Source organism: Urocitellus parryii, chromosome 14 (assembly GCF_045843805.1).
Source record: "Urocitellus parryii isolate mUroPar1 chromosome 14, mUroPar1.hap1, whole genome shotgun sequence".
Classification (NCBI taxonomy): domain Eukaryota; kingdom Metazoa; phylum Chordata; class Mammalia; order Rodentia; family Sciuridae; genus Urocitellus; species Urocitellus parryii.
Window position 1 is genome coordinate 46,994,996 of NC_135544.1, and position 72,089 is coordinate 47,067,084.

A 72,089-nucleotide genomic window follows, 5' to 3' on the forward strand; every position below is an offset into this window, starting at 1 on the left:
GATTGTTAAGGAACACAAATTAGAAAAGATGTAATGTGTGACATCAAAAACAATTCGGGAATGCAAAAGTGTATTTGTTCCTACAACATGATCAGATTTAAGCTTCAAGTTGTTGTCTGCTTAAAATAGCTGGCAATTATTATGTTTTATGAAAGCCTCGTGGTAACTACAAAGCAAAATCACTTAGTAGATACACAAAAGATAAAAAGAAAGGGTTCAAAGTGTTCCATTACAGAAAATCACCAAACTTCAAAAGAAGAGAGTGACAGAGAAAAAAAAATAAAGCATCTACAAATTAACCAAAAAAGTTAACAAAATGGCATTAATGTTATATCAATAATTACCTTGAGGAAATGGATTCAATACTCTGATCAAAGGCATCAAGTCAGCTGGGGTTGTAGCTCAATGGCAGCATACATACCTAGCATGCCAAAGGTCCTGGGTTTGATCCCCAGTACCAGAGAAAGAGAGAGAGAGAGAGAGAGAGAGAGAGAGAGAGAGAGAGAGAGAGAGAGAGGGAGGGAGGAAGAATAGGACATCAAGTGGCTGAATGGTTTAAAAAATAAAAACAATACTTAATATTCTGCCTACCAAGAGACTGACTTCACAATAGACTTTAACAACAACAAAAAAACACTATAAAAATAGAAAATTTAGGTCATTATAATATGATAAAGGGATCAATTCATCATCCACAAGATGCTGGTTTTGTAGGCATGAAAAGTCATCACTCCTCAGTCTTTTGGTCAAGATCACGTCCATCGTGCAAGAGTCATGAGATCACGGAGGCTTCTACTGAGATTGCAAAGAAATCCTCTAAGGCCAGACAACCAGTGGCAGAATTAGTCCCTGACGGTGCCTGGATAGGACAATATGCGTGAAACTGCAAGAGTGGAGCCAATACTACAGCGCAGGCCCCAGAAAGTGAGGGGTGCCAGCTACAGGTATTATCTGTCAAGGGAAGACGCAGGCACCATGCAAAGTCCAACCAAGAGAGTGGACACGTGGAGACCTTGGACTTGGATTTTTGAGCCATCCTGGAAGAATTGGCTTGGGAGAGATGAACTGAATGTATTTAACATTGTGAGATGGGCATGAGCCTTTGTGAGTCAAAGGCAGAGTCCTATGGTTTAGATCTGGAATGTCCCCAAAGGCCATTTGTGTTTAAGGGTTGGTCCCCAACCTGTGGTGCTGTTGGGGGTAGGTGGAACCTTTGAAAGGTTGGGTCTAGAGAGCAATCTTAGTCACTGGGGACATACCCTCTAAAGGGAGTATGGAACCCAGGGCTCTTCCTCTTTCTTTCTTGTGTCCCAACAATGAAGTGAAGAGTTTGTTATGCCAAACATTCCCACAGTGATGTGCTGCTTCTTCACAGGATCAAAAGCAAAGGGGAAACTGATCATGAATGGAAACCTCCAAAACTGGGCGAAACCAAACCTTTCCTCTTTCTAAGTTGGCTATCTCAGGTATTTTGTTAAAGTAATGGAAAATTGACTAACACAGTGTAACAGTGATGCTTACACTTTAAAAGATTATTTATTTCCAGTCTTCACAATCTTGCTTTGTTTGTGCCCGTAGTTTCAGAAATTCTAAGGAGGCTGATTATTATGCTCTTTGAGGCTATGTCCACTGCTACTATTTCAGCAGTTGATGGCACCCTCCATCAAGTTTGCCCCAAGTCCACGGTTTCTGTGTTGTCACTGTTTCAGCAGTAGAGGGCACTCCAAGCCCACATTTGTCCCAATCTGCAGTTGGTATGTTGTACAAAATGGATTTGGAAATTACCTAAAGAGGGAATCAGTCCTCACTAAGTCTGTGAGGCTCCACGTGAAGTTGGAATGGCCCCAGACCCCTTATCCAGTCACTATCATGTGATTGAGTGTTCATAGGATTTTGCCCACAGTTGAACCTCAACATGGAGAATCTGGCCCTAGCTCTAAAATAATATCTTGGGCTTATCATCCTCTCCTTCCTCTTTGTGGACAATGACTCACCATTTTATGATGCTTTGGGTTAGAAGAGTGATGAGGTGGGCAGTCCCATGGCTATGGTGGTTTCCCCAATAATGGGTCACACAAGAGACACAGAGCTCATTGAGACCAGCCCAGGATAGAAGCAATGCCTATACTGCTATGAACTGTTGTTATGGTCTATTCATGGCCCATAACCACTGAATCTGGGTAGAGGTGATGTAGGTCAAGATAGAAGTCCATCCCACTGAGGCTTCAGATAGGTGCAATGGTAGAGCCAGAGACTCCAACTGTAGGCAGAGGCCTAGGGACAGAGGTTATTGGGTTCTTTTCAGTATTAGGCAAAAAAAAAAAAAAAAAAAAGTTCCAAGGCAAGGTCTTGCCCAACAGATGGTGCTTTTCTCCACATTGTGTGAGGTTGGAGGAGGGATGTGGAGGTAGCTCCTCGGCCACCAACGCTGACACTAAGCTGGGTCACATTTAAAGTTCAAGGTCCTAGGGACTGGCACAATCTTACAGGTACACTCCAGAGCCACACTATGGTCACTGGGGACATAACAAGGACTAAAAGGCTGTTTTTGTAAAAAAAAAAAAAAAAAAAAAAACAACTGACTCTTCACCTGGCCCAGCAAGTGTCCAATGGGTGACTAAAAGCAGGATAGAATCTTGGCATCTCTGCCTTCACTTTGCATCCCTCTCCTTTGTTCTGAGTCATTCTCTCTGGCAGTCACCTTGGGTTTCAGGAACAGCAGGTTTCATCGATAAACATCTTGTAATGAGCCCAAACTGCCCACTGGGCAGTAGCACATTTCTTACTGCTGTGACAGGACCCTGCCTGAGCAGTCCTGACAAGTGACCAGCCAGACCACCGTTTGACCAAGACTGCTTGGTTATCCATGCCTCTGGTCGGCCTGCCCCATCGTCTGGGAGTTCCTGCCAGCACCCTTAAAGACAGGGCTGGAAATGCCCATCTCCTTGTCTTCCTGACATGGCTTTCTTCTCTTTCCATTGGGTTTTTGGGGTGAGTGGCCAGACCCAACTTGGGACCCCTGGAGTTGGGCCTCTGACCTAAGAGTCTGGAAACCTTGGTGCATGCTAGAACACGAGTCTGTCTGGCTGAGGGTGTGGGGTTCTGCCTGGCTCCAGGGCAGGTCCAGAGGTTTCTCAGGCACTGATCTGGGAGCAGGGGCCACAAGGTTCTGCCCAGTACTGGATTTCGCCATGGTGGGTCCCACCCTGAGTTCCAAGTCCAAGGCCTGCTCTTTATTACCATCCCTCCCCCAAGCTGGTCAGGTGCTCTCCACAGGTGCTGCCTACCACCGGGGGAGGAGACACAGGCAACTCTTTCCTTTCTGCCTTCTTCAACGTATCTTTTCTTTGCTGAAACCAGGTACTGCGTTCTCTCACTTGGTTTCCAGAGCTCCTGTGAAGGCCGTTTCAGGTGGGAATAGCTGTTCAAATTGACGTTTCTGTAGGGTGTCACTCATTCACCAATCAGACCAATCACAGTTATTTCGAATTCCCCATCTGATAGCTCCCAAATCCCTACCATATCTGAATAGGATTCTGATATTTGCTTTGTCTCTTCAGAATTGCTTTTCTTTGCACTTCAGCATGTTTTTAAACTTTTTATGTTGAAGGGTAGGTGTTAGTGTGTTGGATCACAGGTACTGAGGTAGGTAGGCCCTTAGCTTTGTGTTTTTCTGCCTAAACGTTCTGCTGGGTTTACTGCTTTCTGTAGCCCTGGGTTTCTGGGACTCTGATTTCCTTTGGTGGCCTTGTTTTTGCCTAACAAATTTTCAGTTTTTCAGCCATGATTCTGTTGTGTATAATAGCCCTGTTGGTATAGAGATGCATTCTGAAGTCCTATAATGAGACCCAATCTTTTAGGGATCCTGTGCCCTAGGATCTGATCTTCAGAAGTACTTCTCAGTTCCCCCCCGCTACAGGGAGGCAGGAATGCTAGAGGGGATTAGAATCAGGTATTTTTCTTCCCTCCTTTTAGCTGGGCTCTTGTACAGTAATTTCCCTGGAGGGAAAAGGGAGAACAGAATGCCCTGGGCTTACATCAAAATGGTTATTTTTTTCCTCCTTCTGACAGAAGCACAAGGGGATTATTCTTCAGGCTTCGGTGACAACCTGGTGGGGCTTCTGGAGGCAAAATCCCAGCCGTGCACACGCCCTCCCCTGAGACTCACCCCGCAACCTGCTCACAAGAATTTCTCCACTCTGAGCCTCCAGGAATCCATCAGTGACAATTCTTCAGATTCCTAAAAATAGTGGCTTCCTCTACAGCCTCCTAATCCTGGAGGTTAGTTCCCAGGATTAAGAATAAGCTGTGATTCTCTGTATTCATCTGTCTCTCTGCTTGTCAGGGTGACAGATTGCCTTGTGACCTGAATTTTCTGCTGGTTCTCAAAACAGTTGTTTAATTTCAGTTTATTCTTTTTTTTTCCTGGTTGAAATGGGAAGAATAACTCTAAACTTCACCCATTGGAATGGAAACCAGAAATACCGGTGGTAAACAAATTTTAAAACAGATATATTAAACAAATAAATCCTCCACTTGTAGCCAGTAGTCCTGTCCCGTACATCAGCTCTTCAGGGAAAATGAGGAAACCAAGAACTTTTATTCCTTTTTTCTACCCTTGCAAGAGAGAGAGAGAGAGAGAGGTTTTCTTTTTATCTTCCAAAAGGGAACAAAGAATCAGTTACCAAACATCATATTATAATTATATCTAAAGGTAAGTTAACCCATACTATGTCTTTAAACCAGACATACTAATGCAAATGCTTTAAATGGTTTCAAAAACATAAACACCACGCATGTGTCACAGAAGGTGTCCTTCCTATCGTTATTATTACCTCTCTGTACCTCTCGGCCTCTCATTTGCATGGTGAGGAAGATGCTCAGCTGCAGTTTAAGCATTTATCAGCTCTACTCTTCTCCCCTGAGCAAAACTTGGATGTACTCAGATATTGGCTTGTAGGTTGAAATGAGCACTCGACTGGAGGCTGTAGAGTGTTCCAAACCCAGTGACATCTCAGCCTTTGGCATCAGATGTCATGCCCTCAGACACCAGGATCCCTAGCTGACCTTACTCTCCCTTAACCACAGCATCCGGATCTGGTAGTTTCCCATGACAGTTCTCACTGGACATCCTCAAAGCCTTCTTCCATTGTATCAGTGATCACAGAGACAAGTCTCAGATTTTTAAGTTTGCTAATCTCACTTGTAATATTCTAATTCTAAGTGCAAAATATCCAGAATTAAGGGAGCAATTGCTATAACTCTTGAACACGTCCTCTCCCATATACTAACTGAAATGCCCCAGATCCCAATCCCATTATTTTTCTCCTGAACTTTCCTTTCCCACATCCTGTCAAAAATTTATCTGGCAAGATCTGCTCTGTTTCATTCCTCCATGTAGTGGTGTCCTGGTTAATTTGGGGAAAGTAGCAAAAATGAGAAAGGTCAATAGTATGAAAAAGAGCTGTTCACATTCACTAGTAATCAGAGAATTGAAAATTAGAACACTGAGCTGTCACCGTGGATAAATAAGATTGGCAGACACTGGCAATTGCCAACACCAACTGTCAATCAAGACATAGGGGAAACATGGGAATTCTACATAAGAGGATAAATCTGGTAGTGCTGAGGGAAATTAGGTCTACTAATTCTGCCCCTCAGCTCATTGCATTCCTGCAATCCATCCCAGAAAAATCCTCATGATAATCTTCAGACATAATGGAGCAAAGTGTTCATTAAATCAGTGTTTGGAATAACTGGGCAAGGGGGCATCCCAGCTGCCCTTATCCAGGAGAATAAAAAGTTAAATACTCTTAGATTGGGTTGCTCTAAAACCAGATCCTGGGACAACAATTTTCTATAAACATTCATTTGGGAGATGATTTGGAGAAACACAAGTGGAGGAGTGAGATCAGGGCCGTTTAAGAATCAGCAAAGGTTATCTGTGAAGGCATGAAGCCCAATCACACTGGATAACGTGAGGAGACAGTGTCATGCATGTTTCAGAGAAACCCCAGTTGAGCAATTAGAAAATGGGGACACATATCCTCCAAGTCCCCTCGTCCTCACTGAGTGGCTGTTTTCCCAGGGACACTGATTGCAGGTCTAACCATCCTGCCCAAGCACAGACTACCAGAAAGCCTTCAGGTAGAGAGTCCAAGCTATGAACAATAAACCAAAGGAATGCATTAGAGCATCAGGTGCCAAAGAAATAACACAAGGCATCAATCATGTTATGAAGACAGTTTTTCAAATGCAGTATAGAGAGAAACATCTAAGAAACTACAATACTGCAAACCAATGTCATTAATGGAAATAAAAACAGAAGAAAATGAAAAGTCATATGGACATTTATGTACCATGCATAGACAAAATTCAGATATTATATGGTGCTGGTGCATTTGGGTACAGATGTAAATTAGAATGAGGATGAGGGAAGAAAGAAAGAAAAGTGAAAACAGAGAGGTCTCAGGAATGGGTGAAGACAGTAAGCTTCCACCTTCTTCTACCCCCTGTAGGTTACTGGAACAGCTTTCCCTGCACCCTTTCCAAGCTTTGAACTTCCAGTGGATACTTAGGAAGCCTGGCTTAAGCTCCCAGAGATCAGGAACTATGTGGAACACAAAGGTCCCTCACAGCCTGAGGCATGTGAACCATCAGATAATATAAATCCCCACCCCTCCTCAGAAAAACATGGAAGGAAAGGTGCACTGGGGCACCAGGGAGCCCTGCAACTACATTTCCCAGAGATCCCTGGGTGGACTCTAACCAGACTCTGGGACTGGGACAATTTGGTAACCAAAGAGAGCACTTCCTCTGCAGACCTAGGAGGAGGCAAGACTGCACACAGCCTGGTTCCTGGTCTCAGGCTCTGATAACCTGGTGAGTGGAGCTCCCCACTGACCTGCAGTGGGCTTTGAAACTGGGGTTTCCTCTGATCTCAAAGGGAGTGCAGGAGGCTAGATTCTACTCTGCCCTGAATTCCAAGTTCTAAGTTGTTCAGAGAGTTGGGTGGCTCCTGCTTGGAGCTAATGCTGTAAATGCTATGCAGCATGATGATGAATCTGACAGACTCTCAGTTCACACCACCTGGGTGACAGGCCGGCCACAGCACATTCTAGCAGAGAGAACTTGAACAACTCTTTTAGTGTCTCTGAAGCTCCCTTTCCCATAGTAACATGGAGCTAATAATGGTACCTACTTAAAGTTTGTCATGCAGACTCAGTGTTAAAAGGCAGCAGCATTTAAGGGAAATTCCTCAACTGGATTTCTCTCTTGGAAATCTTGGACAGTCCTGTACACTGTCCTCTGTCCTCAACTGGGTGTGTCCCAAGAGGTCTGGTTAATCCTGCAGGGAGCAGACTCATAACAATCCTGCTCCTTTTGCCTGAGCTGATCAGAAACCCCCAATGGGCCCCAATGTCCTGCGTGTCTGGATTTTGTTATCTGCAGTGTCTAGAGAAAGTCCTGGGGGAATGTTCACCATGTTGGAAGGAGGCTTAGTGGGGAGGGTCTTGAGGAGCTATAAGGGATGAAAAGTCAACTGCTTCACTGTTCCTGAGAGTAGGGCATCCCCCCCACCGAACACTGACTACAAATGACACAGGAGCAAGGAGCCTCCCTAGGCAAGGCTGCCCAGGAGCAGGGGACTCTGTGCTCTGGACTCTGCTCTGTCCTCTGGCAGGGTGCCCACACGACAATACTCTCTCTGGCTCTTTCCTGTTAAACTGCTCTCTCCCTTTCCTGTCCCCTCCCCTCCTACTGCCTTAGACACAGAACAGCTGGGCACACCCTGTCCCTCAAAAGGAGCTTTCTGGCTGTCAGCTCTCTAGCTGCCCCCTGTCCAGTGACTTATTTCTTGGCCTCACCATCTTCAGCTCTAGCCACTATTGCTCTTCAGGTTTGCTTCCTGCCTTCAATGGTACCCTGTCCCCCTTCCTGGCCACTGAAGGCATTCCCAGGGAGCCATGGCTGAGAGAGCAGAAGACCTGCCCAAAGATTGTTGAATAATAGTCTTTAACTGTGGCCAGTCTAGCAAGTCCATTTTAATCCAGATAGTCAAAGGGCTGGTGGCAGGGGTGTGGTATTAATGTAGTGGAAAGCTATTCCCTTCACTGTGGAAGACACCAAAGAAAATTAAAGGGAAGTGATAGGAAATGAAAAACTTATACATTCAGAAAGAAAAGCAACTCACTAGCTCTGTGTATAACTCTTATATTCACTGATAACAAAAAATCATGCAGTAAGTGTACAAGATGCCATCGAAGTCACTGCCTAATTGGATTTGTGCTGCGTGTGGCCTCAAGGTGTGACAGCACATCATAAGTAATCTACCTCTGTTCAATTTGCTTCCAGTTCTTCTTTATTGGGCTCTTGATCACAGCTCCATTTGGGGCAAAAAATAAAGGATTCTTTCATCAAAAAAGTTGAAAAGCCCTGTCATACCTAAAAGATGCAGAGATTGTAAAGACCTGGAATTGAAGGATGGATTCTTCCTATCAACCTGCCCTCCTGGGGTACATCCAAAAGTGGTGGTTTGGGACTGAAGTACCATGGCACGTAGGTAAATCACAGGAGCCCATCTATTGAATGTGAACCATTCGAGAAAACAACAGGCATCCTGTTGATGTGCAGAGAAACACAAGCTTTCATGGGCCACTCAGGTCCCTCTGGCCGTGGCCTCACTCTATGTGTCTTAACTTCCTTTCGCACAGAGCCCCAAAACGACCACCAAGATGACCTAAGTTCAGTTCTTCAAACACAGACACTGAGACAAAGATCCATGTGCAGGTGATTTAAGGAACTGCTGGAGAACCCCAGCTGCATCGGGATGTAAATTCCGACTCTAGACTCTGTCCAGACTCCAGCCAGGCAACCAAACTTTCAAGACCTCATGCAATAAATCTTAACCCCGGGCTGGACTGGCAGGACATCAATCCCTGGAATCAATACTACAGGTTCTTAAATTTAAGGACAAGGGCCATCCCAGGAGCACAGTATCAAGTTAAAGAAATCTAAAGGACCTAAGTGACTTACAGATAGCGTTGTCCCCATAGGGACCTCAGTCTTGAGTCCTCCCGATTCTTTCACCTTTTCTGGGTGCAGTGAGCATGCCCTGTATTGACCCTTCTAGGCTGATGGTGGGCACTAGTCCAATGGGTTCATGTGAAAGCTGGGTTTTTTAATTTTTTATTTATTTATTTTTTTGGTGTGTGTGTGTATGTGTGTATGTCGGGGGGGGGTGTTTAATTTTTGGATTATTTAGATCTAAAAATTAAACACACACACTCTCCAGATCTCTTCTGGCTCTACCCCTCCCTATTTCATTATACCTACGTTTCATTATACCTTTCCTGCATACATTTCAATCATTTAACCAGAATTGATTGGTTACAAAAATTTTAACTGGGTGCCCATTGGACTGGATGGTTCCAGTGCTTTACATTCCCAAGATAAACAGTAAAATCACGAGTTTCCAATTGACCTGTACCTAAAGACTTTCCATCACTACTAATGAAATCTGTTTCCTTCGCCTTGTTTCCCCGAGGAACTTTTAAATTTTCTGTCCAACCACACCCCCACTGGGGCCTGACTCCATGAGGTCTGGCGCTGCCTAAGTGAGGAACTGCTGTCTCCTTTATTTGATATTCTAAAGTTTTTATTTTAACAGTTCCAATGTGGACAATACTGGATGAGATTTTCCTGCATTGGTGTTTCTCAATCTTCAGATTTAAATTTCTATGTCTTTGTATATCTGTACACAGGGAATGGCTTCTTCTATAGTCCTAGTGCTCATCACTTTTCCTCTTTGCCCTATTTTAGAAGGAGCAGATGCTCACCAGTACTAGTATTCTGGCCTGTCTTAATTTTCCTTTTGATTTTACTTCTTGGCCATCAGGACAGCTCATTTTTTGTTACTGCATGTCTCAAGTTGCTTCATGTTTGAGATAGTCTTTGCATGCTTATCTCCTTTATGATTCAATGAATAGCGAAAGTAAAATGTTCAAGGCCATCAAGTTCCTTCAATACTTTGTAGACACAGTTCCATGACTTCACCTTTGGATATTTCTGGGGAGCATTCTGTCGCCAGCCTGATATTTTCTTCCTTATGAAACATTTTCTCTCTCTGCCAGATGCTTGAGCAGTACTCTTTAATTGTGAATCTCAAAAATGTAACCAGAATGTATTCTAGTGTCAAGGATGTAGAATCAGTGCCTCCCAGAATCTTGCCTCTCTTGTTTTTCAGATTCAGTTTCTTCACTTTTTCATCTGAAACAAGTACTTCTTGATCTTCTGTACATTTTCTTCTACTTTTTGAGTTCTCCTCTTCAGAAGCACCAAGTGGATTGTTTGCCTCTTTTTTTTTTTTTTTTGGTCCTGTAGCTTCTCTCTGACTGTCATAATGATAACTGTCATGGATGTATCTTTGCCTTGTTGTTGTTTATTTGTTTGGTTTGAGTTATGTTTTCGTTCTTGTTCAGTATGTGGGTTTAACCCCGGGGAATTGCACATGACTGAAGTGCTCTACCCATGAGCAATATCCCTATTCCCGGCTGTGTCTTTTTATGAGCTTTTACTGTGACTATCAAAGTTTTCTTTTTTATATGATGTTGTGGTTTTAATTAGTATCCTACCAAAGCACACATGTTCAAGTCTTGATTCCAAGCCTATGGTGCTTTGGAAGGTGGTAGAACCTTTCAGAGGTGGAATTTCATAGCAGACTTTCCAGTCATTAGTGACATGACGTTGAATGGGATATTGGAAAATCTATACCTTGGCCAACAAATTGGTTTCCTTTTGTCGATACTCTGCAACGTTGCAGTAGGCTGACCTGAAACGTGATGCGCGAGTTAATCTAGTGGTGGGAATTTCAAGCAGCACAGTGTTCAGGCAGCAGCTCAGATATTCCTGACTGGTTTTGACCAGATTTACAGGGAGGATTGGAAGCAAAGAGAAACAGAGCAGGAAGATTCAGAAAACTTGCCATCTGGCCAGAAAAGGAGCATGGGTTTAGTTTTAGGCCAAGGAAGGTATGATTATGACTACCATTAAAAAGAAGTCAAACACTTTGCACTGAGGTGATAGGAAACATGCTTTCAGTGTTATCTCAGGAAACGCCAAGACCTTACCCATCACAAGCCCAGAAATGTAAAAATGCACATGTGTTTCAAAGACTTTCCAGGGAAGCTTTTTTTTTTTTTTTTTTTTTTTTTAGAAGAAAGCTCAAAAAATGTGATCCTGATGGCTCTGGGCCACTTTGGATCTCATTACTCTGGGGTTGTTCCATCAGGCAATGTCATCAGAGGCCAATTCAGCTGTGGTTCTAGTGGTAACAAACAGAGCTTGCACCAGTGAGACCCTGGCATTTTCCATCAGCTGCTGGGTCTGCAACCACACAGAGCTGGTTACAGGCATGGAATCTCTCACCCAGATTCCACAGGAAAGCCCTGCTGGGGGCTTTGTGTGGAAGAACAGATTCCCTGGAAACACCGCCTGAGGGTGATTCATGAATCTGTTAGAGTGAAGCTAAAGCTGCAAAGGAGACCCCTGGAAGTGAGAGAAGCCAGGATGTGGAATACCTGCCCCGGGGAAGCTGCAGACAGTGAGTAGAGACAGCCCAAGACATAGTAGCCATGTGGGTCACAGCAAGAAAAGCCACAGGGGTTGTCCAAGCCCTTGGGAGCTCACATCCTACCAGGCTGCCTCAAATACTGGCCATGGAGACTTAGTGTAACAGATATAAAAAATGTCATTGTTTTTGCTTGTGCCACTCTTATTTTACTTTATTTTAACACTGACAATTGAACCCAGGGACTCTTGACCACTGAGCTATAATCTTTTTTACATTTATTTTGAGACAGGGTCTTGCTAGTTTTCCAAGCTGGCCTCAAACTTGTGATCCTCCTTCCTCATCCTCCCAAGTAGCTTGACTGCAAGCATACAGCACCATGCCTGGTCACACCACCCTATTTTAAGCCAGCTTTATTTTGCAATATCACCCTCTTATAAGGTTACCCCTTTTTTCCCTTTTATTTTCCCTTTATTGTAACTTCTAAAAAAATCCCTCTTTAAATGACTAAAATATTAACAACTAGCATCGACTATTCCAGAAAAAGGGGACAAGGAGGATAAAACACTGTGCCCCAGATCTTCTCTTCAGCCATCTTTCTTCAGGTGAAACCACCTGGTAGTCCTAACACAGCATCAGAGTGTGGGCCAAGGATTTGCTAATCCTGTTCTCTAATTAAAAGAAGAAGAATATTTAGCTTGCATAGAAAAAATATGTTTTTCCAGCACTTCACAGGACAAGGGCTTGAGAGATGAAGGTCATTTATAATCACAACAATGTTTCAAATACAGCGAAACCATCCCTGAATTACCAAGATGGCTATGAAGTGGCTAGATGAAACTCAGCATATTAACCTTTTGTTCATTACGCACTACTCTCCTTTTGTCCTCATAAAAACCTTTTGTTATGGCTAAAAAATATATGAAAAAAATGTTCAATATCATTAGCAATTAGGGAAATGCAAATAAAAAATACACAGATTTCATCTCATACTAGTCAGAGTGGTAGCGATCAAGAATACAAATAATAATGCTGGAGGGAATGTGGAGAAAAAGGGATACTTCTACATTGTCAATGGAAATCAGTATGGAAGTTTCTCAAAAGACTAGTAATGAAACCTTCATATGATGCATCTACCACTGCTTGGTATTTATCCTAAAGAATTAAAGCCATCATACTGCAGAGATGCATGCATACTAGCCATGTTGATAGAAGCACAATTCTCATTAGCCAAACTATGGAACCAGCCTAAGCGTCCATCAGCAGATGAATGGATAATGAAAATGTGGTCTATAGCTGGGCGCGGTGGCACACACCTGTAATCCCAGTGGCTCGAGAGGCAGCCAAGGCGGAAGTCAAAGCCAATCTCAGCAATTTAGCAAGGTGCTAAGCAACTCAGTCTCTAAATAAAAAACAAAAATGGCTGGGGGCTGTGGCTCAGTGATTAAATGCCCCTGAGTTCAATCCCCAGTACCAAAATAAATAAATAAATAAAAAGTGTGATATATATATATATATATATACACACACACACACACACACACACATATAATGGAGTTTTATTCAGCCATAAATAAAAATGAAATTATGTCATTTGCCAGAAAATGGATGAAACTTGAGACCATTACAAAGCAAAATAAGCCAACTCAGAAGGTAAAGGGTTGGATGTTTTCTCTTATAAGTGGGAACTGGAGAGGAAAAAGGAAAAGTATGTGTGTGTGTATGTGGGGGGACTCATGAAAATCAAAGGGACATCAGTTAGAGGAAAGGGACCGTGGAGTGGGAAGGGAGTGGGGCGAAAGTGTTGGGGGAATGTGACTGGACAGATTATATTGTTACATTGTGTGCATGTATGGATATGTAACACAAAGTTCCATCCTTATGTACAACTACAAGGCACCAATAAGGAAATGTGGAAAGAGTGAAAAATATTTTCTTTACCTGAATTATTTGAGATGGCCATTAGGGCAAGTGTCTGGTCATTTTCCTTATCCAGCTAGCTTACTGGAGTCAAGTGAAAGAGAGGGAGAGGGAGAGAGAGAAGGAGAAACCTGATTTCCTTCCCACTAACTCTTCCCTCTAAATCCTGGTGGTCATACAGTGGGCAAAAACAAACTTCGAACCGTAACCTTAGGACTTAATGTTCACCCTGCCTGGGTTTTTGTGCCACTTTGGTTGGATCCCTCCATATTAATACTCCATTTCTTCTTCCTTTTGGAATAGGAGTGTTTACCCTATGCCATTTTATCTTGGAAGCATAAAATGTGTTTTTGTTTTGTTTTGTTTTGTTTTACAGATGATCACAAACTCTTGTTTGCCTTGAGTCTCAAAGGAGATTGTGGACTTGGACTTTTGAGCAATGCTGGAACAGCATTTTGATATCTTGGAAATAGACTAACTGCATTTTACATTAAGAGATGGACATAAACCTTTGGCAGCCAAGGACATAATCTCCTATTTGTTTAGATAAGTGCTCTCCAAACTCACACGTGTTAAAGGGATGGTCCCTGCCTATGGCATAATTGGAGGTGGTAGAACCTTTAAAAGTCGGAGCCTGGAGGGAGGTTTCCCAGTCATTGGGAGTGCACCTTGAATAAGGCATTGGAACCCCAGGCCCTTCTCTGCTTCCCTTCTGCCATGAGCTGAGCAGCTTCCTCCACCACATGAAAACTCCATAACTATGATGTATAATAAATCTTTACTCTATTTTAGTTGATTTATCTCAGGTATTTGTTACAGTAATAGAAAGCTGCTACATCAATATAGCTTTTCCTGTTTATCATTAATTATGAATTAGCTCTAGACTTTGTGTCCTTAATTACTATTCCAAGTTATGAAAATTTTCTTTCCATAAGCCACATTGCATCATCACTCTTTTTTCCACTCTTTATTATTGAGTCATTTTTAGGTATTTTATGCTGCCGAGGATCTGTGAAGAACTTTCTATTCAGGTTGATTTTCTTCTTCCATTGCTTGTCTTTTGGACATGACATTTTTGCAAGTTATGTCTTACATTCTAATTCCAATTTCATAGTATTTTTTCACTTTGTTTTGTCATCATATTTATAACTGAGTAATTCATTTCTACCAGTTATATATTTCTTGAATATATTATAGCTGGTGAGATGTCTGCCTGGGATTGGGCTTGAACTTCTTGATATTTTCTAAGGAGGTGAGAGAGGGTAAATATGACAATAGATATTGTAACAGCATATTTTCTGTGAGTGATCCTTCCTCCTTTTTGGAAACAACATTTCCTTTTATATCCCAATATCTCTTGATATTATTGTCAGGTTAAAGAAGGCTGGGTGCTGCTGGTACATACTGTGGTGTGATGTGTCTGTGTTGCTTCCATTTCTCATGATTTTACTTTCTACACTGTTCCTAGGCAATTTAGATGGTAACTTACTATGAACTCCCTCCCGTTCCTCTGTATGTGACTTTTAGGGCTTCTTTATAATTTGTGGTCCAAAATTCTACCCTTTTGTTCTCGATAAAAGTCATGTTATCTATTTTTGAAACCAACTTTTGCATTATTTCTAGAAGTTGCACCAAGAAGAAGAAACATTGTAAGACTTTCATATTAGAACTGACCATCATCCTGTGTTCAACTTACTAAGACAGGTACAAAGTGACTTTCTGAGTTTGCCTTGGGCTCTTTGTATGTTCACACTGCCTCCTTCCAGTCGTCTTCTCTGTTAATGATCAAATTGCAGGGAAAGGGTCTGTGCCTGAGCAGAGATGCTACCAATCAACGTGTAAAGCGAGGAGCCTTTCGAGTCGCTCTTTCCCTGGCAACAATTTTCCAAGTGATTTCAGCACTTGAGCCTGGAATCACAGCTTTAGTAATACAAAACTGCTTAGGTGTAGTCACAATACCAAGTATTATTGGGCTGAAACATGTTTCTTATATGGAGGTTTTGTTCTAAAGGGACCTGCAATATTTTGCCTTAAGAAAAAGAATAGTCTTTGGAGGAAGAGGAAAGCTGTGCAGGAAGGATGATAGAAGACAGAAAACACACTTGAAAACAAATGATAGCATTCCCAAAGAAATAGAAAGTGATTTCTAGATGTATATATATATTTGGTTCAGTTCGGGGCACTAGGATTTGAACCCAGGGCTTTGCACATACAAGGCAAGAATTCTACCACTGAGCTACATCTCTAGCTCTCTAAAGTGATGTCTTAATAAAAGCTGGATGATCTAAGCCACAATTATAGGGCTAGGCATGGATAAAATATCTTTTCCCTTTTGGCTCAGTCTTCTCCTCTCTTCCTTATACTCTTAGTGCAGATTCTGGGTTATGGGCCAAAGGAAATCTGGGAGGGTCTAACAAGATACCATTTGTTCGCCCCAGACATGAAGCTGTCTAAAGGTTGAGAAAAGGTGCTAGTTAGTGCGAGGAAGGGTGCAGATGCAAGTTTGGATGAGGAGTAATGCAACTACTCTAACAGACTCAGGGGAAATGTGGCAGACATCAAGAACAGAGAAAGCGGGAAATACCAGCAATGTAAGAAGGATCACTAGATCAAAAAGAGGGAGGGAGAGAGAGAGAGAGAGAGATGATATCAAGAGGGAAAATAGACACACTTTGCCTATCACTAATCAGCACAGGGGAACCTTTGTACCATGTCATCTGAGGCTGTGGCACATTACAAAGGTCTGTGCACTACTGTCACAAAGTCTCAGGAGATCAAAGCTCTTGGATAGCAAGTTACAAATCCTGGCTAAGTGAAGTAAATGAAGTAAGGGACTCTTTTTGCCCTCATATTACCTGACTGTACAAATATAGCTCTAGGTTTCATCAAGTCCTTTTCTCATCTTCTCTTTCATTATTTTTTTTTTGTTAGTGTTTTTCTTTACAGCTTCTCCCCATAGATTTAATTGATGGCCTATGAGCTTTCAGCCCCACATCAGAAAATCCCTCATCAACATCTCGCTGGTCTAGCTGGGCCACGTGCCAATCGTGACCTAAACACTGGGCCCGGACCAAGATTGTTTTGAACTGGCCCTTCCTGGTTCATGTGACTATCTGTGAAGCTCAGTAGGTATGGCCCACTCTCCACAAAGCAGCCAGAAAGGTCACTCTGATTATGGCAAGCATTGTCAAGTCATAACACTCCTCTTACCTGCCTTCCTTATTTAAATTTTTCATCTCAGAATAAACTCAAAACACCCACAGTGTCCATCAAGTCCCTGTTACCTGTCTGCTCTCATCTCAATCCAGTCTTCTCCTCATTCACTTGACTCCTACCACTCTAGTTTCCTAGATGTTCCTGAAACATTCTAAGCAGCTTCCCACACAGAGCCTTTGCCTTACCTCTGCTAGGAGCAATCTTCCACATATGTCCACAAAGCCCATCTCTACATCCTTGAGGTCTTAGTGTGCCTTTCTTCAACTACCTTATTTGGCATTGAAACTCTCCCTATACACATGCTCTACCCTTTCTTTGCTTTAGTAATTCCCACAGTCTTTTTTTTTTTTAAAGAGAGAGTGAGAGAGGAGGGAGAGAGAGAGAGAGAGAGAGAGAGAGAGAGAGAGAGAGAGAGAGAGAATTTTTTAATATTTATTTTTTAGTTCTCAGCGGACACAACATCTTTGTTGGTATGTGGTGCTGAGGATCAAACCCAGGCCGCAGGCATGCCAGGCAAGCGCGCTACCGCTTGAGCCACATCCCCAGCCCCAATTCCCACAGTCTTATTGCAATCTTACAGATTTGAGAAATTTTGGAGAAGTCTTATTTATCTATTTATTAAATGTGTCATTCTAACTTTCACACAATTGTAATATTTTGAAGGGCAAAAGTAGAATTTTTAATTAAATATTTATCTATTTATTTAATTATGGTACTAGGAATTGACCCATGACATTTTAGCATGCATTCTACCAACAAGATACACTTCCAGCCCAGTAAAATATTTGTTGAGCCAATCCATCAATCAGTGAATGAATCAGCATAAATCTTTGAGTACAGAAATCACATAAGATTCTGCTAAAGGGAAATTTGAATGGGTCAAGTTCCAGGAATGCCATTTATGCTACTGTAGAATTCTCCTGTTTGAATCCAGAACCATTTAGAAGCCTATCTTAATGGATACCAATTGGAATCTCAGGGTTATTTATCACCAAGAAAACCACATCTAAACTGGTTATCATTTGACTCATCATTTAATCTGGATTTCCAGTTTCTGATACTTGAAAGATGGAAGAAATGATCAGACTTTCCTGCTAAGGTCACTGGGACTTTAGTGAACTATGAATATATATCACTTCATCCAATCAATGCAAAAGAATTATTATAGATACTTGCAAGCATTATTTGTATCTACATATTTAAAACACATTCTAGCTAAAGTTAGGCTGTTCTGGAAATCCAAGTGCAAAATTAGTATAATTTGGTTTTGGTTTTGGTTTTATTTTCCTTTCTTTAGGGACCATGGACATTGAAGCATATTTTGAAAGAATTGGCTATAAGAACTCTAGGAACAAATTGGACTTGGAAACATTAACTGACATTCTTCAGCACCAGATCCGAGCTATCCCCTTTGAGAACTTTAACATGCACTGTGGGGAATCTATGGAGTTGGACTTAGAGACCGTTTTTGACCAAGTTGTGAGGAGGAAGCGGGGTGGGTGGTGCCTCCAGGTCAATCATCTTCTATACTGGGCTCTGACCACAATGGGTTTTCAGACCACTATGTTGGGAGGATATGTTTACATCACTCCAACCAACAAATACAGTAGTCATATGGTTCACCTTCTATTACAAGTGACCATTAGTGGCAAGAACTATATTGCCGATGCATCATTTGGATGTTCCTACCAGATGTGGCAGCCTCTGGAATTAATTTCTGGGAAGGATCAGCCTCAGATGCCAGGCATCTTCCGCTTGACAGAGGAGGAAGGCACCTGGTACCTGGACCAAATCAGAAGAGAGCACCACATTCCAAACCAAGAATTTCTCAATACCGACCTCCTAGATAAGGAAAAATACCAAAAAATCTACTCCTTTACTCTTGAACCTCGAATAATTGAAGATTTTGAGTCTGTGAATACATACCTTCAGACATCCCCAGCCTCTGTGTTTACAAGCATATCACTTTGTTCCTTGCAGACCCCAGAAGGGGTTCACTGTTTAGTGGGCTTTACCCTCACCTATAGGAGATTCAACTATAAGGACGGTGTCGACCTGGTAGAATTTAAGACTCTGAAAGAGGAAGAAGTCGAAGAAGTATTGGAAACTATATTTAATATTTCCTTAGAAGGAAAACTGGTACCCAAACATGGTGATCAATATTTTACTATTTAGGATAAGACGCAAAAATCACTCTTTTTTACTATAGGTACTTGATCCTTTAATGTATTTTTTCCAAGCATGTGGAAAAGTTTACAAAGTAGACTAATAAGCCCTTTTGTATCCATCACCCAGATCATCAGTGTTCAACTAATGAGCTATCTTATCCTCTGTACCCCCACATTATTTGAAATAAATCCTAAACATATCATTTCTCCCATAAAAAATGAAAGCATATATACTTGAATTACTTTTTAAAGAAAGCTACACATCTTTTCCAAATTAATCATACTGAAGTGTTTTAATAACAACATGGTTATATTGGGAAATATAGAGCTAGAAAACTCTCCAACATTGATTTATTGCTAAATTCACAGATAATTTTACTGGTAGTAAAGAGAATAGTGAGAAAATAATTTTCACTAATTTCAACTATAATATATCTAATGTCCAATTCTTACAAAATATCACCTATATGATTTAGAAGTGGAATGCAACAAAGAAAAATGAGACATTATTGGTTCTAAAAAGCCTAATAGCCCTCAAGACAAGAGTTAAATCAACAGATAGGAACATGTGATTTGGCAAGAAGAGGGTGACACACTACTAATTCGTTCCAGGATTCTTACAGTCACAATCTTCTATGAACTATTTTTCTTAATGTGGAAACAATGATATTCATATAAGTTTTACCTATATCTAAAATTAATAAACATGTTATAAAATGAGTTTTTAAAAACTCTACATAGTATAATAAAACATTGTTGACTACTATAATGTGAATCAAAGTTTGTTTTTTTTTTTTTTTTGGAAATTCCAGGATATTATGGAGCTAGGTGGCTTCTGCAAATGGGTCTTTCTTTCATCCTATTTCTTATCTCTAGTCATATTCTTTTATTTCTTTCACACTTTGCCTTAAAAGAATGAACAAAAAGTTCTTTGTATATATATATATATATATATATATATATATATATATATATATATATCTGAGTTCAAAGCATATGAATATCAGGTACTGGATAAACCTGGTTTCTGATTCATCAAGGTTAAACAAGCTTAATAACTACATATTCAGTGCCAGAAATGGTTAAAAAAAAATAGAACTGGGAATGTGTTTCAGTGGTCGAATGCTTACCTAGCATGCATGAACCCCTAGGATTGATTTCCAGCTCTGCAAAAAATAAAAAGAAAGATAATAGGTTAATTATTTATGTGGATGAAGAAATAATTTCAGTAATAAATTCTAGGTCAGCAATTAATAACTGTTATTCCCTATCACTTAATTTCCATTTTGCTTAAAATGCTGCTCCCAAGAACAGGGAAAGATGGCACACCAGAAGAAACTACATATCATAACAGCACCCCAAGACTGAAATAACATAGCAGTTCTTCAGTGGCAAATTGAAGTAGGAAGACAGTGGGGAAACACTGTAGAAAAGCCAGAGAGCTACAGTTTAAAAAAACAACTAACTTGACTCCCAAGTAGTTGACTAGGAATTCCTGCAGTTGAACTTTATTTTTTATTTTTAACACTTTGCTTCTTTTTTCTCCTTCCTTCCTTCCTTCCTTCCTTCCTTCCTTCCTTCCTTCCTTCCTTCCTCTCTTTCTTTCTTTCTTTCTTTCTTTCTTTCTTTCTTTCTTTCTTTCTTTCTTTCTTTCTTTTTTGACTCATTCATGGTACACTTGCTTTCAATGGTGAGTGCTCATGCTGTAAGTCAGTCTGGACACAGGAGTGACTCTACAACACAGACTGGGGAAAAAATCGTGGCAGCCACAGCAATTACCAGTCTTCGAGTCTGCAGAGTGAAGAAGTGCAAAAGACACTTGCCTTTATAAGTGTGGTCTGAGCTGTGGGATAAGGAGCATGGCTGACAAGGAAAGAAACTGGGAGAGATAAGAGTCAGATGGAAAGCACTGATCCCCATGCTATTGCAAGCACAGAAGAGGCTGGAGTTTAGGCAGACATGTACCACTCCTCTTCCTCTAGCACATGGGCTGAGGCACTCAGAATGAGGCACCCAGATTGGTGTACAAGCAGAGATGGTGATAGGGCTGGTTAGCACCCCTAACAGACTTTCACTCCCACCCATGAATACATAACAAAGCCATTTTGAGAGGTAAGTCTGCTTTGAAGTAGACAACCCTCCATTCACATAGATGACTAGGCAAGGAGGAGGTGGAGCTCATTATACAGACTCCCCTAACAAATTTGGACAATTTGGGTCAGACCTAAAAATAAACAAGCAACAGGATATCTGTGTCTCACAAAATTTCTCATAAAGAGTTTCTAAATTCACAACTGCAGGAAAAAAAAACTCTTTAAAAAACCTCAGCAAGAGGAAAACCAAATATATTTCATTAACTACTGGAAATTAACTGTTCCTAATAGATTTCCAATTTTGTATTTTGCCAGAGTCCTATATAATTTTTTGTAATGCCAATTAATCGGATCTTCTCTTGGTACCTTTTTTTTTCACTTCTATCTCCATTCAATTCCTTTCTCCTTCATCCATTGTATTTTCCTCTTTTTAATTTCTCTCTTCCCTCCATCCACCCTTTTCTTTCTCTTTTTCTTTTTTTCTCTATTTTATTTTTTAATCCTTTCTTCCAATTGAATTTAGTATACTATCATCAATGCTTAAATTTCACAGCTAGTCTACATTATTTTTCATTCACATTCCTCTTTTATCAGCAAAGTTGTAAGGACCACTAGAAATAACTGTTATAGCAAATGTTGATTTATTATTTGCTCTTAAATTACCACTACTACTGGTAGTTACTTCAAAGTGTCACTGGAGGTTGAAATTAACACTTTATGCTGATCAGATGTGTTGAAGCTAAGATACACACCCACTCTGGGACTTATTATACAGAAATAACTACTCACTAAATAACCCCCACATAAAAGAAGAAGAAGAAAGCATTTTAACAGATGCTAAAATCCAAGTCCTATGAAAACTATGAGGAAACAAGCTAATAAAAGTTTATAACTCCCCAATAACTGAATCCCTATCTATTGATGTGGATGAAATGGTAGAAAAGGATTTAAAAATTGATGGTTAAAATAACAAATAAACTAAAAAAAAAAAAAAACCTTAAGGAATGAATTCAGGAACAAAATAAGGGAAGAAAAGGAGTGCTTCAATAAAGACAGATGCTGAAAAAGAACCAAACAGAAATTCTGGAAATGAAAGACTGAATAAATCAAATAAAACAATTTAGTTGAAAGCCTCACCATTAGATTATATCACACAGACAACAGAATTAGAAGCTTTTAAGAAAGTTGTATGTAAACATTTATTCAGCAATACAGAAAACACAAGAACTCAGAGAGGATTAAAGGACAAATTTAAGAATCATTGAAACCAAAGAGGTATCTGAGATCCATGGGTAACCTTTTCAGGGAAATAATAACAGAAAAATTTCCAAATCTTAATAATGAGATGGACACCAAGATACAGAATGCATCCCAAACTCAAAGTAGACACTATCAAAAAATAACCTCTCCCTAACACTTTATAGATTAAGGGCCTAATATAAAGAACAAGGATAGAATTTAAAGCCTTCAAAAGGTAAACATCAGGTCATATTTGGAAATACAGCAATCAGAAGTAATTCTGATTTCCCAGCAGAAATTCTAAAATCCTGGGATGTTTGGAATGATGTGATACTAAGCCCTGAAAGAAAATAACTGCTAACCAAATTTGCTGTATCCTGCAAGCCTATTCTACAGCTAAAAGAATAAATAAAATCCTTTCAAGTAAGTGTAAACTAAAAGAATACATAACCACTTTTGAAGTTGGCTTTGTTGGATATGAGAGTGCTATCCCTACATGTTTTCAGGCTCCCTTTACATGGAATAGAATTTTATATCTTTTGGTTATCTTTACCTTGCAAACAACATATAGTTGTGTCTTAATTTTTAATACACTTTGCACGACGGGAAATGCTTGAAGAAATACTACACATAGAAGAAATTTAAAACAAACTCCAAAGCTCAAGAATGGACAAATATCATAAGAACCTAGCTAAGCAAATAAAAATAAAACATATTTCTAGATATAAATGACCTACCAAAATTGAATCAAGTGGATATAGAAAATCTAAACTTACAAATAATTAGCAATGAACTTAAAGCAGTAATAAAAAGCCTTCCACAAAGAAAAGCCCAAAACCAAGATGAATTCTATTAGACCTTTAAAGAACAATCCCAATAGTGTTCAAGTTATATCATGAAATAGAAAAGGAAGGATTCCCAAATGTATTCTATGAATTCAGTAACATTTGATATCAAAACCACATGAGGATTTTATCAAGGAAAGAAAGACCAATGTCCCTGGTAAACATAAATGCAAAAATACTCAATAAAATATTAGAATTTTTTGTGCAAAAATGCATTAGGAAACTGTATTTCATAATTAAGTTGGTTTCTCTCCAGGGATGTAAGGATGGTTCAATATAGACAAAGAAATAAATGTAACTTATCTTTATTAGAATAAAGGACAAAAATCACATAACCTTTAAATCAATGCAGGAAAAAGCCTTCAACAAAGTTCATCACCCATTCATGTTGAAAACACTGAAGAAATTAGGAATAGAAGGAATTTACCTCAATATTATAAAGGATATATATATATATATTATAAAGGATATATATATATTATAAAGGATATATATATATATATATATATATATATGATAAATCCAAAGCCAACATCATACTGAATGAGGAATAAAACTGAAAGCATTTCCTCTAAATTAAGAACAAGATGAGGATGTCCACTTTCAACATCCTATTCAATATACCAGTTGAAATTTTAACTAGAGCAATTGGCCAAGTGAAGGAAATTAAAGAGTTTCAAATAAGGGATAAGTAAAATTATTACTGTTTGTATATGAAAGATGTTATATTGGAAAACATATATGTGAAAGGATACTTTCATCATTATACAAAATACATGTACAAAGATGTGAATTTGGTGTCAACATACCTTGTATACAATCAGAGATATGATAAATTGTGGTATAAAGATGTATTAAGAATTGTAATGCAAAAATAAATAAAATTTTTAAAAAGGCATCAAAAATAAAATGTCAGATATAGTAGGACTCCATTTTTAAAAAGTTGAGGTATCTATAATCTATCAATTATATATTTTTAATCTTTTTTACTGGATCTATACATAGAAAAATGTGCATATGCAAATCAACAAATGTTCAGAAAATGATTGCTAGATGTTAGAATTTTGAGGAATAAAAATGTTTCTTTGTAAAAAAAAAAGAAAGAATATATATATATATATATATTTCTAGAGCTGGTAAACAAATTCAGCAAATTATCAGACTACAAATCAATAAACAAAAATTAACACCTCTTCCATACACCTATAATATAATAAATATGCTTTAAAAATCAGGAAAATAATTATATTCACAATAGTCTCAAAAAATAATTTTTAAAAAACAAGGAATAAATCTAAACAAGGAGGTAAAAGACCTCCACAATGAAAATTACAGTATTATGAAGAAAAAAAATTGAAGAAGACATTAAATGTTTGAAGGACTTCCCATTTTCTTGGATAGGAGAATTAATATTATTAAAATAGCCATATTACCAAAAGAGATCTACAGATTCAATGTGATCACCCTCAAGATACCAATGACATTCTTCACAAAATGAGAAAATGCAGTCCTAAATTTCATATAGAAGAATAAAATGTCCAAAATAGCCAAAAAGCACTGCTGGGGGCATCGCTATACCCAATTTCAAATTACGCTACAGAACTACAGTAGCAAAAACAGCCTGGGACTGGCATAAAAACAGATACGTAGACCAGTGGAATCAAATAGAAGACCCAGAGACAAACCCACATAGGTAACAGTCAGCTGATCCTTGAAAACGATACAAAAACATGCTAAGTTGAAGGAAAGGAAATCTGTCTACAAATGGTGCTGTGAAAACTGGATATCCTTATGCAGAAGAATAAAACTAGATCCCGATCTCAGCCTTCACAAAAGTCAACTCAAAGTGGATTAAAGATACAGAAATGAGACCCGAAACCTTGCAATGGCCAGAAGAAAATATATGGTCAACACTCTAATATGTTGAGTACAGGCAATGACTTCCTCACTAAGACTCCTAAAGCTTAGAAATTAAAACAATTAATTAATAAATGGTATGGAGTCAAATTTAAAATCCACACAGAACTGAAATCTTTGGGAAGCCATCCATGAACTAATAGGATGTTGAAGCCATCAGGCAGGAAGGGCTAGTGTCTGAAACTCCCAGCAGTAACCCTGCTGGTTTGAGAATGCCTGGTTCATGTGGCTTCCTACCCAGCTTCACCACCAGTTCAGCTCAGCATGGGAGAGGGGGTGACCTGCTGGAGCCACACAGCCTCTCTGAGATAGGTGTGGCTTGCCAAATGCCAATCAACCTGTTTACTGCAAGATCTCTGCCACACCAAGGAGCAAGCACCAAACCAAGACTACCAAGACTCCTCCTGCTGAGACTTTATCCTTCCCTTTGATGTACTCCCCTTTAAATAAATAATCAGAGCCTTTGTTCAGTTACTCAGTTCCAGCTCCTATTAGGACAGGAAAACCCATGAGACACTCCACTTTTCATATCTAATTTCTGGCTCTCTCTTTTTCTTACTAATTATTTCAGAGTTTTGCTTCCCAGGTGGCTCACACCTCCTGAGCAGAAACTTACTCTGTTGGGGTGTTGGGCACCCCACAATAGGAAGCAGCTAATGGCATAAAGAAATAACCTACAGATTGGGAGAAAAAGTTTTGTCAGGATTAATATCCAGAAATATTAAACACTCAAAAATCTTAGCATCATAAAAACAAATATCCCAATAAATAAATGGGAAAATAAACTGAATAGATACTTCATAAAAGTAGAAATACAAATTTCCAACAAATACATGAAAAAAAAATGTTCAGCATCATTAGCAATCAGCGAAATGCAAATCAAAACTACACTGAGATTTCGTCTTACTCCAGTTAGAATGGCAATCATCAAAAATAACAAAAGCTGGTGAGGATGCAGGAAAAAAGGAACACTCACACTTCTGGTACAATTGCACATTAGTACACCACTATGGAAATCAGTACAGAAGTTCCTCAAAAGACAAGGAAGGGGCTGAGGATATAGCTCAGTTGGTAGAGCACAAGGCCCTGAGTTCAATCCCTAGCACCACCATTAAAAGAGAGAGAGAGAGAGAGAGAGAGAGGAAAGAACCACCATAAGATTGCATAAGCTAAGACCTAGCTAAACCACTCCTTAGTATTGATTGAAAAGAATTAAAGCCAGCAAACTATAGTGATATATGCATACCCATGTTCATAGCAGAGTAATTCACAATGGCCAAGTTGTTATAAAACAGTCTGTTCTTGAATAGATGAATGGATAAAAAATGTGGTATAGATACACAATGGAATTTTATTCAATTATAAGCAGGAATGAAATTACATCATTTGTAGGAAAGTTGGATGGAACTACAGAATATCATTTGAAGTGGAAAAAAAGCCAGACTCAAAGAGTCAAGGGTCATATGTTTTGTCTCATATGTGAGAGCTAAAGAAAAAAGGGGGAGAAAGATCTCATGAAAATTCAAGGGAGATCAGAAGTATAGCGAATAGCGAATGGGTTAAGGAGAGGAGGAGAGGCCAAAAAGTGAAAATATGGGTGAGTGAATTAGATTAAATTATGCTATGTGAAGTTATAGATGTATCACAATGGAAACATTATTAAGTATAATCACAGTTTACTAATACAATTTTTAAAAGTAAAACAAAATTCTGCTCCAACTGTCATGTGCCTGCTTCAACCTTGAGTAAATATTGACAAGTTATCAGATGCCTAGGACCTAAGAGAATGACTTGTACTTAAAAATCTGAATCTTTACTTTTCTATAACTCATATTTTCTGATTATGAATTTCAACTTTAGGACGTTAGCTTAACCCACAGAATTATTCCAATATTAATTATTCTCCATCTTCAAATTCTAATTATCATAATAAGGAAAAGAGAAAGGTAGAAAGGGGAATATTACTTAAAACAATAGAGTATATCGCAACATAGCAGTTTTTGTAGCAGTGGAATAGTTGGAGAGTATTGGTTAGGGTGATGATTCTAAAGGCAGGTGATTATAACCAAGACTCAGTGATGGGAAGGATGAAAGATATATATGTGGTTTAAAAATGAATAAAGGAGGCATCCTTGGAAGGTTGCCTATGGACAAAAGAAGCACAATCACACTGGACAACACCAGGAGGCAGTGTTTCGCATGCTTTAGAAAAATCCAATTGAGGAATTAGAAAATGGGGAAGGGGTGAGAGCTAGGGATATAGGTTAGGGCTAAGTGGTTGCCTGGCATGCATGAGGGCCTGGATTCAATCTCCAGCATGGAAGAAGAGAAGGAAGGAAGGAAGGAAGGGAGGGAGGGAGGAAGGAAGGAAGGAAGGAAGGAAGGAAGGAAGGAAGGAAGGAAGGAAGGAAGGAGAGATGGGGATATGCACTTTCTAATTCCCATCATCTTCACTGAGTGGCTGTCCCAGGGGCATTATCTGTGGGTCTAATCATCCTGCCCAAGCACAGACCACCAGAAATCCTTCCGGTAGAGAGTTATAAAGGTTATAAAGTAGGAAACCAGAGGAATGTAATAGAAAAATAGGTGCCAAAGAAATAGCACAAGCATCCATCATATCATGAAGACAACTTATAAAATACAGTGTAATGAATATAGTAGAAATGAATAAGAAATTGCAAGAGTATAGACCCATATCATTAATGTAAATAGAAACACCAACAGAACAAACCATATGACACAAGTCACACTCACACCACATGCATAGACAAAGTACAGACACTTTTCACGCTGCCAGTGCCTTCCAATGGAGAGGTAAAAGGGAGTGAGGATGAGAGAACTTTTTAAAAAATGAAAATAAAGATCTCAGGAATTGATGAAGACAGTAAGCTTCCACCTTCTTCTACCCCCTCTAGGTTACTGGAACAGCTCTCCCTGTGCCCTTTCCAAGCTCTGAACTTCCACTTCACACTCAGGAAGCCTGGCTCAAGCTCCCAGAGAGCAGGAACTATGTGGAGTACAAAGGTCCCTCACAGCCTGAGGCATGTGAACCATCAGATAATATAAATCCCCACCCCTCCTCAGGAAAACATGAACACTGGGGCACCAAGAAGCCCTGCAACTACATTTCCCAGAGATCCCTGGGCGGACTGTAATCAGACTCTGGGGGTGGGACAATTTGGTAACCAATGAGAGCACTTCCTCTGCAGACCTAGGAAGAGGCAGACTGCACACAGCCTGGTTCCTGGTCTCAGGCTCTGGTAACCTGGTGAGTGGAGCTCCCCACTGACCTGCAGTGGGCTTTGAAACTGGGGTTTCCTCTGATCTCAAAGGGAGTGCAGGAGGCTAGATTCTACTCTGCCCTGAATTCCAAGTTCTAAGTTGTTCAGAGAGTTGGGTGGCTCCTGCTTGGAGCTAATGCTGTAAATGCTATGCAGCATGATGATGAATCTGACAGACTCTCAGTTCACACCACCTGGGTGACAGGCCGGCCACAGCACATTCTAGCAGAGAGAACTTGAACAACTCTTTTAGTGTCTCTGAAGCTCCCTTTCCCATAGTAACATGGAGCTAATAATGGTACCTACTTAAAGTTTGTCATGCAGACTCAGTGTTAAAAGGTAGCAGCATTTAAGGGAAATTCCTCAACTGAATTTCTCTCTTGGAAACCTTGGACAGTCCTGTACTCCTCTGTCCTCAACTGGGTGTGTCCCAAGAGGTCTGGTTAATCCTGTAGGGAGCAGACTCATAACAATCCTGCTCCTTTTGCCTGAGCTGATCAGAAAACCCCAATGGTCCCCAATGTCCTGCGTGTCTGGATTTTGTTATCTGCAGTGTCTAGAGAAAGTCCTGGGGGAATGTTTACCATGTTGGAAGGAGGCTTAGTGGGGAGGGTCTTGAGGAGCTATAAGGGATGAAAAGTCAACTGCTTCACTGTTCCTGAGAGTAGGGCGTCCCCCCCCCCCCCCCGAACACTGACTACAAATGACACAGGAGCAAGGAGCCTCCCTAGGCAAGGCTGCCCAGGAGCAGGGGACTCTGTGCTCTGGACTCTGCTCTGTCCTCTGGCAGGATGCCCACACGACAGTCCTCTGCTGGCTCTTTCCTGTTAAACTGCTCTTTCTCTTTCCTGTCCCCGCCCCTCCTACTGCCTTAGACACAGAACAGCTGGGCACACCCTGTCCCTCAAAAGGAGCTTTCTGGCTGTCAGCTCTCTAGCTGCCCCCTGTCCAGAGACTTATTTCTTGGCCTCACCATCTTCAGCTCTAGCCACTATTGCTCTTCAGGTTTGATTCTTGCCTTCAATGGTACCCTGTACCCGCTTCTTAGCTACTGAAGGCATTCCCAGGGAGCTATGGCTGAGACACAGTTCTTTTGCACTCTAAGGATTATTAAATAATAGTCTTTATATTTTTAATATTTAGTTTTTAGTTTTAGGTGGACACAATATCTTTATTTTATTTTTATGTGATGCTGAGAATCGAATGCAATGCCTCACGCATGCTAGGCAAGCGCGTTACCACTTGAGCCACATCCCCAGCCCCGAATAATAGTCTTTAGCTGTGGCCAGCCTAGCAAGTCCTTTTCCATACAGATAGTCAGCAGGTTGGCTGGGGTATAGTGTCAAAATCATGGGATGCTAAGCACTTCACTGTAGTAGAAATTGAAGAAGAGATAAAAAGAAATAGAAATAGTATACATACAAAAATAAAAGCAGTTCATTAGCTTTCCTTGGAAATCTTCTATGCAATATTGCTAGTAACCTATGCAGTAGGTGTAGAAGTTTCTACCACAATCCCCAACAGGGTTTGTGCTGCTTGTAGCTTGAAGATATAACAGCAGCATCTCATGCACAGCCTCCCTCTGGATCAGTCTGCCTTTTGGGGGCGGGTAGTACTAGAGATTGAACTCAGGGGCACTCGATCACTGAGCCACATCCCAGCACTTTATTGTGTTTTATTTAGAAACAGGATTTCACTAAGTTGCTTAGGGCCATTGCTGAGGCTAGCTTTGAACTCAAGATCCTCCTGCCTCAGCCTCCCAATCCCACTGGGAATATAGGCTTGCGCCCGGCTTCAGTCTGATTTTAATTCTTCTAGGTTGGGCTCTTGCTCACAACTCTATTGAGGGAGAAAATAAGGGTTTAACAAAAAAGCTGAAAATCACATGAATGATGCAGAGATCCCAAAGACGTGGAATTGAATAGGTTCTGTGTGTCAACCCACTCTCCTGAGGAATATCCCACATGGTGATCTGTCATTGAAACACCATGTTTTAGAGATAAATTACCACAGTTAATCCAACTGTTGCATGGTGACCATTGGACAAAACAATATTCATGTGATCTGCAGAAAAAAATGCAAGCCATTTTCATGGCCTCCTAGCCCTCTAGAAGTCACCTCATTGTGGGTATCTTTCACACAACTCTCCAAAGTGACCACACTGGTGACTTCGGTCAGATTCCCAAAATTCAGACATTGGGACAAGGGTCCCTGTGCAAGTGACTTAAGGAAGTCCTGGAGAAACCCTGCTGTGTCGGGATGTAAATTATAACTCAAAGTGTGTTGAGACCCCAGCAAGGCAGCTGGGCGTTCAGATCATGGACCCTCGGCTGCAGGGGCCGGATGTCAATTCCCCGCATGGCTAGCTCCAAGCTAATGGGGGCAAGAAGCTCCAGCAGTCCTGCAAAGAGAATCCAGGGTGCAGGTTCTTAAGGATAATGGCACAAGCCAGGCCAGGGGCACCATGATATGGTGAAAGAAATCTAAAGAATCTAGGTGACTTGTAGACAGCATTGTCCCCACAGTGACTCAGTCCTGGGTCCTCCCCACCCATGTGTCCTCTCTAGGTGCACGGACATTCTCTGTTCTTTACACTTCCGTGCTGCTGGTGGAGACCAGTGATCCAGTGGGCTCATGTGAACTGTGGGGTTTTCTTTTTTTAATGTTTTAAATTATTTTAGCACTCTCCAGTTCTCTCCTGGCTCTATCCCTCCCTGTTTTACTCACCTACATGCTTTCTGCCTCATTGTTTTAGTCAGCTTTTTCACTGCTATGACTTAAAGCCCTGATCCGAACAACTGAAGGGAAGAAGAGTTTATTTGGGGGCTCACAGTTCCAGAAGTCCTGTCCATAGGCAGCCAGCTCCATTTCTTTGGGCTTGAGGTGAGGACATCATGGTGGGAAAGAGTGGCTGAGGGAAGCAGCTCACATGATGATCAGGAAGGAGAGAGAGAGAGAGAGAGAGAGAAAGAGAGAGAGAGAGAGAGAGAGAGAGAGAGAGACTCCACATACAAAATATGTACCCCAAAGGTACATGCCCAGCTCTTGCAGCCATACCCTATCCATCTTCAGCTACCACCCAGTTAATCCCATCAGGACTAATTCACGGATTGTCTTAAGGCTCTCATAACCCAATCATTTCTTCTCTAAACCTTTTGGCATTGTCTCATATATGAGCTTTTGTCTGAGACTGCACATCCAAACCATAACACTCACCTTTCAGTAATTTCAGAATATGATTGTTTACAGAATTTTAATCAGGTAACCACTGGCCTGGGTGACTCCAGTGCTTTACATTCCCAAGTAAACAATAGAAGAAAACCAGAAACTTTACCAATCAGAAGCCACCAACTGACCCGTACCTAAGAATTTTCCGCTTTATCTGATGAAATATGGTTTTTGTGCTCTTTGTGGGAACATCCTATAGAAGTGTCTCTCTTGCCCTGTCTTCCTCCCTTCGCCGGGGACGTTGAGTGCTTGTGATCTGGTGCTCCCTGATTGATGTAGCTCTGTCTGTTCCAATAAACTTGAAATTTCAATGTCCCTAAGTTCATCGTGTAAGGGTTCCAGAGTTGGCAGTGCTGGATCAGAGCTTCCTAGTTCTGGTCTTTCTCAGTCTTCAGATTTAATCTTTCTTGCTTCTATTTTTGGATAAGCTGAAAGAAATGGCTTCTTCAATAGCCATAATGCTCATCCCTTTTCTCCCCTTCCTTGGCTATTAAAAGGAGCCAGTGCTCACATCAGTCCTTTGTTGTGGCCGACTTCTTAGTTTTCCTTTTGAGTTACTTCGTTCTGTCCAGTGAGGAGGAAAGACTTCCTCAGGATAGCTCACACTGGTGGCCTTTGTCAAGTTCTTCCACATTTCAAATCATCATCGGATGCAGGTTGCTGTTATGATTCAGTAAAATCCTAACACAAAGCCCAAGTCAGGATCATACACTCTTCCGATACTTTGTGGACATAGTTCTAGGACTGCACCTTTGGATATTTCCTGGGAACATTCTGTTGCCAGCCTGACATTTTCTTCCATATGAAGTTCATTCTCTGACAGATGCTTGAGTAGTTCTTTTAAATTATGAATTTCAAAAATTTAAGCAGATTATGTGTCGATGTCAAGTACGTAGAATCAATAGTTTCCAAGACTCTTGTCTCTTGTTTTTCTTTTTTTTTTTGTCTTTCACAATTTTATTTAATTTTTTCATCTTTTTATTTTATTTTATTTTATTTATTTATTTATTTTTTTATTGGTCGTTCATAACATTACATAGTTCTTAATACATCATATTACACGGTTTGATTCAAGTGGATTATGAACTCCCGCTTTTACCCCGTATACAAATTGCTGTATCACATCAGTTACCCTTCCATTGATTGACATATTGCCTTTCTAGTGTCTGATGTATTCTGCTGTCTGTCCTATTGTCTACTATCCCCCCTCCCCTCCCCTCCCCTCCCCTTTTCTCTCTCTACCCCTTCTACTGTAAATCATGTCTTCCATTTGTATTCTCTTGACTTACCCCTCCTTACCTCTTATATGACATTTTGTATAACCCTGAGGATCGCCTTCGATTTCCATGCAATTTCCCTTCTCACTCCCTTTCCCTCCCACCTCTCATCCCTGTTTACTGTAAATATTCTTCTCAAGCTCTTCGTCCCTACCCTGTCCTTGTTTACACCCCTTATATCAAAGGAGTCATTTGGTATTTGTTTTTTAAAGATTGACTAGCTTCACTTAGCATAATCTGCTCTAATGCCATCCATTTCCCTCCAAATTCTATGATTTTGTCATTTTTTAATGCAGAGTAATACTCCATAGTGTATAAATGCCACATTTTTTTTATCCATTCATCTATTGAAGGGCATCTAGGCTGGTTCCACAGTCTTGCTATCGTGAATTGAGCTGCTATGAACATCGATGTAGCAGTGTCCCTGTAGCATGCTCTTGTTAGGGCTTTAGGGAATAGACCGAGAAGGGGAATAGCTGGGTCAAATGGTGGTTCCATTCCCAGCTTTCCGAGAAATCTCCATACTGCTTTCCAAATTGGCTGCACCAATTTGCAGTCCCACCAGCAATGAACAAGAGTGCCCTTTTTCCCACATCCTCTCCAGCACTTATTGTTGTTTGACTTCCTAATGGCTGCCAGTCTTACTGGAGTGAGATGGTATCTTAGGGTAGTTTTGATTTGCATTTCTCTGACTGCTAGCGATGGTGAGCATTTTTTCATGTACTTGTTGATAGATTGTATGTCCTCCTCTGAGAAGTGTATGTTCAGGTCCTTGGCCCATTTATTGATTGGGTTATTTGTTATCTTATTGTCTAATTTTTTGAATTCTTTGTATATTCTGGTTATTAGGGCTCTATCTGAAGTGTGTGGAGTAAAGATTTGTTCCCAGGATGTAGGCTCCCTATTTATCTCTCTTATTGTTTCTTTTGCTGAGAAAAAACTTTTTAGTTTGAGTAAGTCCCATTTGTTGATTCTATTTGTTAACTCTAGCGCTATGGGTGTCCTATTGAGGAATTTGGAGCCCGATCCCACAGCGTGTAGATCATAACCAACTTTTTCTTCTATCAGATGCCGTGTCTCTGATTTAATATCAAGCTCCTTGATCCATTTTGAGTTAACTTTTGTGCACGGCGAGAGATAGGGATTCAGATTCATTTTGGTGCAAATGGATTTCCAGTTTTCCCAGCACCATTTGTTGAAGATGCTATCCTTCCTCCATTGCATGCTTTTAGCCCCTTTATCAAAAATAAGATAGTTGTAGTTTTGTGGATTGGTTACTGTGTCCTCTATTCTGTACCATTGGTCCACCCGCCTGTTTTGGTACCAGTACCATGCTGTTTTTGTTACTATTGCTCTGTAGTATAGTTTGAAGTCTGGTATCGCTATACCGCCTGATTCACACTTCCTGCTTAGTATTGTTTTTGCTATTCTGGGTCTTTTATTATTCCATATGAATTTCATGATTCTTTTATCTATTTCTACAAGATATGCTGTTGGGATTTTGATTGGCATTGCATTGAACTTATAGAGAACTTTTGGTAATATCGCCATTTTGATGATGTTAGTTCTGCCTATCCATGAGCAGGGTATGTTTTTCCATCTTCTAAGGTCTTCTTCTATGTCTTTCTTTAGGGTTCTGTAATTTTCATTGTATAAATCTTTCACCTCTTTTGTTAGGTTGATTCCCAAGTATTTTATTTTTTGGGGGGATATTGTGAATGGAGTAGTTGTCCTCATTTCCGTTTCAGAGGATTTGTCGCTGATATACAGGAATGCCTTTGATTTATGCGTGTTGATCTTATATCCTGCCACTTTGCTGAATTCATTTATTAGCTCTAATAGCTTCTTTGTAGACCCTTTTGGGTCTGCTAGGTATAGAATCATATCATCTGCAAATAGTGATAATTTAAGTTCTTCTTTTCCTATTTTTATGCCTTTAATTTCTTTTGACTGTCTAATTGCTCTGGCCAGTGTTTCGAGGACTATGTTGAACAGAAGTGGTGAGAGAGGGCATCCCTGTCTTGTACCAGATCTTAGAGGGAATGCCTTCAATTTTTCTCCATTCAGAATGATGCTGGCCTGTGGCTTATCATAGATTGCTTTTACAATGTTGAGGTATGATCCTGTTATCCCTAATTTTTCTAGAGTTTTGAACATAAAGGGATGCTGTACTTTGTCGAATGCTTTTTCTGCATCTATTGAGATGATCATATGGTTCTTATTTTTAAGTCTATTGATGTGGTGAATAACATTTATTGATTTCCGTATATTAAACCAGCCTTGCATCCCAGGGATGAATCCTACTTGATCATGATGTATAATTTTTTTGATATGTATTTGAATCCGATTTGCCAGAATTTTATTGAGGATTTTTGCGTCAAGGTTCATTAGAGATATTGGTCTGTAGTTTTCCTTCTTTGATGTGTCTTTGTCTGGTTTCGGAATCAGGGTGATGTTGGCCTCGTAGAATGAATTTGGAAGTTCTCCCTCTTTTTCTATTTCCTGAAATAGCTTGAAAAGTATTGGTGTTAGTTCCTCTTTAAAGGTTTTGTAAAACTCTGCTGTATACCCATCCGGTCCTGGGCTTTTCTTAGTTGGTAGTCTTTTGATTGTTTCTTCTATTTCCTCTATTGTTATTGGTCTGTTTAGGTTGTCTATATCCTCCTGGCTCAATCTGGGCAGATCATAGGACTCAAGGAATTTATCTATGCCTTCACTATCTTCTATTTTATTGGAGTATAAGGATTCAAAGTAATTTCTGATTATCTTCTGTATTTCTGAAGTGTCTGTTGTGATATTGCCTTTTTCATCCCGTATGCTAGTAATTTGGGTTCTCTCTCTTCTTCTCTTCGTTAGCATGGCTAAGGGTCTGTCAATTTTATTTATTTTTTCAAAGAACCAGCTTTTAGTTTTGTCAATTTTTTCAATTGTTTCTTTTGTTTCAATTTCATTAATTTCAGCTCTGATTTTAATTATTTCTTGCCTTCTACTTCTTTTGCTGTTGTTTTGCTCTTCTTTTTCTAGGATTTTGAGATGAAGTATGAGATCATTTATTTGTTGGTTTTTTCTTTTTTTGAGGAATGAACTCCAAGCAATGAATTTTCCTCTTAGAACTGCTTTCAATGTGTCCCATAGATTCTGATATGTTGTGTCTGTGTTTTCATTTAACTCTAGGAATTTTTTAATTTCCTCCTTGATGTCTTCTAAAACCCATTGATCACTCAGCAACCTATTGTTCATTCTCCAGGTGATGCTTGCTTTTTCCTTTCTTCTTTTATAATTGATTTTCAGTTTCATTCCATTATGATCAGATAAGATGCATGGTATTATCTCTACCCCTTTGTATTGTCTAAGAGTTGCCCTGTGACATAGTATATGGTCTATTTTTGAGAAGGTTCCATGTGCTGCTGAGAAAAAAGTGTAGCTACTTGATGTTGGGTGGTATAGTCTATATATGTCAATTAAGTCTAGGTTGTTAATTGTGTTATTGAGTTCTATAGTTTCCTTATTTAACTTTTGTTTGGAAGATCTGTCCAGTGGTGAGAGAGGTGTGTTGAAGTCTCCCATGATTATTGTATGTTGGTCTATTAGACTCTTGAACTTGAGAAGAGTTTGCTTGATGAACACAGCTGCACCATTATTTGGGGCATATATATTTATGATTGTTATGTCTTGTTGGTGTATGGTTCCCTTGAGCAGTATGAAGTGTCCTTCTATATCCCTTTTGATTAGCTTTGGCTTGAAATCTATTTTATTAGATATGAGTATGGACACTCCTGCTTGTTTCCGCGGTCCATATGAGTGATATGATTTTTCCCAACCTTTCACCTTCAGTCTATGTATATCTTTTCCTATCAAATGCGTCTCCTGTAGACAGCATATTGTTGGGTCTTGTTTTTTGATCCATTCTACTAGCCTGTGTCTCTTAATTGGTGAGTTTAAGCCATTAACATTTAGGGTTATTATTGAGATATGGTTTGTTCTTCTATCCATATTTGTTTATTGATGTTACTAAACCTGATTTGTTATCCTCTTTGACTACTTTCCCCCCTTTACTGTCCTACCTCCCATTGTTGGTTTTCAATGTTATTTTCCATTTCCTCTTCCTGTAATGTTTTGCCAAGGATTTTTTGAAGAGATGGTTTTCTAGCTGCGAATTCTTTTAACTTTTGTTTATTGTGGAAGGTTTTAATTTCATCTTCTAACCTGAAGCTTAATTTCGCCGGATACACGATTCTTGGTTGGAGCCCATTGTCTTTCAGTGTTTGAAATATGTTATTCCAGGATCTTCTAGCTTTCAGAGTCTGTGTTGAGAGATCAGCTGTTATCCTGATTGGTTTACCCCTAAATGTAATCTGCTTTCTTTCTCTTGCAGCTTTTAAAATTCTCTCCTTATTCTGTATGTTGGACATCTTCATTATAATGTGTCTAGGTGTGGATCTCTTATGATTTTGCACATTCGGCGTCCTGTAGGCTTCTAGGATTTGGGATTCTGTCTCAATCTTCAATTCTGGGAAGTTTTCTCGTATTATTTCACTGAATAGACTGTTTATTCCTTTGGAATGGAGCTCTGTGCCTTCCTGTATCCCAATGACTCTTAAATTTGGTCTTTTGATATTGTCCCATAATTCTTGGATGTTCTGCTCATAGTTTCTTAGCAGACTTGCTGAGCTGTCTATGTTCTTTTCCAGTTGAAATACTTTGTCTTCATTGTCTGATGTTCTCTCTTCTAAGTGATCTACTCTGCTGGTAGTATTCTCAATTGAGTTTTTAAGTTGGTTTATTGTTTCCTGCATTTCTAGAATTTCAATTTGTTTGTTTTTTATTACCTCTATCTCCCTGTGAAATTGATCTTTTACTTCCTGGATTTGTTTGTCAATGTGATCTTTCATTGTCTGATTTTGCTGTCTCATGTCTTCCTTGAGACTCCAGATCATCTGAAGCATATATATCCTGAACTCTTTATCTGATATTCCATCTGTTGCAGCTATTACCTCTTCTAAAGTTGAGTTGACCTGCATTGCTTGTGGTCCTTTCTTTCCTTGTCTTTTCATACTGCTCGCGTTTCTTTCTGCTTGGTGCAACTGTTGTGTTTTGAAATTTACCCCCTATTTATTTATGTTGCTCTTGTATACTTGAAAAGTCTCCCTTGCAGGTGCGGGCGGCGGCTGTGCCCCTACTCCAATTGGGGTGACGTGTCTACCACGCTGGCGGCTCTCTGGGCCTGTTCCGGGAGTGGAAGGCGGCTCTGCTCTGTCCCTATTCCAATTGGGGTGTCGTGACTACAATGCTGGCAGGTCGCTGGGCCTGTTCCAGGCGTGGGCGGTGGGCTTGGCTGGCGGGATTCCACCTAATGGCAGTCCCTAACCTCCCTGCTTGCTAATTAATGGCTTCTCTGAGGCGCCACGCCTTCTGTAGCTGCGGGGCAGGCCGCGCGAATCAGTTGGCCTGGATCTCCGGGGTCCTGCTGCTGGCTGTTTTGATGTTGCAAGCTGTTGGAGAGTGGTGGTGTATTCTTCAGCTTTCCCGGATGGTGGCCGCTGACTGCCTGGATGGAGTGTCCGCTGTTTTGATGTTGCACTCTGAAGGAGAGTGGCGGTGTATCCTTCAGCTTTCCCGGATGGTGGCCGCTGACTGCCTCGGTGGAGTGTCCGCTGTGGGGGATGGGACTGTACCGCTTCCTTCCCCTTCTGAGATCCCGTGCTCGGCCCAAGGGTCCGTGTGGGCTTGGCTGGTGGGATTCCACCTAATGGCCTTCCCTAACCTCCCTGCTTGCCAATTAATGGCTTCACTGAGGCGCCACGCCTTCTGTAGCCACAGGGCAGGCCACGTGAATCAGTTGGCCTGGATCTCCGGGGCCCTGCTGCAGGCTGCTGGGATCCCTGGCACTCTATCACTTTGATTTTTTCTGCTTGCCCCTCCCCCAGCGCTGGCTAGCCAGGTTTCGTTTTGGCTGCTACTGGGAGGAGGGGTTGGAGGTCAGGTGTCTCTGGTTTCCCCCTAGTCTTTATGGAGGCTCAGCTTGATACTCCCTCTCCCGGCAAGCCTAGGAGAGATTTTATGCGAATTCCCGCTGTCTGGGGGGTGAGCTGAATGACACCGACCTGTTTTGATGTTGCACTCTGAAGGAGAGTGGCGGTGTATCCTTCAGCTTTCCCGGATGGTGGCCGCTGACTGCCTCGGTGGAGTGTCCGCTGTGGGGGATGGGACTGTACCGCTTCCTTCCCCTTCTGAGAACCCGTGCTCGGCCCAAGGGTCCGTGTGGGCTTGGCTGGTGGGATTCCACCTAATGGCCTTCCCTAACCTCCCTGCTTGCCAATTAATGGCTTCACTGAGGCGCCACGCCTTCTGTAGCCGCAGGGCAGGCCACGCGAATCAGTTGGCCTGGATCTCCGGGGCCCTGCTGCAGGCTGCTGGGATCCCTGGCACTCTATCACTTTGATTTTTTCTTTGTCTCTTGTTTTTCAAATTTGATTTCTTTCTCCTTTCTGTAAAATATTTCTTTATATATATATCTATCTTGTATATATTTCCTATTATACTTTTCATATTCTTCCCTTCAGAAGCACGATGTGCTTTTCTTTCCTTTCTGTATCGATTAACTTTTCTTTTAATGTGGGAATGGCATTATCTTTTCATTAGTCTTTATATGAATATCAAGTTTTTTCCACATAACTAATTATGGTTCATCTAAATAATTCTTCTCGCTTATGACTAAGTATAAGCTCTGTCTATGTTAAATTAATTAATTTTAATTAATCTTAATGAATTTTCTAAGTTCTGAAATCTTTCTTTTCACAAACCATATTATTTCATCATCTTATTTTTTAGTATTTATTACTAAGTCATTTTATATCCTCTATACTGCCAAGTTCCTGAAAAGAACTTCTATCTATTCAGTTTATATTTCTTCTTCCATTTCTTGTCTTTTGGTCACGCAATTTTTGCAGGTCATATCTTTTCTTCTAACACATCTCACAGTCTATTTTCATTTGTTTTGTCTTTCCATTCATGAATAAATGGCTCTGTCTCCACTGTTACTTTTCTTCTTGAGTCTAGTGTAATAGGTGAGATGTCCATCTAGCATTGCGCTTGGACTCCTGCCTTTCAGAGGAGGTGCAGAAAGATGACTATGACAAGAGACTCTTTGTGGCATATTTTCCACATATAAGTGCCCCTCCTTCTTTCTGTGGACTCCTTACATTAAGGGCATTACTTTGTTTTTCTACCCTTGTGTCCCCAGTTATAGTTGTCACCTAAGGAAGACCAAGTGCTACCACTGTATACTGGCCTTTGGTGTTTATCTTAGTAGTAATCGGGGACACAGACCATAGTTCACTGTGCCTGCTGCTCCCTTGGCAATTAATCACATGGTTGGTGGCTCCTGGGTCCCCTCCTGGTGAGTTCCACAGCCTCCAAGCTTAAACCTCATCAGGGTTCTTTCCATCTTCTGTGATCAGCCTTCCTGCACCCTTCTTGTGCAACTCAGAGGCTTCCTTTACTGTGCAGGACACTCCCTGTGATGTCACACTCCCTGTGACGTTCAGGGATTCTTCACAATTTATGGTCCACAAAACTACCCTTTGTTTTCAAGAAGAATCACGTTATACATTTTTTGAAGCCACATTTCCTATCATTTCTAGAGTTTGTTCCAGGAAGAGGAAACATTCTAAGGCTTCTGAATTACAACGTTTTGAAATCAACTTATGTTCAACTTACGGAATGTGGTTAAAAAGTACCTTTGTGAGAGTCCCCAAGGGCTATCTAGACGGGCACACTGCCTGCTCCTGTGTTGTCTTCTCCTCTAATGATCAAGCTGAAAAAAGGGGGTCTGTTACTGCACAGAGATGCTGCCAATCAACATGCAGAACTAGTAGTTTTGAGGAGCTCTTTCCCTGGCCACAGCTTCCCAGGTGTTTGCAGTATCACACCTTGCACCACAGCTTTAGTATAGACCACTGCTTATGTTAGTCACAGAATACACAGTCCAATGTGGTTGCATGTCACCAGTACTAAGGCCCCTAACAAACATTTGAAAACAAATTGTAGAATTACAGAGAAAAAAAGGATAATGCATATGCATCAGTCCCGTGGCCAGTCACGGGTAAGCCACCTACTCCTCTTAGGTGAGCTTTCTCCTCTCTTCCTTGTATTCAGTACAGACTGGCTAAGGAGGCCAAGAGGGACTGGGGTGGGCTGAGTAAATGTCTCTTATGGCTGAGCCTCAGTGTTACAGGCTGACCTTGTCCAAGTGTTGAGAAAGGGTACTGGTGCAGTTGGGGTGAGAAGAAGTGCAGTGACTCTACTAGCTTGAGGGAAATGTGGCAAACATCAGGATCACCTCCCCTGGTCACTCTCTAGAATCCGTGCAGTCTCAGTGAGGATTTCTTAAACACGTTCTTTGTAATTGAGATCCTCCTGTGCAGTTACTATTCCTACTTATTGCTTTAGTTTTCCCTAGGGCGCTTACCACACTCCCGTAAATTACATGATTTATTCACTTTACTCAGTTCACTATCTGTATCATTCTAATTCCCACTGAAATGTAAGATTTTAGAGGGCAGGAAGTACACTTTTATTTATATATTTAGTTAGTTAGTTTTTGTGCTAGAGATTGGCCCCACAGCCTCTCTACCAACAAGATGTATCTCCAGCCCAGTAAAATGTTCCTTGAGCTAATCGATCAATCAGTGAGTCAATCAACATAAATCTTTGAGTACAGAACTTACATAAGATTCTGCTAAAGGGAAATTTGAGTGGGTCAAGTTCCAGGAATGCCATTTACTCTACTGTAGAATTCTCCTGTTTGAATCCAGAACCATTTAGAAGCCTATCTTAATGGAAACCAATCGGAACTCAGGGTTTTTCATCACTAAGAATACCACATCTAAACTGGTTATCATTTGACTCATCATTTAATCTGGATTTCTAGTTTCTAATACTTGAAAGATGGAAGAAATGATCAGACTTTCCTGCTAAGGGTCCCTGGAACTTTAGTGAACTATGAGTTTATATCGCTTCCTCCAATCAAAGCAAAAACTTATTACAGATATTTGCATGCATTATTTGTATCTACATATTTAAAACACATTCTAGCTAAAGTTAGGCTGCTCTTGGATATCCGAGTGCAAAACTAGCATAATTTGTTTTTGGTTTTGTTTTTATTTTCCTCACTTTAGGGACCATGGACATTGAAGTATATTTTGAAAGAATTGGCTATAAGAACTCTAGGAACAAATTGGACTTGGAAACATTAACTGACATTCTTCAGCACCAGATCCGAGCTATCCCCTTTGAGAACCTTAATATTCACTGTGGAGAACCTATGGAGTTGGACTTAGAGACCATTTTTGACCAAGTTGTGAGGAGGAAGCGGGGTGGGTGGTGCCTCCAGGTCAATCATCTTCTATACTGGGCTCTGACCACAATGGGTTTTCAGACCACTATGTTGGGAGGATACGTTTACAACACTCCGGCCAACAAATACAGCAGTGGTATGATTCACCTTCTACTACAAGTGACCATCAGTGGCAAGAACTATATTGCCGATGCTGGGTTTGGACGCTCCTACCAGATATGGCAGCCTCTGGAATTAATTTCTGGGAAGGATCAGCTTCAGGTGCCATGCATCTTCCGCTTGACAGAGGAGGAAGGCATCTGGTACCTGGACCAAATCAGAAGAGAGCAGCACATTCCAAACCAAGAATTTCTCAATTCCGACCTCCTAGAGATGAATAAATACCGAAAAATCTACTCCTTTACTCTTCTACCTCGAACAATTGAAGATTTTGAGTCTGTGAATACATTCCTTCAGACATCCCCAGCCTCTGTGTTTACAAGCAAATCATTTTGTTCCTTGCAGACCCCAGAAGGGGTTCACTGTTTAGTGGGCTTCACCCTCACCTATAGGAGATTCAACTATAAGGACGGTGTCGACCTGGTAGAGTTTAAGACTCTGAAAGAGGAAGAAGTGGAAGAAGTATTGAAAACTATATTTCATATTTCTCTAGAGAGAAAACTAGTGCCCAAACATGGTGATCGATATTTTACTATTTAGGAGAAGCAGCAAGCATGGTCTTTAATAACACATCCTTACACTTTTTACTATATAAAATTTCAAATCTATTCAAGATTATAGAGAATAAAATAATAAACCTGCGTATTGATTTCTCAGATTACCGACAATGAACTGATGACCTATCATAACCTTTGAGCCCCCACATTATTTTGAAGAAAACCCTACACATCATTTTATTTCACCCATAACAATGTCATCATGTATAACTAAATGGCTTTTTTTTTTCAGGAACATAACCACCCTCCTTTCAAAATTAATACTAATAAAAGCATTTTAATAATGATGTTGTTTTCTTAGAACCCAGCCCAACTTATGCTGGAAAGTGTTTCAACACTGGTTTATTGTTGAAATCACAGAAAATTTATACTGGTAGTAAAGAGAAGAGTGAAAAAATAATTGCCATTAAATTTAGCTAGCATACATACATTACCCAATTTTTATAAAACATCCAGATTTATGATTCAGGATTGGAATGTAACAGAGAAGGAAGAGCTGTAATATTGGTTTTGAATAGCCTACTAGTCCTTAAGATGAGACTTCACCCAATCCACAGGAGTTTGTGACCTTCAGTGGCAAGAACTATATTGCTGATGCTGGGTACCAACAGGGCCATTCAGCTAGTGATTTCTTCCAGGGGTCTTTACAGAGCGTCAGTTGTTGATATACTCCTTTTCTTAATATGGGAATACTGATATTTAGGATTTCCAACTTCTAGTATTAAATAATTTGTATTTAAAATGTTTATTATGAATGATGAGTTACATATTTTCTAGACAAACCTTTTAGTGAGGTAATGTTGAAGCATCATTGGCTAAAATAACGTGATTGAAAGGTTCCATTTGGAGGTGTTAGGATATTAGGGGGCGACATGGTTCTTCTGCAAGAGAGTCTTCCTCTCATCCTATTTCTTATATTTTCTAATTATATTCTTTTACCTCCTTCCACACTTTGCCTTAAAAGGAAAACACATGAGGTACTTTGTGTATATTTAAGTTCCAAAGGCTATGGACACCGGGCAAATTACTTACTGAATTACTGAGTGATTCTGTGGCTGTGGTTCCTCAGAGGTAAAATACGTATTGAACATACACGATACGGGGTCTAACCTAGGTCGATCTCTAAATAAATGTTTGTTATATGGATGACTGAATAATGTCAGTAGGTCATTAGTGTTTTGGGTGGTAGGTGAGCATTTGGTGGGCGTTCTTTTGCCATCTCATTTATTGTACTACACATTCAATCGTCCCTTCTATCATTCATTGTTTCCCTCCAGTTGAATTCCTGGTCCTACTGTCATCTGCCTGTTTCATCTTTGATAACATTATTACCAGGATATCAGATGCCCAGATTTTCTGTTTGTGGGTTGTTGAGTCAGGGCGATAGGTTAAAATACAGACTTTGTTCTTAAATTATTCTCCTTATTCAACTTGGGATCATCATAATGAGGTGAAGGGGAAGCAGGAACTGGAGCGTTGGAGAAGAGGACCGGTTCTGTGTGTTTTATGCAGCCTCGTAACAGCTGGGAGACACTGGTGAGGCGGACACCCAGGGAGAAGTGGACATGGGCCTGAGTGGGACCAGAGGATGAGAATTGTTTCAGTATGTGAGTTTGCTACCTTCCTTCACCTATTGGCCTTGTTTGGCTCTTTTGGCAACACCAGGGCACTTCTGGTACTCTTAAAACAAAGAAGTTCTCCTTATCCTTTGGCTAGTACTGTGTCGCTGGCAAGACTCACCAAACAGATCAAATGAGGCTCCTAGACAATGATGCAGTTTGTAACAATGGGTTGAGGAAGTTGTTTTCTGTGAGTATCCTGAACTAATCCAATTATTTTTGTTTTTTGGTACTAGTGATTTAACCCAGGGGCAATTTACCACTGAGCTATATCCCCATCCCTCTTTTTGTTTAATTTTTTTATTTTGAGACAGGTTCTGACCAAGTTGCTTAGGGTCTCACTCAATTGCTGAGTCTGGTCTCGAACTTGCAATCCTCCTGCCTCAGCCTCCTGAGTTGCTGAGATTCCCAAGCATGTGCCACCACATCCCACTGCAATTGATTCTTTCTTGAATATGTCTACCATGGAGGGCGGGGGAAGGCCAAAATACACTGGAAGAGACACAGAGACATAAAATCCATCATGACCCCCACCTGCATGGCCCTCACCTCATGATCTCATGTAACCCTAATTACTTCTCCCAAACCCCACTTCCAAATACCATTAATGTGCATTTGGGGATTAAGTTCCCAACACATGAACTTTCAGAGAACACATTAAAACCATCGCAGTTTCTGAACAGTCAAAGTCATCTCAGCAAAAAGAAAACACTGGAGGCATCTCCATATTTGGAAATACAATATGAAACTAAAGTAATAAAGATAGCATGCTACCCCATGAAACCTGACACCTAGACCAAAGAACCAGGAGAGAGAGCCCTGGATAGCACGCATTTATCTTAGTTGTTTTTGACAAAAATCACCAAGAACTTAAAATAGGGACTGTCTCTTCACTACACGCTGTTGAAAAAAAAAAAAAAAAAAAGCGGGATACCCACATGCAGAGAACAAAATGTACAGTTACCTCGTTCTGATTTTAGAATAAACTCCAAATAGATTAAAGACTTAGACATAATGCCTGAAACTGTAAGACTACTGGAAGAGACGTGGTGGGGATGCTGTGTGACATTGGCCTGGGTGATCACGTCTTGACTAGGACCCCCAAATCAGGCAACACAAGCAAAAATAGACAAATAGAATTGCATCAAACTAAAAAGCTTCTGTACAGCAAGAGAAGCAATCAACCGTGCAAAGAGATGGTGCCCAGATTGGGAGAAAATATTGACAAATCATATATCAGAGAAGGGGCTAATATCCAAAATACCTAAGGAACTCAAACTCTTCAGTAACAATAAAATCGGTATTCCTATATAACAAGGACAAATGACCTGAACTGACATTTCTCAAAAGAAGACATGCAAATGACCAACAGGTACACTTAAAAATTCTCCATAGTTCTAATATCAGAGAAATGCAAATTGAAACCAAAATGAAATATGACTTCATACTTGTCAGGTTGGTGGTTATTAAAAAAATTTTAAAAATAAGTGTTGACCACATATGGAAAGAAAAGAACTGTTGAATATTGTTGAATGTATTATAAATTAATATAGACACTTTGGGAAATGGTATGGAAGTGCCTCAAATAACTAAAGACTGAATTATCACAGGATTCAGCAATCGTACTTCTGAGTATATATCCAAAGGAATTGAAATGTGTATGCTATAGAGATGTCTGTGTGTCAATATTTGTTATAGCATTATTAACAAAAGCCAAGACAGGGAAACAAAACCAAAGTTCCCATTAATGTACAAATGGATTTTTCAAATTTAGAATGTATTCATAATGGAAACTATTCATCCTTTGAAAAGCAGAAAATTCTGTCATTTGCAGCAACATAGATGAATCTGACGGACATTATACTAAATGAAGTAAGCTAGACAGAGAGACAGATATCTTATGATCTCACTTTACCTGTGCAATCTAAAAAAGTCAAACTGCAGAATAGAGAGTATGGTGGTGGTTACCATAGGCTAAGAGTGTGGATATACAGGGAAAGGGAAGACATTGTCCAAAGTTTCAGATAAGAAAAATAAGCTCTGGAGATTTATTGCACAGCATGGTGGCTACAGATAATAATAATGTGTATTTCTAAATAGCTAAGAGAGTATTTAAAGTGTTCTCACCAACAAGAAATGATGACTATTTGAGGTGATGGATATGTTAATTAGCCTAATTTTATCAATTCACAGTATCTGCATATAATGCAACAACACAACTTACCCCCTATATTTATGGGGTAGCTGGGAGTAGTAGTGCACATCTGTAATCACAGTGGTTTGGAGACTGAAGCAGAAGGATCGGGAGTTCAAAGCCAGCTTCAGCAACTTAGTGAGGCCCTAAGAAATTTAGCAAGAAATTGCTCTAAATAAAATATTGAAAAGGTTTGGGGATGTGGCTCAGTAGTTAAGTGTCCCTGGGTTCAATCCCTGATACTAAAATACATATATATATATATATATATATATATATATATATATATCCATCCACACATATTATCATTTCAAAACAAAATAAAAAATTAAAAATCTTAATGAGTTGCTACTAATGCTTAACATATTGCCTTGAAACTTAGAAGTTTAAAACTGCTCTTTTTTTTCCTTTTTTTCTTTCTTTTTTATGCTCAGACTCTTTGAGTCTAGAATTTAAAGAATGCAAGAGAGCTTTTTTTTCTGTTCTCTAATGTCCAGGCAAAGCTGAGGAGACTCCCATGGCTAGTAGTGGGGTGCTCTGTGCTAGAATCATTCAGCAGCACCTTCACTGACTAAGGGCACCAAATGGGGCCAGGATGGGGTACTCACAATTGCTTCCCTGTGGTCTGGGCTCCCATGTTTTCTTAACACGATGAATCGGGTTTCTGTTTCTGAGTCCTCCCGCTTATAAGGTGGAAACCAAATCATCTTTTTGTTTTCAACTTATTTGAGATGAAATTCACGTTACACAAAACTAGATATTTTAAGTGCTCAATCTATTGGTATTGAGAACATTCCCAGTATTATGCAATTACTACCTCTGTATCATCTCAAAACATTTTGATCACCCCAAATTAAAATCCCTTGCCCATTAGGCAATTTGAATCACCTTTATAACCTAGTTTGAGGTTATATAGCATCACCTCTATCACATTCTATCAGTCATAGGCAAGTCACAAGCCCTTTCGGATTCAAGGAGAAGGAACTAGCTTTTGGATGTAGAAATAGAAGGGTCTACATTATCTTGGATGGAATATGTTTGGATTAATTTGCCACAGCCAATCCTCTATTCAGAAAAATTTACATTTCATAAGTATGAAAAATACACTTTCCCCATCCTAAAATTCCCCCAAATCTCCCTCCAACATGGCATAGGCTTAGGCATGGTGTCCAGGATCTAATCATCAGATGCAGAAGAAGATAATTTACTAGTCCTACATTTTAAGTGTCATTCTTCTGGATCCAAGGCCTTGTGAGCTATTGAGACAAATTGATTTTCCCACACATATCCAAAATACAAGCATGAGATCACCACCGTAGATTCTTCTACTCAAAAAGGAGCTGAACAAGGAAGAGCACATGACAGTCACTAGGCCATAATAAAGTCCATCTGGGTCCAATGTTATGGTTTAGATTAGGTGTCCCCCAAAAGCTCATGTGTGAGACAACGCAAGAAAGCATTGTAGAGAAGGTAGGGTGTGGCTGGAGGAGGTGTGTCCTGGGGGCTGCACTTGGGGTTTATATTTTGTTTGTGAGGAGAACAATCAATTTCTCTCTCTCTCTCTCTCTCTCACCTGGGTGCCATATCTCCAGCTACTTTCTTCGGCCACACCCTTCCACGATGATGTTCTGCCTCACCTCAGGCCCCAAGCAATCAAGCCAGCTGCTGTCTGGGGACTAAGACCTCTGAAACCATGAGCCCCCAAATAAACTTCTCCTCCTCTAAGATTGTTTTTGTCAGGTCTTTGTCATGGCAATAAAAAAGCTGACTAAGACACCCATGTAACCCATTCTATTTTTTAATATTTTTTTAAGTTGTAGATGGATATATTACTTTATTTATTTATTTATTTATTTATTTATTTATTTATTTATTTATTTATTTATTAATGTGGTGCTGAGGAGCAAACCCAGTGCCTCACACATGCCAGGCGAGTGCTCTACCACTGAGCCACAGCCCAGCCCCATGTAACCCATTCTTGATTAGGGCTCAGTCCTATTTCCTGGAGTCTTTTTCGTGACTCTTGCCTCAACTCTTTTGGCTTCTAGATTCACCACTTGCACTCTGTCATATTCCTTATAATGTGTAAAATTAGTAGAAGAGCCTGATTTCTAATAAGGAGCTTACAATCTAAGGGGAGCTAGTGGAACTATTTACCTAGCAATAACCCTCTAGGAGGAGGGTGCTTCCATGCAGAGAGCTCCCAGGACACACTAAGATACTCTAGACACACAACACCAAACTCAGCTTGATGATTATAAGGATAGGCATGAGCTTATGAAACTGACTCTGCAGGTGTGCTGATATAATGAGGCAGCGTTCTTCAGGTGTAGTGTCCCATGTTTCGTTCCCTGGACACAGAACCATCTTTGACTTGCAGCCCTAACAGGAAGGTTAAATGAGGAGGGACTGGATTGAAGAACGTTAGCCAAGAAAATAAGATTACTGGGGAGCATGAGGGTTCAATGTAGCTCCTGTAACACTCAGAAACTGTGTGTAGGTAGTTTGAGAGGTGACACCAGTAAGCAAGGAGGGGTGGGGACAGGCAAAGAGTCAGGGAAGGAGGAAAATCAATATGAGAGCTCATGAAGTTTTCTGCTGCTGGCCACAGGAGCTCAATGGAGCTCAATGCCTCTAGGAGGAGGCACAGAGCTCCTGTTGCCTGCAAAGGAGTCTATAGAAATGCCTCCCAGAATTGCCTGCCCACAGAAGAGGAGACAGGAGCATTTGCCCAGGGAGTCCCATCTCCAGTTGGCTGAATCATCCCTGGGGTGTTACCTCCCCTGAACTTCCACACTGCAGGTATGACTGCTGGGGAAGTCCTGTGGCAGGAAGTGAAAATCCCCAGTGCACCTGTGAGGTGGTAGCAGTGAGCCCTTGCTTGGAAATGCACGGGCTGAACCAGTGCATGGGCCAAAGCAGGGGCTCAGGAGTCCCTTGCTTTCTCAACTCCTGAAAGTAAAAAGCAGAAAACTGTCATGGACATGTAGGACAGGTTTGGTTTGGTTTGGTTCCTTTTTTTTTTTTTTTTTTTTTTTTTGCTTTTTATTATAACCAACATGGACGCAGCACTGAAAACCAAATAGCCCTCACAGAGGACGCACCTAAGCAGCATCACTTGGTTGATGCTGATGCTAAACGTGACAGGAGAAGAGGCTGCCAATATGGGGATCCCTGGTTCATACTGGTTAAGACCAGAGAGGGAGCATCCTGGAAGCTTCTGCTCTGAAATAGAGCCATGCACATGGCCACACAGAGGCAGGCACTAGCAACACCCTTGCCAATGCTCCCAGCAGTACCATCCCTGGAGAATTCTGCACTGTCACTCACTGGCAGCTCTGAACTCTGTTCCATTGTCCTCAGGCCCCTCCTCCAGCCCAGCACCCATCATGTAGTAGGAGGCTTCTCATTCACTTGTTTGTCTGCACCACCAAACTGAGTTCCTTCAGAAAAAAAAAAAAAAAAAAAAGAATATCTAGGTGCTTAATAAGTGTAGCCCAGGGAATTCATAGCTTTGACAATAGATTTTTTAAAAAAGGCCAATTCTGGATGTGCTAATTCTTCCTCACAGTTTACTATGGAAGCGAACTCCCAGCTTCTGGGATTAGTCATTCAGGTCAGAGGTGAATTTCAATTGCAACTAAGAAAGCCCTATTATGCAATGCTTTAAAAAGAGATTCTGGTGCCAGAAGAAATAACCTCTCCCCTGCCAACGTCATCGGCCATATTCCAATTCTCAAGTTTCATTTGCAAGTCAGTCCTCAGCACTCCTTTTGCAGCAGGGTTTAGAAGATATTAACAACTATCTCCTTTTAGAAAATTCTATTCCTCATTTTGTTTCTCAGCCAGGCAGGATTTTAGACATGAATAGATGTGGATACTTGGCTATTGATCATTTCTCTGTTACTGATTCTAGTTCTAACCTCCATCAATCTGCCAGTCCTGCGCCTGAAAACTCAGCTTATGGGCAAGGAAGCCATTGATGTTCAGAGTGTGTGTGACTAGTTCCTTTGCACAATCAAGGGAAATTGGGTGCAGGTATCCAAACTCTGGCGTGTGGACATTCTTGTAACTGTTACCTACTCAAAGGAAACCATTCGTTCTCTCTATCAAAAAGCAACAGCAATCCATGTTACTGGAGAAAAAGACCAGTGAAGCGGCTAGACTCTAAATGAAGTGGGCATTCCATCTTTGGTCCTCTTTCTCCTTAACAATGCCTTCCTTCAGAGATATAGATATTCTAGTTCCTCCTGCATCTCTGATAAGGGTAATCTTTGGCAGTATTTCTCTGTTCTCCTCCAGAGAGCTCCTGTTACAACAAGGCAATTCTAAAACCAAGCCTGTCTTCTGGTGCCTATCTGCATTATTATTCCTATTATACCTTCTCTGTCCTGGGCTGGCCTCTGGTAAAAATAGTGATCTGGGCCACTAATAAGGGGCTGAGTATTATTATATATACTATCACTAATACTCCTACAGAAGCGGCAAATTATGTTTCTTTATCCGCATTTTATAGATGAGAATACTGAGACAGAGGATTAATAACTTTCCCAAAGTAAAACAGCTACTTAATGTCACAGTCATTTAACATTATTATTGTTACGGGCTGAAATGTGACCTTCCCAAGTTCCTGTGTTGAAGCCCAACCCCCAGAATGTGTATTTGGATAGATGATTAAGTTAGAGTGAGGCCATTAGGACCGGCCCTAGTCCAAAATGACTATTGTTCTTATAAGAAGAGAAAATTTAGAAACAAATAAAATAGACACCAGGGGTGTGCATGAACAGTGGAAAGCCCATGTGAGAATACAGCGAGGAGGCTGCCATCTGCAAGCCAAGAAGAGAAGCCTCAGAGGAATCCAACTCGGCAGGCACCTTGACCTTGGACTTCCCACCTCCAGAATTGTGAGAAAATAAGCTTCTGTTGTTTAAGCCACCCAGTCGGCTATTATTTTGTTATGGCAGCCTTAGCAAATCAACCTACATAGTTAGGAACTGGGTTCAGCTGCTAGAGATGGAACTACTAACAGTGACTTAAACTAGGGGTCGATAAACAGTGGTCCAGGCCAAATCCAGGAAATGCCTCTTGTGGTGATAAAGTTTTGTTGGAACACTGCCATTCCCTGATTACAGATTGTCCGTGGCTGCTTTAGCAGTTACAACAGAGACCCTATGGCCCACAAAGACTAAAATATTTTCTCTATTGCTATATTGTACATTGAAGTAAATAATTTTCTATATGGCACTTTGCAGAAGCAGTTGGTGGCCACTGTTTCAACAAATAGGGCTTTATTATCTCACATCCAAGTCTGAAGTGTGGAAATCCAAGGTGGGAATGGCCACTCCCTCAAAGATCAGCACCTAAGCTCCTCTACCCTCAAGGGACCATTTGTATCTGGTATCCTCAGGATACGACATGTCTGCTGGACCTCCAGCCATTTCACTTGCAGTCTAGGAAGGAGAGGGGAAAGAACAAGGCCCAGAAAGAGACTCTTTGTAGATGAACCAGATGAAGAGATTTCCCATAGACCCCAGCTTTCTAAGTGGCTAACAAAGAAGAAATAAGGTATCAGGTAGTCAGAGGGGTGACACCAAAGGGGAATATGAGAGAGAGATTATGGAGGTAAAAATCCAGTGGGAGATGAGGGCAAAAGGCACTCAGGACTCCAGATGCTTCCAAAGTATCATCATCCTGCCATGAGGCCCAGGAGGTAGGAAAAGCCAGAAGGTGTATGTGGATGAGCAACACCTTGCTAGGAAAGGGACTTGTTTTAGTTTTGTCCAAGAGTAACAAAGGCAGGTGGAATAAAATCACAGGTAACATAAAGACAGATAATTCAAACTCTCACCAGCTCCAAAATCACTGAGAGCTGGCTTGCAGGTCATCAGCAGACTGGCCTAGCAAGCAGTTTCCCAGACAACTGGGTAAATGAAATCAGCTCAGAAGATAAAATCCACTGGCAAGGTACCAGCACAAGTGGCTGTCAATGAAACATGTGGTTCTGGGCTGTTCACATCCATTCCCAACCCTTCCGCCCACTCCTTAGCCACATCCTGCCCTCCAGCAGTGTAGGGAACCCCCAGCCTCTGTGGCTGCCACCCCACTCCTCAGCTGTGCAGACGAGGAGAAATAGGTCTATGCCCGCAGTTACTGGTGGATGGAAATTAGCCAGAGGTCACAATGGGTTTGAAAGGCATCAGTTGTAAAACAATTTTCTGCCTGAATCAAGCTTCTCAGACAATAAGATGAATTTGTCTCTGCAGACAGCCCTGCTGCAAGAAGAGCTTGACAATGAATTCCCTCATTGTTCCCAATATATTCTGTCTTTGTGGTATTCATAGAACAGCAGTAAATGTGAGGGGGGATGGAAGTGCAGACATAACTGGCCCCAGTTCCCTCATCTTGCAAATTCAGAAAGAAGCCTCCACATTCTGGGATCCCCACGTCACACCCTCCCTCCTGATGGGTTGGACTTTGTCACTCTTGCTCTTTCCCCCAGTCTAGGCTACAGCCAGGAAGCCAACTGTCCCTAAGCAGGTGGAGGGTTAAATGAACTCATGCAGGGTGTGGCTGGCCTGCCCTGGGCTCTTCACCATGCTTTCCAGGGCAGCCCTGTGGAGAAGCTCTGCCCAGTGCTCCCTGGTGATGGGTCTCCAGGTCCCCTGAGTAGTCAACTAGGCCAATTTCATCTGGGAGTTCTGACCTCACCTAGGAGGAGGAGCTGCCTGGGAGCCTGCCAGCATGGTGAACCCCAAATTTGAAAATGCAGGAGCAGAGGGTTTAACCAAGTGGCCCAAACTAGTGTGGGAAAGCTGAAGACTGAGGCCTGCAGCATAAGCAGGGGGCCATTGGGATTGCCCTGCTTTGGCTTCTGCCACAGGAACTTCAAGCTTGACAAGGATGGACCTGGCTGGCATGAAGTCAGCACACAGAGTTGGCGAGCCTAAGGAATGTCAAAAGAACTCCACTGAACCTTGCCAATAAAGTGCTATTCCTAGCGTTCATCCAGCACCCAGTGAGCACGTGCCAAGCTGTGGAAAGTGAGAGTTGAAGGCACAGTCCTGACATCTCCTCCAGCAAGGAAACTCACGGAAACAATCAGCTTTGACCTGCCTCAAAGCACGTTGCTCTACTGCATGTTGTAATGCAGGTTTTATCCCAGGTCCTGGCAAAGAAGGAAAGGGATTAATCCTGACGGACACTTCAGGGAATGTATCAGGGGGAGGTGACATGGAGCTCTTAGGATTTCTACAAGGCGTCTGGAAAGGGTAATCAGATCCAACCTACTTTTACATCCTTCCTCCTGTCACTTCCCTGAAGACCACCTCCCTCCTGCAACCCTACAATCCCTCTCTAGTCACGCCAGCTCTCTCCCCATTCCTGATCCTAATTTCTGCTTTTGATACCCTAAGAAAAGCAGCATCCGCCTAGAGAGAACATAGGCAAATTCAAAGTCATTTTCATATTCCTGTAAAAACGTTCCTTCTCTGTGAAATCCTTTCCAGGTCTCCCAGGCAGAAATAATGGCTCCCTCCTTTGTGTTCTAGTTGCAGCCAGTATGCATGGCCTGGTGTGACATTTATTGGTGTGCTTTATTTAATCTCTGCCTTGTGTATGAATGGATTTAGTTGATCGGCACTTACTGAGTACCAACGATGTATCTAACACTCTGCTTGACTGAGGGATGTAGAGACGAACACATTTTTGTTAAATGAAGACACAAGCAAATGTGTCACAGTCACACAATGGACTATGAGTCAGTAGAATGGGGTGGAATGTCCTAGCTTTGCCATGGATGAACTTTGAAACATCGTGCTAAGTGAAAGAAACCAGCCACAAAAGATCACATGATAGGATTCCATTGCTACAAAATGCCTAGGAAAGCTAAATATGTAGAGGCCTAAGCTGGGGACAAGTGTCAGGGGATGGAAGAAGGGAAAGAAAGGAGTATCTCTGAGGGTGATGCAAATTTTCTAAAATTAGATGGTAATGGCACACAATTCTGAGAATGATTTACTAAAGATTATCAAATTATGCCCTTAAAGCAATTGATAAATATATGTCAAAACAATTTTTAAATTTTCCAAAATAGAAAGATTGAGTAGAAAGACAGGTGGAGAGAGAGAAATAGATACAAATGATTGTCCAAACTGACTTAGGTCAGTCATCAATGTGTGGTAAGAACTGCACCTGGTAAGGATTTACATGTAAATCAACTCTTTCCAAAATGTGGCCTGGTTACTTAGTGGTCATTTAGTAGGAATGCCAGTAAAGTGGTTGGTTGACCAACTAAGAAATTATAGAGTCAACTCCACTCTAAATATTGTAACAGAGCTTATAACCAAACCTTAAGTATGTCCTTTAAGGTGATGAGTGAGATTGATGTGTGCTTAAAGCGTGTCACCTGGAGGACTTCAGCTGTGAGACTTTCTTGTCTGAAAGTCAGAAGGGTGACTCTGAAGTGACCTCCCAGGCAAGCTGATGGATCCCTAAGATCTTTGAGCTCTTCCCTTATGTTGTAACCTCTCGGAGTCTGAGGCACAAAATAGCAAGCTCCTTCATTCTGAGGAAACAATGCCAAGGGAGACAGTGGATGTCATTCTTAGGGAGTGTGATGGCAAATGGCCAGTGGACAAAGGACTGTCCCCATCACACACACACACTGGACATGGTAGGAAACTCTGGAACACAAAACCAAGAGGAAACTAAGTGGTAATGATTACTGGGTCCACATTTCCCACTGGCCAGGTTAAAGGTGAGTGTTTTTCACCTGCCTAGAAGACACTGAAACGAATGCTGTTTTATAAGAACTGGTTCTAATCAGCCAATAATGATAAATAACCATGAACTGAACCCCAACTGAAAACAACTAAGACCTTCCATCTATCTGCTACACCAGCGTCTCATTGGGCCTAATTAAAGACTCTTTCCTAACCAATAAACAGTGGAACTTGTTACAAAAAAAAAAAAAAAAAAACAATACAAACCCAGGTACTTATTTGGCCTCACCAGCCTGAAAGGGTCAGAACCTGATTGATACAGCCAGTGCCCAACTCCCTGGCCATCAACAATTCTGACTTCTTCCCTCCATGGAGACATGGGTAAATTCTCCAACCACGTGAGTTCCTTTGTTCAGCTAATAACGAAGCTCAGTGCCTGCTTGCTTGTTCAATCTTTGGATTTTGTTTTTTCCTTTAAAGAAATGCCATATTCTTACAGACTAGAGTCAGGAGAGAGATTCATTCAATGCATTGCACAAGGCATCAGGCCTTGAGGTCCCACTGCTACAGTGACCAAAAGTCTGTCTGAAACTCAGACACCAAGATGTGGGAGGCTTCTGTGGATGGAAGGAACTGCTGGCATTTTTAAGCAAGCTCTTAGATGTTTTGTTTTCCTCTACTGCAGCTTCTCCCTGGGCTGAGATTTCAGCTCTCCTTTGATGCTGCTTTATCCTTTGTTCTGAGAAGAAACCTCATCAGGCCCTGAGACTTTTGCAAATGTGAGGCAAAGAAAGCTATCTTCCAGGGAGGACAGGCTGTGAAATGGCAGTTCTTTAAGCAGAACATCTCTGGGGTGACAATGTGAAAGTGAGGTTTCTCAGAAGAGCTCTCATCCTCTCTTGGGAGAGGAAAAAATATCAAAAGTCGATGAACTGTTTGCATGAATAACTCGGACATCACAGTAGCTTAAGGACCATGTGAGGCCCCAAATTCAGGACAAACCATGCTCTGCCTTTGACAGCATTGCTTTGGTAATCCGGAACTAATGGCTATTTTATTAGTAGTATCCTGTTGCATTTTCTAACTGGTCATGTTAGTTTGCTGGAGCTAAACACCACATACAGAAGAGCTAAAACAACAGAAATTTGTTTTCTTGTCATTCTGGAGCTTTTTCCTTGTCATCTTATCCACCCAGACTCAAGCCTGCAGCTGCGGACTGGGCGAGCACTCCAGATGCTGCTAGTCCCTTGAAGCTGACTGTCTAGAAAAAAAGGAGCACCAGAGAAGCTTGAGATGTTAGCAGGTGTGATTTCTCATGAGGCCTCTCTTGATGGTTTGCAGGAAGCCAGCTCCTCACAGTGCCCTCATATTCTCACTCTCCGTCTAGGTGTTGTCTGTGTTCTAATCTCTTCTAGGACACAAGCCATATTGGACTATGGCCCAATTTTACTTATTGTACTTTAGATATCACTTTAAAGGCCCCCACTCCAAATTCAGTCACATTCTGAGGTATTTATGGGTTAGCACTTCAACATGTGAGCTTGAGGCGTAAAATAATTCAATCCATAAGATTCTGCCCTCTGGCTTCCAAAATTCATTTTCTTCTTATATGCAAGATGCATTTACCCCATTTAAATAGTCATAAAAGTCTTAACACAGCCAAGGATAGAATTCAAGTTTAAAGTATCATTGAAAGCCATTATGGATGAGACCAGAGGTAAGAATCATCCTGAGGTGAAATTCCTCTCCAACTGTAAACCTGTACAGTGGACAAGATGTCTGCCTCCGGCACACAATGGTGGGACAGGCATTGATGACATGTTCCCATCCCAGAAGGGAGAAGTCAGAAAGAAGACAAAGACCCAAGCAGGTTCAAAACCAGGTAAATTCCACTGGATTTTAAACCTTGATCATGATCCTCTCTGCTCCATTCTGTGCCCTCCAGGAGCACCATGGTGTCATCTGCAGCCTGTGGGCCCAACAGAGCAATGGCATCGCCTTCTCAGCATGGAGAGGCAATGTGGCCCACTAAACCCCATAAGGTGATTCTGGGACAAAGGAGGAGAGGACCTCACACTCTGGAACCACTGAGGAGACAACTCTGCCCTCCTGGGCTGTGCCCTTTGGGCTCATGGTGGCAGCAGTAGCTCTAGCAATCTCTGAATCACCCTAGTGATCACTTTTCCCTCTTCCTTAAGGATAGTAAATGTCTGTAGCCAGATAAGTCTATTGGTCCACCTGTAGCTGCCGCAGTCTGGCTGGGCACAATTCAGGAGCCACTTGTCAAAAGAAACGAACTTTATTTTTAGAACCACACACACCACACCACAGAGCTCCTCAGGAAAACCTTCAGAGCCCAACTGCCACCACCAGCTTCCCATAAGCCTCTCAACCTCCCCCACTCCTCCTGCTCTTGAGGCCGATTGGCTGGGTTGCATGGGCGGAGCCAAAAAAAGTCCCCAGTGAGCAGCTCCGTGGTCTGAAAGGGCGGGGAAACAGCCCAATGAGCATCACCGCAGAGAAGCCAATCAGTTGGCAGCTAGAAGTTTGCTGGGGCCGCTGTGAGCCAATCATCAGCTGGCAGCTGGAAGTTTGCTGGCAGCTAGAAGTTTGCTGGGGCCCCTTTGGCTGTGGCTCTCAACATGTAGCAATTCTAGAAGTCAGATTTATTTCATCTTGTCCTTGTCCCCATGAGGGGGCAGGTGACATTTCTGCTGAGATGGTAGATTGGATCTATGACTCTCATAATTTTTCTATCAAATGGTTGTCCAGCCACACCCTTAGTGTTCTCTCCAGAACATACTTTCATCCTTTTAATATGGACAGACTGGGAATGTTCCAGATCATCAAGTTCTGGTACCTTTTCATTTCACAATTCCTTCTTCAATTTCTCTCTCTTGTCTCACATTTGACCCTAATCAGAAAGGCTTAAACAGGCCTCAGTTACAACACCCAGCTTGAAATCGCCTCGGATAAACATCCACGTTCATCCCTCAGTGGTTCTACCTTCCACAAAACACTAGAACACAATTCAGCCACCTTCCTCACCACTTCCCAACACAGACTGCCTCCCCCTGTTGCCTGAGACCTCACCAGAGGCAACTGTATTGTCCATACGTCCACCCACAGTCTCTTCCAGGCAACGAGGCTTTTTCTAACATACTCTTCAAAACTCTTCCAACCTTTACCCACTACCCAGCTCCAAAACATTTCCCCTTTTTAGCTACATATCAACATACCAGTTAGGAAAGAAAGAATTCACTGGTTATTGCTGAATTATAAGAAAATGTTTTGCTTTTTTAGATTAATTTGAGTTTAGTTGTTTTACTTAACTCATTTGTTGCTTCTAGTGGTGCCTATGTATATAACCACATCTAGTGTACAATGCAACTTTTGTTCCTCTATTGTAGTAATAATACTATGCTCTCAGTACTACAGAACTATCCTTACTGCTTTACACACCAACCCACTTAACCCTTACCAAAAAGAGTTTAAGTCCTCTGACTTGAAAATAATTAAATAAAAAAATGATGTATGGGTGTGTGTGTGTTTATTACCTTCACATGTTCAGCCAAGGGAACTGAGGCACTGAGAATGACCACCTGCACTCAAGATGAGGAAGGCAGAGGTGGGTTCTAATGGCGTGTCTGTGGTGTGTACACAGTGCACTCCTTCCTGCCTCCTATTTCCATATCTGCCTTTTCATGAAGGGCACTGTCCGTGCTTCAGTGAAATATGCCCCCTAATGAGCCAGGAAATGCCCACCAGACCACCCAAAGCAAGCTGAGGTGTGGTCAGTGTAGCCCATGACACCCAGCACAGCATTGTCTACAGATATGTCCCAGGTGGAACAGCTGTGCATTCCGTCACTGCAGGGGGGTGAATGTCCCAATACAGCACACATCTTTGGCAAAACATGTGGTTCTCCTCTTGTCCTCAGCCCTCCTGGCTCTGCCTCGTGGTTACTTCTCTGTGAGGAGCCTCTGTGAATCCCAGAGGCTAAGTCCCCATCCCTTTGGCCAGTTCAGGTCTCCAGGGTTCTTTCTTCACAAAGAGGCCGATCACAGGTCCCAGTGGTGTTTATCTTTAAGGCAGTTGTCCTCAACCAGGGATGACTTTGTCATTACCTTTAATTGGCAATGTCTATAGACATTTTCAGTTATTGCAGCTCAGAGGGAGAAGGGAGGACAATTAGTGTTCAGAGGGCATAGCTCACAGGGCAGAGATGCTGCAAAATGAGATGGCTATTTCAGGACCCCTACCTGATCTGCAAAACATCCCATAATTCACAGATGGGCTTCCCACAAAAAATCATCCCACCCAAAATGTCACTAGTCCTGAACTAGAGAAAGTGTTGGAGAGGAGGATGTGTAGAACTCCAGGTACCGGGTAGGAGGAGCGGGGGTGGGGGTGCCGGTGGGGTATCTGGAACTCCGAGTCTTTGTACTTCTCCCCAAAGGATGCTTGCAAATGACCATATCTGTTCAGAGTCACACCTAGATAACAGGAGAAAAATTCTGTCTCAATCCATGTCTTAGCTTGTTTTTTTTTTTTTTTCTGAGTAAGTCATATTTTGGAGAGGGTCCATCTGGCTTTTTATAGAATCCAAATTTCTGGCATTGATTGGGTTCTCCTTTATACGCATAAGGGCAGAATGTTGATCATTTCTAAAAATATCACTGAACCCTGTTGTTACTACTGTTAATGTCATCTTGTGAAAATATAATCTAACTTTGCATGGTTATTTGGTATAAAGTTAACCATACAAAGCTCTAGTAAGGATCCAGGTGTGGTTATTAGTTTTTTAATCATTGTGAACCAAGGAGAACAAATAACTTTGTTCATGGTAAAGTCAGCAGTGACACACCAGCTGGCAGGACGGCATGGCTTCGTGCTTGCAGATGGAGGCTCTACAAGCCCCCACCCCCACCCCATGCTGGTTTGAAGAAGTCCCTTCCCCTGCCCTGTTCCAGGCTGTGATTCCTGACCTCTAATCTCCTGCTGGTACCTCCTATTAATGGTTCTAAATATGAATCCAACAATTACTTTGAGGCAAGTGAGTCCTGTGTTTGTAACCCAAGCTTCAAATTTGTCCCTAAATTCTGATGCCTCATCAATGACTCTGCCAGACACTCACACCTGGGTATCTTATTGAGGGTCACAGACCTGACAGTGGGTCAGGAGTTGAAGAAAATACTAAGCACAGAACAAATCAGTGTCCTGCCTCAGTGGAGCTTCAAGGTCCAATGAGATGGCTATTTACGGACCCCTACCTGATCTCAGCCTATAAACCATTCTGCTTACAACAGAAGGAAGATGGATTCAGGGGAGGACAGAGGTGTTTTTCTCAGACGGGTCTTAAGCAAGACCCTTAGCAAACATCATAGAACAGAAGTTCCAGGCCTAGGAAAGCAAAATAACTACGATGGTGACCCCTGACCACAAATTCTATAAAACCCATTCTAGTTAGGACCTGTCAGCCAGGCCAAGATGATGGGAGTGCCCTTACGCTGTTAACTCATGTGGTCTGTCAATACAGAGCCGAAAGGTGATGCTTAGGCAGGAGTTTATAAAATCTCCCTGCTACCCCAACAAAAATGGAAACACAAAGTGAGTTGTTAATTGTCCCTCTCCTCCCTGACACAACCCACCTTTTCCCTTGAGGACGCTTCTCCTACTTCTTCTTTCTTTTCTGATAAACTTTGTTATATTTTTATTACTCCTTCTCTCTTGCTTGAAATCTTCCCATGCAAAGACACATTGCAATCTCTGGTAAGATCTCATCTCAGGTGAGGTCTTATCTCCATTAGCATTGTCAGGTTATGTCTAAACCCAACTCTTCAGCCTCCCCAAGCCAGCTTCTCATCCTAATTGAACCTTTTTTCTATTAGCATCATTTTCTCTCAGTCATGGACAATGAGAAATGTCATTGTCTACCTTTTATCCATGATTGCTTCATCAAGTCTACATCTGGGTCCTCACCATTCAACCACCACAGTATTCGTGGTATTCTTTCCCTCTGGATTCCTATTGCTGCTGCTGCTGCTGCTGCTGCTGCTGCTGCTGCTGCTGCTGCTGCTGCTCTGGGATAAGGCCCTATTCAAGACTCATTGGGACCATCCCAGGTAACCATGAGACTCCTTCTAGATCTGATCATGGCACCCACTGCCCCAAAGTCTTGAGGAACACCTCTTGTTAAATGACTCATTTTGCTTCCCAGGAATGAGTAAGATGATACGTGAAAATATCCTCTGAAAGTTAAGAAACATTATTTAAGTGTAATTTTTATATAACAAAACTTTGGGGTTTTTTTCTTTGAATTTTTAATATATTCTAGATAAACTTTTGGAGAAGTAGGTCATGAGTGATTTGCTTCCTTGAGGAACCTTGGGCAATCTCAGGCACCCTGAAACTCTGGACACTGGGATGGAAAAGTTTCAGAGGAGGAGGGGGAGGATGGCAGAGGCAAAACCTATAATCATGATTAGGATACAGATGGTTACAATAAAATCTTGGCTTTGGTTTTCTGGTATTAATTGCACTTTTTTTTCCCTGAAAATGATTTTGAGAGATGTTCCCTGGTGGAAAGTGATTTTGTACCATGAGTCCTTTGGTCGTCACTCACAGGGCAATTGCAGACTTCAGTTAGCATGCTTCCTGGGCAGTGTGCAGCGTGCTAGGGTTTAAGGTTTGCTGTCCCTATCACATTGCCAAAATGGCCCCTGAAGCTGGGAATTTAGAAACAGAAGGACTTTGTAAAGTAGCACAATTAATCCTTGATAAATTAATTATGCACAGCATGCTTTACTACACAACTGCAGCTGCATCTGCACCCAGTACAGTGAGCATGTTGAAGTCCTTCTTTTCCATGGGGAGTTGGAATAATAATAGTACCAACCATTCTCCATTTGCTGATCCCCTCGTGTGAAGCTGGAGAACAGGAAGCATTAAAAAGTACAGGAGACAAACCAGAGATTAGGCACCCCTGGGGCTGGGGAGACATGAAAGTGAAAAAGAGAACCTGCTGCCTCAGGAACCTGGATCTTGGAGGAGATACTTCCCGATAAAGAAGTAAAGAAGTCAGAGGTAGAAGGAAAAGAGCAAGAGAGAACTCACCTCTCCCCATTTCCTGACCTCTAGTCTCCTGCTGGTACCTCCTATTAATGGTTCTAAATATGAATCCAACTAGCAAAGGACCTGAGAACTGCATTTTACAGATTCTGACCTTAGATCACCTAAAAGAGCATGAAAGGATGGTGTAGCAATGAAACACAATAGGCCCCTCACCAAAAGGTCCCCAAAAGGACTTCACCCTGCCCCTGTGGTGGCTCTAGTTCCTCCATCTCAATAGGTCCTTCCTTTCAATGATCAAAGAGCCCTTTCCTCACCTACAGACAATGTCACTGTCCAGCAGAAATCCATTCAGCACTAATGATCCTTTGACCCTCTCTTTTCTATCCCATTTGGACTACTCATGTATCCCACATGTAATCAAAAATCATCTTATAAATCACAGAAAGCATGAGAACCCAAAGTCCTGATTTGATAATACAAGTCAGATATGTCTGAGTTTGTTTCTGATTTTTCATGTTGATCAAATATAGACTCATGCAAAGGAGAATGCACCTTAATAAGGTAATGAGGACGACTGGAGAAAGTTCTCACTCTGATTCCACCTTGCCAGACCCAGCCCCTTTTATTTTTCTTAAGCAAGGTCAGCATCATTGAGCAGGACAGAAACCTAGGGATCATACTTGACCTCACCTTCATGTTTTTCAGGCATCAAATCCTATGGGGGTTTTTTCTTGCTAAATTTTTCTCAGACATATCTCTTCACCACATCTCCTACAGGCCAGGCTTCATTCACTCTTGCCTGGGCAGGAGCAGCTGTTCTCTGACGGGGTGAGTGAACAGGAACTCTTATTCTCCTGGGAATTCCTAACAGTGAACTCCTTTAGATCAAGAACTGGCTTATTCAATTATGTGTCCTGAGAACCCAGGAGAATGCCTACACCTATGTGTTCAAGAAAGAATTTTGTTTTTAACTTTATTTTTTTTCTTTTTTGGTACTAGGGATTTAACCCATTTACCACGGAGGTAACACAACAGCCCTTTATGTTTATTATTATTTTTTATTTTGAGACAACCTTGCTAAATTGCTGAGGCTGGCCTTGAACTTGTGATCCTCCTGTCTCAGCCTCCTGAGTTACTCAGATTACAGGTGTACACCACCAAACCTGGCTCAACAAAGGATTTTGTAAGTAAATGGGTCTGTCCTTTCCACTGATGGGAGTAAGATTCACCATATGTGTATTAATTATTGAAATTACTAGAATGATTTTGTATAATTTGCTAGCAAACACCTTCTATGAAAGTCTTTTGAGGACCTAACGCCCCTTCCTCCTTTGTCTTAAGAGGAACTTGGCTTTGTTTTCTTATCTTCCTCACTCCCAATTCCAAAAGAGGAGCTTGATGCATTCACCTCAGTAAATTGATGCAAGGCATTTCCCTGTCCGCCATTTTTGATCCAGGGTGGGCACCTGCCTAAAATGAGGTAGACTCTCCCTGGGCTTGGACTATTCCTTTCTTGCTTCTATTGAATGTGAATAAGGAGGGCTTTTTACCCATTTTCCTATGGTAGTCACTTTATAGCCATAAGGGTGCCCACCACTGAAGTAAAGCTAATGCACTGGACAGAAGATTAAAGAAATGGAAAAACTAATGTTTATCTTTCAAACAGTGGCTCTGTCCACCATGGAAATTTGCTGTGCCAGCCTTCGTGCTTTGGGAGATAGTAAATTTTATCATCAAATGAATAAGGTTTTCTATTACTTATAATAAAGAGAATCCTAACCATTTATTTAATTGTGGTCCTCTAATATTTCCTAAATACCTATTTGAACCTCTAAATGTCTTTAAAATTTTTTTTAGTTGTAGATAGACACAATACCTTTATTTTTATTTTTATGTGGTGCTGAGGATTGAACCCAGTGCCTCACATGTGCCAGGTGAGTGCTCTACCACTGAGCCACACCCTCAGCCCAACTAAGGTCTCTTTTCTTGCTTCTGATCTAAATAACCTTCCTGATTTAAAAAAAAAAAAATTGTCGAAGTCAGTGTTTGGAATTCTCATCTGTACCATACAGGGGGCGGAGTAGACTTCTGCCAAAAAGAAGTCATCAGCAAGCATTTTCCACACCTGAGCGTCCCGCCCACGTCCTGAGCTGGCAGTGGAAGTGAGGTTCCTCTTTATGGAATGGGCTGGCTGTGGAATAAAAGCTTAAATAGAGAAAGCCACTAAAAAACCCACAGGACACAGAAAGTTATTTTAAAAAGTTGGGGAGGGGCAGCTGGCCGATCTTAGGGATGGAGCTTCCACACTAGAAAAGGAGCTATGGAGCCTGTGCTTGCTTTGTTTATATGGGGAAACAGCAAAGGTTTTCCATGGAATGTTCTTTGCCAAATAAGGTAGGAGGTGGGCTGTCCAGCCAACTCCAACTCCAGAGCTAGGAGAGCAGTCTCCCTAGCGGAGCAGAGATAGAGGTCACCTGCATTATGCAATCCATTGATGGGGAGAGCTACAAAGTAGTTCGCAGTACCAAACCTAAATCTCCCTGGCTCCATACTGAGTGAAGACCCTCAAGTAATTCACATGTGGCTCCTCCATCAGGGAGCAGGAAACCAAACATATATGAAGGAAGGCAGTAGCTACCATGACACCTTATTGGGAAGGTTCTTTGGTTGTTTTCCATTCATGATCTTTTTTTTTTAAATATTTATTTTTTAGTTGTAGTTGGACACAACAATACCTTTATTTATTTATTTTTTTATGTGATGCTGAGGATAGAACTCAGGGCCTCGCAAATGCTAGATGAGTGCTCTCCGGCTGAACCCCAGACCCCCATTCATGATCTTGCCTAGATTACTGCAAACTAGAACATTTTTAAACAGTTGGCCTGAGGTCAGAGCCAATTCTGCAGGCACTCAGCTGAGTGAAGTTAACTTAACATGATGATGGAGAATCGATATTTGTCTCATTATACTTGTACCTTGTGAGCTAGTACAGTAACTGGTGCATAAGCAGAATTCCACCACTAAAAGCAGCTCTAACTCAGAGCCAGGTTGACCTTCTCTGACGATGGGAAAGAATTCTATAGCAGGAACAAGTTTGGGCATTTGGCCTCCTTTTCGTCCAATGTCCATGTCCTAGCGCTATTTCAACCTTTTTTTTTTTTTTTTTTCTTTTCCCTGTCTTTGATAGTCTCTTCTCCAATACAGGAAAATATTTTTATAGATGTGATTCACCCTGAGAGATCTGGTTTGATGGTGTAAGACCTTTTCATTCCTTGTTTTGAACAAAGGCCAGAGAAGGCGAGAGGGCTCCCCAGAGATTTTTAATATAGTAACATTTCTTATATGTATGACATCACTTAAATCATTCAGTGATCAAAATCTCATCCCTTAATACTCCTTGACATTTCCCCTTCAGAAAGCAATTATTCCAGAACTAAAAAAAAAAAAAAGGAAAAGATAAAGGAATGAAAGAAATGAATATATTAGAAACAAACTGATACTGTTTAACTCTAAAACCTCCAGAAACTTCTAAGAGCAAAATGAATGGCCAGAAAATAGACTCATTCAAATCAAAGGCAGTGGTTGATGTCCCTGCTGGCAGTACTTCATTGGGTAGCACACCCACTTTAAGAGCCACTCTAGCTAACCTGATTCTCATGTATTGCCGGAGTTGATTTCATTTGCTTCTGATACTAGTGGATGGGTCACAATGACTTTTAGACAGCTGTTTTCTTAGGTCATTTAACAATCCGAAAATATTTGCAAAACATCCGACTCACAAGGGGTTAATATCCAAGATATGTAAAGAATTCAGAAACTTCAATAGTAATAATAACAAGGATAATAATCCAATTAAAATCAGGCTAAGAACCCAAATTGATATTTCTCCAAAGAAGACATACACATGGCCAAAAGATGTGTGAAAAATTCTCAATGCTGCTAATCATTAGGGAAATGCAAATTGAAACTACAATGAGATATAACTTCACCTGTTTGGTAATTATAAAAAAGACAAAAGATAGCAAGTGTTGGCAAGGATATGAAGAAAACCCTGGTATGCTTTCGGTGGGGATGTAAATCAATACAGCCATTATGGAAATCAGTATGGGGGTTTCTCAAAAAATTAAAAATAGTACTACCATATGATCCAGCAATCCCTCTGGGTATATATCCAAAGGAAATGCAGTCAGTATGCTAAGTAGATATTTGCATTCCCATGTTTATTACAGATAATTCACAAAAGCCAATATGTAGAATCAATCTTAGTATCTATTGGTGGATGAATGGATAGAGAAAATGGAGCATATATACACAACAGAATACTATTTAGTCTTTAAAAAGAATAAAACCTATCATTTGTGACAACATGGTGAACCCAGGGGGCATTATGTTAAGTAAAATATGCCAAGCAAAGAGAGGCAAATATTGCATAATGTCACTTATATGTGGAATCTACAAAAAGCAGGGAGCAGAATATTGGTCCAAGGCTGGAGGGTAGGGGAACTGGGGAGATGATCATAAAAAAAAAGTCAGCTAAATGGAATAAGTTCAAGAGATCACTGTGCAACATGGTAATTACCATGGACAACAACATATTATATACTTGAAAATTTCTAAGCAATTTTAAGTGTGCTCACCACATACAAAAAAAAATAAGTATGAGAAGGTAATGCATATGCTAATTATCTTGTTTTAGCTATTCTGCAATGTATACGTGTATCAAAACATTGTTATATGAATGCATGACCAGTGTGACTCCACATCATGTACAACCACAAGAATGGGAAGTTATACTCTATGGATGTATAATAATCCAAAATACACTCTACTATCATGTGTAACTAAAAGAATATAAAAATCTTAAAAACAAAAAAAATTATGTTGTTTTGCTTTATATATACACTGACAATTTTGCCAATTAAAATCAATTGATTAATTAATTTTAAAATTTCAATTTTAAAAATTCAATTTTTTTAACACCACAGTTTTCACTGGGTATTCACATGCATGCAGGGTATGTGATCACATAGACATACTAACTTGAATCCCTGTGTGGCTGTCTTCCAAAAGTCTAAATTCTTCTCCCTGCTTCTTAACTACAGAATGAGGTTTAGCTCTTTGTTGTATGAAAGTCTTCTGCCATCTGACTTCAAAATGACATTGTGGAATAAGAATGGATTGAGGGAAGGAAGGCCAGGCTTCCCTAGATCTGGGGCTTGTCCAACCTTCCCAACCTCGGTTCCCTCAAGATCAGAGTCTAGTCCGACTCCGCTTTGCCCTCTCCTCATTAAGCTGCATGAACAGTTATGGACAAAATAATGTCATTCATTTAATTAAGTCTGCGTTCTAGAGACAGAGCACATTGTCCCAGGTAATTTAAATAAAAATAGAATATGAGCACCAGCAGTAACTTTGGGATACTTGATTCAGCTCCTTATTCTAACAATGAAGAAGGAGAAGCTCTGTGCAGGGAGGTAACCTCTGTAAAGTCTTGCGGCAGGTTTTGGTCAGCCCTGGGATGCAGTCCTTTGCCCAGCCTGGTTTTCCTTCTGCATGAAGCACCCCTATACTAGCTAGTGACATATCAATATCCCACTCATATTTCAAGTGGCACCTTTTTTCTTTCTTTTTCGGTACTGGGGATTGAACCCAGGGGTACTCTATCACTGAGCCACATTCCCAGCCCTTTGTTTGGTTTTGTTGTGTTATTTTGAGAAAAGGCCTTGTTATATTGCTGAGGCTGGCTTGGAACTTGTGATCCTCCTGCCTCAGCCTCCCAAGTCTGGCATTACAGATGTGTACCTCCATACCCAGTTCAAATGGCACCTTTTTCAAAAAATGTTTCCGATCTCTCCACTTGACATTAATCTCCCTCTACTATCTCTCAAGTTGCCCAGCACTTCCATTCATTAGTTCTGTACTGGGCACCAACCCTGTTATAAATGTCGAGAATGAAATAATGAAACGGCACTCATAGTCCTACCTGCCTTGGTTATATATGCACAAAATCCCAAAAGGCCACCAATTACTTTCTTCAGTTACCTGTATGTATGTAAAAATATGTAACAACAAATCCCACCAGTATGGATAATTATAATGCATCAATAAAATATATGGAAAAAAATGAAGTAAAATAAAATAAATTTATATCAATCCCTTGATATTGTAGTCTATGCTCAATTTTCCCTAAATAGTCCCAATAAGATTTATCTTTTCCAGATATTTTCAGTCAAGCCAGGTATGGTGGCATATGCCTGTAATCTCAGCAACTTGGGACGCTGAGGCAGGAGGATTGCAAGTTGGAGGCCACCTTCAGCAACTTAGAGAGGCCCTAAGTAACTTAGCAAGACCCTATCTCTAAATTTTAAAAATTGAAAGGTTTGGGGGTATGGCTCTTTGGTAGAACCCACCCACACCACCCCAGGCCTCAATCCCCAGTACCAAAAATAAATAAATAAATAGTTAGATAGATAGATAAATAACTTTTCTTAAAGAACAGCCTGCATCCTGGATTTGCTTTCTCATGATTAGATTCAAACTAAAAATTTTTGGCAACTACTTAGGTGACAGGATGTCCCTCTTGATGCTTCAGAGTAAGAAGGCACTAATATTAGCTTGGTTTCTTTTTGGGGGTGGGGGGTGCTGGTGCTCTATGATTACTTGGTAAAAGCAACATCTCCCAGGTCTCTCTATTATAAAGGTATGCTTTCCATTTGCAATTAACTGATAATCGGTGATATGATACTTTGAAAAATGTGTGGCTGCCCTTTTGCCCACCATGTTTATCCAATGGTTTTAGCATTCATTGATGAGGTTGCTGGAGTCACTGGTTGTTGAAAAATGATAATTTTCTAACTCTCACTATTTTCTCTGAAGCCTAGATTGCCCCAAATGTTTCCACTGGTAACCCTTTAAATTGGTTCCTGTGTCCTTTTTACATAATATTTTATTAGTTTTTGAGCACTTTACTGAAGAAAAGATAACAAATTAGGATCTGGATACATTGCTATTGGAATGTTATTGATTTTAGGTCCTTATAATGGAGAGAGCTAGGGAACATTCTAGAAGAGACAGATTCCATACCTAGACATGAAGTAGTATATTAGGTATTTGATCCACCTTCACATCTGAAACAACTGTATTACTGGACAAATTATAAGAAATATATAATTATAAATAGGCATATTCACTGCTCTGAGGTATTGGGGCACAATGCTTTGAAGACACTGATCCCTGAGAGAAGTGAAATGAGCAAGGTAAGTCCCTTGATTTCCTTGGCTCTCTAGAGGCTCACTAGACCACAAAGTGGTAGAGAGGATCCCAAACAAGCATCATGGTCTCGCCAAGCTGAGAAGACACGGGAAGTCAGATCTGAGGAGACGTGGGCGATGATGAGGAATTGCAGGGCAGATTGACAGGAAAAGAGCTTTGAAATCTTCACAGGAATCCTGTCAAGTGCAAGTCCACAAGGAAGAGAGCAACCACAACTGGGTTATGGAATGAGATGCAGAATGACAGGATCAATACCTGGGGAACCTGTACTTACCCAAGAATCCAGGGGAAAGGTGAACACAGAGGCATGCACCATGGTAGGCAGGGACAATTCAAGGCAAGAAACTGAAAATTTAACTGAATTTAAACTGGTTAAAAGTTAAATCCTTAAATAGCATCCCACCAGCTACTGCAGAGGCTGAGGCAGGAGGATCACAAGTTCAAGACCAGCCTGGGAAGCTTAGCAAGATCCTGTCTGAATTTCTCAAAGTGAAAACAAAAGGCCTGGGGATATGGCTCAGGGGTAGAGGGCCCTTGGATTTGATCTCTAGCCCCCCCCCCCCACACACACACACATACACACAGGCAAGGTCTTGAAAATCCACAAGGACACTCTAGACCTTTAGACCTAGTTTCACTTGAATAACCTTGTGTCCCTTGCTGTTTACTGAAAGATAAAATTATTTCTTTGGATAAAGGAAATAAAGAGCTGATGAGGACTTCTCCTTCAAGGGACCCGTTTTAGTCAGCTTTTTCGCTGCTGTGACTAAAGGACCCGACCAGAACAATTGTAGAGGAGGGAAGGTTTACTTGAGGGCTCAAGGTTTCAGAGGTCTCAGTCCATAAAAGGCCAGCTCCATTCTTTGGGGCTTGAGGTGAGACAGGACATTAGGGTGAAAGAGCATGACAGAGGGACACAGCTCACATGATGATCAGGGAGCAGAGAGAGACGCCATGCTCCAGATACAAATATATACCCCATAGCCACGCCCAAATGGACTTCTTCCTCCAGCCACACCCCACCTGCTCCAACCACCACTCAATTAATCCCATCAGGGATTAATTCACTGATTAGGTTAAGGCTATGACCCCGTCATTTCTCTTCCAAATCTTCTTGCCTTGTCTCACAATGAGCTTTTGGGGGACACCTCACATCCAAAGCATAACAGAACCCATGTTCTTATCTTAATGAAAGGATTTAGAAAGAAAGAAATCATAGAAATAATGGAAATTAAAAAGCTGGAATATCATACTGATCTCTACTATACATAGATAATATAATTATATATGTAATAAGACATTATTTATATATATATATGTACATATACATACAGAATATAATTTTGTTTGAGTGTTTATAGCTGCTTCTTCCCAAACTCAGTCTATTCACTATGGCATTAAATTTTTTAGACTCTGTGCTTGTACTGACTGTATTTGGTTTATCTTTTGGTCTAAAAAAGGGTAAACCCAGTGCATGGGTTGTATCAGTTATTTGAAGGGCGTGTGAAAACCTGCTATTAATCCTCCCGTGTTCCTTTCTCTATTAAACTGATATGCTATAAGAAAGAAACAAAAAGAAAAAAGAAAGAAAGAAAATGAGAAAAAAAGGAGAAAGAAAGAAAGAAATGATGGAAGGGGATCGCCTACCTATAGGCATATTATATTGCAAAATGAGATAATAAACATGAAGATGTTTGGTGAGGTATGAGGTGCCTGTCTTTGGGGACTACCAAGCCAGACACTGTGAACTTTGTAGGCACCAACTTACTCGTTACTTAGGACCATCCTGGGAGGTACTGTTTAGACCTACTGCAGAGGTAAGAAGACTGAGGGTCAGAGAACCTGAAAGCTTTAGCTTAAAGCCTACCAAGAGGGTGATTGAATGGAATGCAAATCCCAACATATGCCTTCTGTTCATGAGGCCCCAGCAAAATAAAAAAAGCAAAAGCTCTCTCCGAATCACTAAAACGCCTCTGAGAAGTTAATTGTTCCCTAACATAAAGCAGCTTATAGCCAAGCAGCAGCACACTTTCCTATAAAGGAGTAAGGCGGAAGAGCTGAGCCTAGTGGTCTGGGTTAGGAATAACTCAATAGGATTTTAAGTATGACCAGTGAGGCCAGAAGAAAGCCACAGAACCGATGGGTAACTGGTGGCCTCAGCCTCTTCTTGAGGTCTCACGGGACTCATAAATCTTTACCCCAAATGAATTTCCTGTTGTTTCTTTCATTCAGGCAATTTATGATTCTGTTTATTTTTCTGACAAATCCAGAGCACTGGGGAAGTGGGTAACTTTTACGTTTTATATTTTTTCTTCATATTCCTAAAGTGAACCTGAATTGAAATGTATTTTCATCAAATAGTTTCCCCTTCCACCAAGGAGCA

The 72,089-nt window shown here is 41.0% G+C and overlaps 2 protein-coding genes across 2 annotated transcripts; both read left to right on the forward strand.

Annotated features, from left to right (window-relative positions):
* The first annotated feature begins 18,007 nt into the window (after positions 1-18,007).
* Positions 18,008-18,880, forward strand: LOC113187814 (arylamine N-acetyltransferase 2-like). The gene has a single exon (XM_026395840.2). The coding sequence runs from the start codon at positions 18,008-18,010 to the stop codon at positions 18,878-18,880; it is 873 nt and encodes a 290-aa protein (XP_026251625.2).
* Positions 18,881-28,178: 9,298 nt separating this feature from the next.
* LOC113187810 (arylamine N-acetyltransferase 2) lies at positions 28,179-42,810 on the forward strand. Its single transcript, XM_026395831.2, has 2 exons — positions 28,179-28,235; positions 41,933-42,810. The coding sequence occupies exon 2, from the start codon at positions 41,938-41,940 to the stop codon at positions 42,808-42,810; it is 873 nt and encodes a 290-aa protein (XP_026251616.2). The 5' UTR covers positions 28,179-28,235; positions 41,933-41,937.
* Positions 42,811-72,089: the final 29,279 nt, after the last annotated feature.

Bases quoted from the DNA above. Each gene is read 5' to 3' on its own strand.
- LOC113187814 (XM_026395840.2), top strand. From the start codon at position 18,008: ATGGACATTGAAGCATATTTTGAAAGAATTGGCTATAAGAACTCTAGG.
- LOC113187810 (XM_026395831.2), top strand. From the start codon at position 41,938: ATGGACATTGAAGTATATTTTGAAAGAATTGGCTATAAGAACTCTAGG.